This window comes from Carettochelys insculpta, chromosome 23 (genome assembly GCF_033958435.1).
Source record: "Carettochelys insculpta isolate YL-2023 chromosome 23, ASM3395843v1, whole genome shotgun sequence".
Taxonomy (NCBI): domain Eukaryota; kingdom Metazoa; phylum Chordata; order Testudines; family Carettochelyidae; genus Carettochelys; species Carettochelys insculpta.
This window is the reverse complement of record NC_134159.1, coordinates 3,819,874-3,886,441: the sequence shown is the minus strand read 5'-3', so window position 1 is coordinate 3,886,441 and position 66,568 is coordinate 3,819,874. Positions and strand designations below refer to the sequence as shown.

Here is a 66,568-nt window from a genome sequence, read left to right as displayed (position 1 = left end):
TTTCTGAGGAACTAGGCACAGGTCCTGTGAAAACAGAACTCAATTGGAATTGTGAATACTCAGCAACTCTTAAGAAACAAGCCATGTATTCAGGTATCCGTGTGGTGACTTAGGCACAGGAGTTTGAAATGTATGGCAAGAAAGCATTACCTAAGAGGTCACCCTCACCCAAGACAGAGAGATTTCACTCTGGAGAGCTGTCTAGCCATACCTGTATGTAACAGAGAGTAAGCCGTGCTAGTCTATACACTATCAAACCAAAAAGCAGTCAAGTAGCACTTTAAAGACTAGCAAAATAGTTTATTAGGTGAGCTTTCGTGGGACAGACCCACTTCTTCAGACCATAGCCAGACCAGAAGAGACTCAATATTTAAGACACAGAGAACCAAAAACAGTAAGCAAGGAGGACAAATCAGAAAAAGATAATCAAGGTGAGCAAATCAGAGAGTGGAGGGGTGGGGGGGAAGATCAAGAATTAGATTGAGCCAAGTGTAGCTGTAATTGTAGCTTGTGAAGGCTTGAGAGCTTGTCTCGTTCTCCAAGAGAAATTGGTCCCATAAAAGTATAGCCTCCCCCACCTCGTCTGGCTTAAACAAAGACTGTGAATGGCTGGCTAAATACAGAAGCAGCTTCCCCTCCCTTGGTGTTCACACCTCCAGATCAACTGCTGGTAGTAAAACTCACCCTTGCTGACTGAGCTAACCTTGTTATCTCCACCCTTGCTCTGGCTTATTTATACCTGGCCCTGCAGATTTCCAAGACCAGCATCTGATGAAGTGAGTCTGTGCTCACGAAAGCTCATGCTCAAAACTTTTCTGTTAGTCTATAAGGTGCCACAGGACCCTTCGTTGCCACCTTGTTTATGTAACTATAGTACACTCAGTACATCAGCATCTCTTCTTTGTTCCCATCAATGCCATAGGTATACAGTAGTTGGCAGAAGAAGTTCAGGGGCTCATCAAGAACAGAGTTTGTTCCATCAAATGTAATGTGTACAAAGCTAAGTTCTGTGATGCTTTCTTTCTGTCCACTAGATGGGGAGACACTCACATTGATGGGAAAGCAGCCTCGGGCTCTGATTTTGAAAGAACTAGTGGTGGACTGAATGAGATGTGTTTTATAAGATGGGACGGCTCCAGTGTGTTCGGTATTTAATGCTGCTGAGAATGACCCTGGAGGGAAGTGTAGGAGGGTGGTGGGGTTCTTCCAAAGGCTTTTGGCCGTTCTTATTACATCATAAGGTACCAGGCTACGGGTTTTGTTTCCAGTTTTTCTTCCATTGATTTTACAAAAGAAATTAATTAAAATTAAAATGTCTTTTTCTAAGTTGCAGCAGAGAGTGATAGTGTGAATTCATCTTTTATCCAGTGCACTGAACCTAAAATATTGTACAGGAGCTAAAACAATGTCTGTGCTACAGAGCCTATGCCAGCATAGGCCCCTAGCGTAAGAGCATAAGAACACATTCTTCCTGAACGGCTCCCTCTCTGTTACTATTCCTGAACAATGTTAGGGATGCCAATAGCAGCCATCTTTTCTTGGCCTAAGTGCATCTACCCTGGTTAGTTTTTTGGCATAGTCAGTGAGGGGTGAGGCATCTTCACTCTCCTGATGAACACAGATATGCCAGTGTAAGTTTTAAGTGTAGACCCTGCCTAGGAAATATTAGTAGCAAAGAACTGAACTTATTTCTCTACCTCCTTCTGATAGAAAATGGGTCTGGGAATAGATTTCTTGGGATCTGCATTTAGATCATATTCAATTCTCTGCTAATGAGGTTCTTACACTGCACCCATCACCATAGTATCTGAACTGCTGAGATACTCCAAGAAAGAATATAATTAGCTATTGTACTGCAACCCCCATCCCATCCCAACAACACCCATCCTTGAGCCAGCACCCCACATCTCTCCTCCTGCACACTAAAACTCCTGTACTTCAAGCCCCAGCCCTAACCCTCTCAGAACGAGCACCTCATTCCCCCCTGTACCTCCAAACCTCCCCGAAAGCCATCACCCCACTGCACACATCTTCTTGCACCCCTACCCCAGCCCTGGGCACCCAGCTCCCTCAAGCCTATTATCTTTATTAATGTGCATAAGTAGCTTCGGATATGATGTGACTCTGAAAATATTTAGGTCAAAGAAAAAGAGGGCTCTTCTTTTCATTGAAAGGTTGCAGATCCCCGCCATAGAAAATATTCACCTGCAAAGAATGTAATTGCCACTAAATCATCCTCATCAGGCACATCCACCTGCATTCTCAGAGAGTGAGTCCCACTGCTAAGGCTCCTGCTGTCTCTTCCATCATCTTCACCAAACCTGTTTGCACTGAAGGTTGCAATTGGGTTTGCAAGGATTCTTCCAGAATTACATCCACCATGTCCACCTCCCAGACAAATCATGAAATGCAGAAGAAACTGACCTAAATGAAACAGAAAATGGAGGGATAATTAACCACTGGAGTCAAGCAAGAGCTTTTACATCATTTGGAGCCTTCAAATTCAGAGTGGACATTATCAGTCTCAGTATAGAAATGAATAGATGAAAACTATAGCCTGTGTTAGGCAGGAGGTCAGATGAGATAAGCACAATGGGCCCTTCTGGCCTTAAACTCTGTACATCTAGATGTGTTTGTCAGGGCTCAGTCCAGTTCCTGGTGATGATGAATAGATGTCCAGACTACAAAGTCCAAAGCAAATAGCACAAACAGCCATGGCCACTGGTCATGCTTTGATCTGATTTGTGGGAGCCTGGTACTGCCACCAATGCAACATCTGTCTTCTACTTCACCCTGTTTCTGTCACCACTTCACTAGTACAGCTGGAAGAGGAGAAAGAGGAAGCTTACCAACAATGGAAAAGGAAAGAACACCTTAATCCTGTCTTATGCTACCAAATGCTTGGATAACTTTAGTATTATCAGTAGTGTCATAGCATCCACCCACATCAGTTACATGCCTTCTGTAGGGAGCAAATCTGCAAATCCTTGAGCAGTGCTGTGGTACAAGGCATTGCTTAAGTTCTTTTTTACTTCCCATGGTGGTTTGGTAACCATATGCTGTGCTTCAGGGAGCTAATCATTGTAAATTCCCCTTTGGTGATGGCCCAGGGACATCCAGGGTCTCAGTCCAGACATGTCTGGATCCCTGTGGCAGCAGGTGGCAGGTCCTGAGGTATAGAACCATCTGTCTCCCTCCACCAGAGATCTGCAGCTGTGGGAAGTGGCTTTAATGAGATTAATGTTGCACTTTAAAGAAAGCTCCAAATAATATATGGGGGTAGGGGGTAGGAAATGTACAGGGAAGGAGGAGTGCGAAGGAAAAGGAAGGAAAACGGAAAAGAAAGTAATTCCTATTGCAGTCTATACAGTGCTGAGTTTATTGATCTAAATGCCCATCAGAGTGCAGGAAGGGCTTGGCTTCTGTGGATGTAGCCCTGTGCTGTCAGCTGTCCACAATGGCTAGGAAAACTAGGGAAGACACTTTTTGTCTTCTGTAGACTGAGCTCATGGCATTCCCCATGGCACCTGACAACATTCTGTGCCATCCCTCCATCCCTCTCGATTTCATGGATTCCCTGTAACCCCATCTCTTGTTTCCTCCATGTCAGGAGTCCACTAATTCTCACCTTCTGTCCCACCCCAACTCCATGCCAGCATCCTCCATTCTGCCCAACGCCAGAGACTCTGTGTGCACCTCCTTTCTGGTCGTGACCTCCCCAGTGCTCCTTCTCTCCTTCCACATGATTCTTTCTGTCTGGGAGCGCAGTCATTTGGGGTATCAGTGTGCTTAAACTGTGCAGGGAGAATGGCAGGGATGTGTTGTGCTGAAGGGCATGTTCGTGGCTGCTATCAACAGTTCTCAGATTTGTAGGCAGTAAAAGTGGTTGGGGCTGTTAACCAGATAGAAGGGCCCTGTGTCTCTCCCATACCTAGGACGTTCCTGGAAATTTTGTAATAAATCAGAGGTAGGGTTAACAGATGGACAGACATGGCACTGAGCTCTGTTTGAGCTCTCACTGGACGACTAAGAGTTATGATCACAGCTCACAGAGAGTTGAGAATGACCACCCATACGCACCTGTTTTTCTTTCCGATTCTCAGGAGACCGGCACCAGTGTCCCTGGGTGAGCTCATTCTAGAGCCAGAAGGCAGAAAGGGCATGAGTGGACACTCACTGCACGTATCCCTGCCAGCTGGAAAGAGATCGTCATGAACAGAGCTACTCCCTCAGCTGGAAGACTGGTGGCTCATGCCAGCAACAGCCCTGCAGCTGAGATAAGGGCCCAAGCACTGCCACAAAACCAACTGCACAAATGGGGCCTTCCCTTGGATTTTCACTCAAATCAAGCATATTTTGTGACAGCACAAGGACCATCTTCCACTGCCCTTAAACCATGGGGAGCAGCCAGCCTGAGAGTTGCTGTATTCCATCCACTTGCTCTCCCTCTGGACTGGCCAACTCAGAAGCCTCTGTGGGGACACTACCATACCTTTAAGTCTTCACAAGTTGAATCTGATGAAGTGGGTCCTACCCACGAAAACTCATTACCTAATACATAAAATTCTTAGTCTTTAAGGTGTACAGAGTTGCTTGTTCCTTGTGAAGCCACAGACTAACATGATTGTGCTTCCGAGACTGTAAACTCCGAAACTGACAGTAAATACCTGGGGTTGGCAAAAACCTGTTAGTGTCTTCATTATCACTTGACTGGCTCTGGCACAGGTTCAATGTTCTGCTAATAGCTCTGTTAGGCCTTTTGACTTTTAAATTAAACTAGATTCTCTCCAGAGAAAGCAGAGCCACAAACAGGGACAGGAAGAGGCAGGAGGGTGGGCATTTAAGACCCAGCAGTGCCCCAAATTTTGGGTGCTGCATACATCTGCATACTTTGCATATGGGTAAGGATGGCCCTGTCTAGTGGCGTCTATATCAGGAAAAATAATCTACAGAGATCTCCATCCAATCCCACGGAGATGGAAACCCATGGATATAAAGCAGATATCCAGAGACTGGCAGGGCTCTAGTTATGAGCACTAGTGGAATAATAGTGTCTCCCAGGCCTCTTCTTCTGCATTATAAATGAAAGCTTGAATCCCAGTCAAAAGCAAACATCTGATTCTCAGCCCTGTTACTCAGCAGAGAGCAAATAAGCTTTTAATAAGACCCACATGCCTCAAAGGCAGAGGAACACAGGGAAAGGGGAAAGCAATCTTCTTAGCTTAAATCGGACCAATTCCTATCTGGTGGAAGCTCGTCACAGAGGGTGAACTTATGCCATGGAGGGATTTGGCCTCATGATTTTAAAAATGCCAGTTGCCATGGCCACTGGATGTGGTTGTTTATTTGACACCGTTTCTAGAATATCTGCTGCTGTCGGTAGGGAAGAAGGATTTTTAAGAGCATGTAGTGACTTTTTCTCAGTTTTGTTTTCTCAGGATCGGTTTGTTCCTTCCAAAAGCAGACATCAATGCCGCAGGCGTGTGGGGGTGCCAGTCCTAGGGAAGAGGAAAGGAAATAGTGCAGCTGTCTGCTTGCAAAACTCCTTCTGCTCCAATACACTCTGTGAGGTTCCTACTTATTAGGCCACAGAATCATTTTGGAGGTTCTCTATTTTCTGATAATTGGTTGCTAGGAACTGTTCTACAGAGAGTGTCATATAAAAAGAGATACTTTCAGGTCTACAATCTGTCCCACATACAACACACACAGAAATCTGGGTTCCGTTGTCAAACAAGTGCCTGAAGAGGACAGCCACATCCCACTTTTAGTCACTAAAATTGGCAATTAGAGGAGGTATTTATGCACTTGCTGGTAACTTACTGGTGATACAAGCTAAGTGGAACATAAGCATGTAGGCTTTGGCCATCTTGCTACAGCTCCCTGGACTGAAACGGAACATTACCTGTGGCCATATACCTATGTATATATATATGGCAGACATATAAAATGCACGTGCCCACAAAATGTGAGTTCACATTTGAAAGAGATACATGCAGAAAGACACAGATTCATACGCATCTGCTCACAAATAATCACACACAACCTCCTTGTAGCAACTAAATTATTGTCCTCACGCACTCCTGTACAACAAAGCAGGAAAATCTCTCATTTATAATCAGTGCTTGGTGCTCAGTCTAGCCAAATGGTCCTCCTGGTCCAGAACCTAGACCAGACCCAATAAAGGACAGGAACCAGAATCTCCATGGAGACCCCTAGCATTGTTGATACTGCTATTAGCTTTACAGGAAGGCACTCAAATATTATAGCAGTACACCGTCATATAAGCTCTGAGATAGGTCAATGGATAGGAGCCCAATCCCTCACCCAGTGCTGAACTGGTGTGGCCTACAGCTGTTACTGGAGATACAATGGCAGCAAAATGTTTTGGAGCTTCGCAAAAGATAAAGCACAGTAATCAGATTGCAGAAAACGCAAAGAAACTTTATTACAATTACCACATTATATGGGTGTGTGTGTACATGTGCACACGCAAGGACACACATCATTGGGCTTTGCATTGTGAACATACAAAGGATATGTGTGTAGTTGATCATCTTCGCCTGGGGTTAAAACACCCCTTGTTCTGCATTAGAATAAAGCTTCTCTCTGTCTGTGATGCTCTGCATCTTATCCCCAGAGTCAAATACACATGGGCCAAATCTGTCCTCAATGTAACACCACTGAAGCCAAAGCTAGGGGAAGACTTTGGCTACCTGGGTATTCTATAGATCATTCCTTTAAAACACAGCTTGACAACGACGGCCAAATTTGCCAAACTTGGGTGCCAAAATGCAGACAGTTCAACCCACCTTCAGCTGCCTAACGCAAGATGAGGGCTAATTGTTCACATGTTGTGCTTCCCCAAATCCCACCAAAGACAATATTTGCTCAGCACCTCTGAAAAACGGGATGCTTCCTTAGGTCCCTAAATGTGAGTTTAGACACATATCTTTAGCCAAGCAGATGGAATCTGATTAATTGAGCTCTGGAGCTCCCACAACCCCTTCTGGAAAGCTATGGGAAACCAGCACTTTTGAAAAATAAGGCCTTTGGCCCCCACAAGTACTGTACACCCCATGCCATCCTAACCCCAGTGTCAGACACATTCAGGCACCTGTCCTATGTGAGACGTATAAAACTGTACAAAGCACTGCAACAGAAGTGAACTCTAAGGGTATCTCTCTGTAAATAGATGGCTTTTTCTTTTAAATACAGTATATAAATTTTAGTGGAGATCAAGTAGTAAAAGTCACTCAGTCTGGAAAAGCATCTCCTTCCCTCTGCTGAGATGGAAGTATAAAACCCGCTCACCCCCCCATGTCTCTCTCTCTCTTTCTTGAATTCAATCAAGTGCAGAATACACCCAGGAGTTGCTCCCTGCCCATCCTGTGGCAGCTGCCCATTTGGGGAACCCCCACCCCCGAACCTGCAGGTACGTCTCAGTTTAGCAGGAGTCCGTCCTTGGCTCTAATACCAGTCATTTGAGTTAGTGCAGTCTTGTCTCTGAGCCTGTTGGCAGGTGTAGGGGAGATGTGGGTTAGATGGTGCAAATGTTGGCTGAGAAGAAGAGATGAAACTGACGCTTTGGATCTGGGGACCCAGATGGCTGTGGAGGAGTGTTCAATGCAGGCTGGGTACTGTCAGTCTGTGGATGTGCTTGCTCAGTCAGCAGGGAATAACTGTGGTTTGATTTGTCAACAGACCTGGCGCTCCTTGGGTGTCCAGGCGGCAGCCAAGTGGACACGGTCTTCTCTCAGGGCAGAGAACTGGACTCCATGACCTGTGCGGTCCCTGCCAGTTCTAGTGTTTGCTGACTCGATAGCTGGGGCATGTCACATAAGTGGGGTCCTGATCCCTGTTGCACCATCTGGAATTGTCCCGATCCCTGCCCCGTCGCACTGCCTGCAGTGGTCCCGGTCCCTGCCCCGTCGCACCGCCAGACCCAGTCCCAGGGCGCCCTCCGAGAAGGCTCCTGGCAGTCTCTAGCCGGGTGGCTTCAGGGCCTCTCCTGGGGGGGCTTCCAGGGCGGCCTCTCCGCCGGCGGGGGCAGCGGGCTGTGCAGGCTGCACCCCCTCATCTCCCGCGCCAGCGTCAGCACCTCGGCCCGCTCCCTGCGCCCGGGGCCCGCCACGAGGCGGCCGCCGGCGCCCAGGTTCTCCTCCCCCTCCTCCTCCTCCAGGATGGAGCTGAGTCGGCGGGCGCCGCGGCCGCGCTCGGCGGGCGGCCGGTAGGGGCAGGGCCCGTTGAGGCGTCTGCGCAGGGGCACCAGGGGCAGGAGGGCGTCGCCCAGGCGCTGGCGCTGCAGGCGGCGGGCGTCGTTCTGGCGCTGCAGGCGCTGGAACTGGCTGAGCGCGGCGCTGGCGGTCTGGTAGAGCAGCCGCGCCATGGCGCGCGCCTTCTCGGCGCGGGACACGAGCACGGCGTGGCAGCGCAGCACCACCGCCTTGTGCTTCACCTGGTGCCGGTAGACCCAGGCGAAGACGCGCGGGTGGCGCCCGTCGGCAGCGCAGTAGGTGATGCGGCGCAGCATGTAGGCGTGGCCGGCCGGCCGGCCGCGGCCCTTCTCGCAGGGCGCCAGGCGGATGCCGTGCGGGCCCAGCGTCAGCTTCATCTTGGCGCCGCCGGCCCCGGCCTCGCTCTTGGCCCAGATCTTGGCCACCGCGTCGTCCGTGCAGCCCTCGCCCTTGGCGTGCAGGGTGACGGCGTTGCCCAGGTACCAGGCCGTGTAGGTGGGGTCCTCCTTGTTCAGCTCCACCGTCTGCCGCCGGCTGCGGAACACGCTGCCCAGCCGCTCCAGCGGGCACTCGGGCAGCAGGTCCGGGCAGGAGCGCACGAAGCTGGAGAGCAGCGAGGTGTAGCTGAGCCCCGGGCCGAGGCTCTTGCCTTTGCCTTTGCGCTCCTCCTCCACCAGCACGAACTTGTTCCTGCGCCAGGGCAGCATCGCGGCTCTGCAAGGGGGCAAGCGGGTGCGGGGGGGAGTGAGGAGGGGTGAGGGGAGCGGGCCTCTCTGCAACCGCTGTTCTCCCTCCCGGGGCAGGGAGGGGGCTTTCCTCCGAGCTCCCCGGGAGCTGCCTGGAGCCCTGCCCTGCCCCCGGGTAATGCCCCGCTTCCTACGGGCGGAGAGGGGGGGTAGCGACACCGCCTGGAATGGCCCCGATCCCTGCCCCATAGCACCGCCTGGAATGGCCCCGATCCCTGCCCCATAGCACCGCCTTGAATGGCCCCGATCCCGGCCCCATAACACCGCCTGGAATGGCCCCGATCCCTGCCCCATAGCACCGCCTTGAATGGCCCCGATCCCTGCCCCATAGCACCACCTGGAATGGCCCCGATCCCTGCCCCATTGTACCGCCTGGAATGTATCTGGTTCCTATTGCACCGGCAGCAGGGGAGCCGATCCTTGCCCCACGATGATGTCTGGAATGGGCCCGATCTCTACCCCAAACACTGCCTGGAATACCTCCGATTCCTACTGCAGCGCCTGGCGATGCCCTGCTGCCTGCCGCATTGCACAGCCTGGAGTGGCTCTGGTCCCTATTGCACCGCTAGCAACGGGCCCAATCCGTGCCCCACTGCACATCCTGGAGTGGTCCCGATCCCTGCCCCATTCCACCGCCTGGAATGGCCCCGGTCCCTGTTGCGCCGCCTGGAAATGTCCCGATCCTCCTACCCCCTGCAGTTTGCTGGGGGTGCCCCCGGCCCGCCCCGCTGCAATTGGATGGAGATGCCCCTTTCTCGGCCCCCTTCCCCCCCGCTCTCCTGCAGCTCGGCGGGTGCCCTGTCCTGATGTCCCTACCCCACAGCAGCTGGGGGACGATGCTCCGATGCCGATCGCACTGCTCCGCCCGCAGGAGCAGAGGGACCCGGCTGCAGGTGCGGGGATCACCGGGCTCCGGCTGCCCGTCCCGCGGCGTCTCCCGCTGTGACAGCAATGAAGAGAGGATGCAGGGATTCATCCCCCGGCTGCGCTGCCGCTCCACCTCCCGGGGCTGCTACAGCAGTGGTCGCGCGCGCACGTGTGTGCGCGCGCAGCAGCCCAGGGCGGTCGCGCGCACTCACACTGTTCTCACAACCACAGCGCTCAGCTCACACGCACAGCTTACACCCCACAGAGGTCCGCCCTGCGCCCCCTGGCTCTCACACACACATATCTAGTGACCCCAAGCTTGTTCACGCACACATCATCCTATGGATATCTCTCTCTTACACACACACACACACACACACACACACACACACGAGTGTTTCAGAATCTCTCTCACACACAGCAGTTCACAGCTCTCACATACACCATGACTTGCTCTCTGTCTCACACACACACCTTGTCTCTCTCTCAGCAGAGCAGAGCTGTGCTTTCTCTCATGCCAGGGTGCACTCTCTCTCTCTCTCTCTCTCTCTCTCACACACACACACACACACAATGGCGCTCTCTCTCACACACAACAATTCACAGCTCTCACATACAGCATGACTCACTCTGTTTCACACACACCTTGTCTCTCTCTCTCTCAGACACAGCAGATCACAGCTTTCTCTCACACCATGGTGCTCTCTCTTGCTCACACACACACACCCACCCACACCCTCCATGGTGCTCTCTCACACACCCCATGGCTCAGCTCTCTCTTATACACAAAGCAGCTCACAGTTCAGACTCACGCACATATGCAATGTCCCAAAGTACTCTCTCTCTCTCAATCTCTCCCCCCCCCCACATATACACAGGCTCAGAGCTCACCCACAGGGAGACCCCACTTTTCTACCAGCTCTGGGCTATATCTGCAATGCCCACAACCCCCCTCTGCCTGCCAGTGATGTCCCCAACCAGACACCCGCTTGGCTCTCACCTTTACTTTGCTATGGCCATGGTCCCATGACTGAGTGAGGCTTGTCCCCTGCACTCACAGGTCCCAGCACTCATGAAAGTGAGGATGCCAAAAAGTTCACCATAGCAACCTTAGGTCAGGCCTGTAAGTACAAGAGAACCCACATTCTTCTGTCATGGGACGGGGGAGGGACACAGACGGGAACCAGTATTGTGATCCACTCAAAGCTAAAGAAACTAGAATGAGCCCAGGAGGGAAACAACTATTTACCCAGGCAAGTACACTCCAGGTCAGTGTGGTGGGACTCTCGGACCTGTTTGCCAAGATGGTGGAAGCAAATATGTCCTAGGTGCTTACAGACAGGCAATTAAATCCACATGTATGCAGGTAAATAGATGGCCCCATTTCCATAGGTGCTGAACACCTACAGACACCCATTGTTGGAAATTTTAGCCTGGATTATCTACCATCAATATATATTAATTTTTTGGTGTGGCTCCAAAGCACAAAGGTCATTGCCATCACTTACAGAGCCCTCTTCATGTTCAAGGCACTTGGTGAATACATAAGAAATCAAGTGGGTAGGTGAGTATCAGGAGCCCCTTTGCTGGCAGTATTAACATGAACTCCCAAGGAAGGGTAGGTAGGATGGAGGACGAATGTGTCTAGCTGCGTCTAGATGGCAGGTTTTGGTGTGGGTAACTGCAGTGCTTGGGGGCGGGGGTGGATTTCACACCCTGGAATGCCACAGCTACGCCAGCCTAAGCTGTAAGTGTAAACCAGGCGTCAGCAGCTAAGGGGCTGACATCTGTCTGAAGCTATGTGTACGCTGTGGGATAGACTCCCAGTCTACATAAATGTACTTGTGTTAACTTGGTAAAAGCGAGCATGAGTATAAATAACAATGGAGCCAAGCAGCAGAGGCAGCAACTACAATGGCATGGCTTAAACACATACTCACAGGGTTCAGGCAGGTTTCTGCTGCCTGTGTTACTGCAGCGACACTACACAAGCACATGAGCTGGGAATCATGACCCTAGCTCACAGTGCAGATGGATAACCTAAATGCCAGCCAGTAGCTCTCTAATTGGTTGGAAAGGGTCATGTGGCTCCAGTCCAGGCTCTGAATGCATCCAGGACCAGATCCAGATCCGGGACCAGAGAGAGCAACTGTACTTCAACTGTCCCCTGGCTTCCAGCAGGCATGTGATTGCAAGATTCCATACCCCTTCGCCCTCACGTGCACAGGGAATGCGACAGCACTGCTATCACAGCCACACACATCACACTTCTCAGGAACACTGAGTACTCGATTCTCATTTCTGCTAAGGTCCCTTTGAGCGCAGAAAGGCCTTACTGCAAATGACAATGAGGCCTCACCTGTTCTTGCAAGATTTTATAAAACCTGAATTATTTCTCGCGTGAACAACACCTGTAAGACAAGGAATATTTCCAAGGTGTCAAACAATATACATGGCCTGTACATTCAGCGGCCAACAGATTTCACAGTCACTCGTGGTATACAGATGATACATGCCCATGCAGCTATATAGTCATGTATGTACCTGCGTACAATCACCTCTCTACTCACCGACAGCCATACATATTTCATTCGAATAATGTTTGGAGGCTAGCAGAAACTCACGAAAAGAAAATTAGGATTGCGCCAGACCATGGCCGGAGCTGGGTCAAGTGAGGCATGGTCCAGTGATCTGAGCACAGACTGGGAGGTAGGAGCTCCTGGTTAATCTCTGATCCTTCTGAGGCTATGGCCGTCTGTCACTGTGTGTGCAGGCAGCAGTTAGTGTGGTGGGTTCCTGATCTCAGAACCTCAGTGAGGTGCTACTATAATATAAATCATTAGCCAATGTCTGCTCCAACTCTCCCTGGCGTAAACAAAAAGGCTCGCATTGACAACTGTAAGGTGGATTGGGGCTCTAACGGAGAGGTTGCATGAGAAATAGCTGGGCCTATCTCTGGGCCTCACCAGGACTAATGCTAGAAACAGACTTTCAGATTTCCATGGCAGCAGCTCTTCATTTGCTGATGCTTTCGGTTTTTAATCTGGTGCTGATCCTTGCTACTCTCGGAACTACCCTGGCCAAGGCCCCATAATGGTCCATCTCTGTGACACAGAGGAGGAGAGTGGATGCTATTAATTAAAAAAATAAGCTGTCTAGGCTCTGCCAAGTCACATACTAATGAAGTGAAGATTTAATATTCATTAGCTCTGCAGTGATGGGTCACCATGTAAATGACTCCTTGTGTTCAACATCACCACAGCTGAGCTCTAAAAACACCTCCATGTAATCGTGCTGTGTTAGGCACCATATGCATCTGTGGCACGAGACGTTGGGCTAGCAGGATGATGTTCAGGGGGTAAGGAGGGCCAGAAGTCTTGGCCTAGGAGACTCAGCTCTTTGAGCTTTCAGTCCTGCTGTAAAGCCTTTGGCATTCAATTACTTCTTTCTTAGCAATTGTTCCCTTTCCTCCTCTCTTTGCTGAGATGGGTCTCTCTGGAAGGAATGGACACAGGATAAAAATACGGTGCAAAAGAATGGAGCTGGGCCCAGGAGCCTGCATTACCTTCTGTAGGATTCAAACAATCTATTTCATTTTCTCTGAGGCACCTGTAGGTATTGGAAGGAGCCTGTTTTAGGGACAACATAGGCCTGGGTGAACCACCCAGATGCCTAGATACCAGAGTGAACAGATTCCCAGATCACTGTCATGAGCATGGGATGAATGGGAAAGAGAAACTTGGATAAATATATAAACAATCCCCCTCCCATTCAATCTTTACTTATTTTAGGACTAAACCACGTTTGATCTTCAAAACTGGAGAAACACACAGGTGAGAGAACGGCTCAATGAAGAAGAAAAGAGAACGCGTGGGGAGCGGAGAGGAGCAGAAGTGCAGCATCAGAGAAAGGAGCTGGGAATGCTGCATCCTCTACAGCTAAGGTGGACCATGTTTTCAACTGATTGCAGAATATGGACTGGGCCTGGGGCTGCATGTCCCAGAAGGCACCTCTGTGATGTTATCCTGTGGTATTGAGGACCTGGCTTAAAACATGAAGGATGAAAATCTTTACCCCTGTGCACAGGGTTAGCACAATGTAACTCCCATGTTCTTGGTGTTTAGGTTTTATGCTGACTGTCCCCACAGGATAGAAGCAGAAGTGGGTAGTTCGTAGGAATTAATAACCAAAGGAAACAAGCTCATCACCTAATAAATTATTTTGTTAGTCTTTAAAGTGCTACATGACTCCTAGTTTGTTTTGCTTATCTCTGTGTTAGTCTACAGCATTACTGCAGGTAACAGAGAGTCTCCAAAAGCAAAGTCATCTGAGTGGCTAGCCATGTTATCACCATGAAATTCTGAATGACTTTATGCAGCACAAGGACAACTCTGTGTCCTATAGAGCCATAGATTTACCTCACATGTTACTTTGCCTTTTCCTGAGCATCTCTATCCAAGGCTTTGAAAGCATCATACAGATATTAATTAATTAAGCTTCACAGCCTGGGAGAAAGTGTTATTATCGTCATTTCAATCATGGGGAAACAGAAAAGTTAGGGGACTTGCAAACAATCATGCAGAGGATCACTGCTGGGGGTGGGATTTGAACTCTGGAGTGCTTGGCTACCCATAAGACAGGTATTTAAACTGTTTATCACCACTTATATGGGCTAACACAGAGCTCAACCCTCTAGGCCACACTGCATCTAAAGAGAAAGCCCTTGGGCAAAGTGCACTAGAAGTTCAGCCGTGGGAGCTACTTTAAGCCAGACAGCAGAAGTCATCCATCCAGAATTTGGTTACAGCTGGTGCTGCTATCTGATCTTTGTCATTCCTGAGACATGAATCTGCACAGCAACTTTGAAATCCAGCTGTTCACAGTAAAAACCCAGACACACCTGCCAGGCTCCTCCCTGCTTGTAGCAGTAACTGCTGAGGGGACTGAGAAAGTGACCAACCAAAAGGCTCAGCAAGCATGACATCATTGCAATGTAATGCTCTTGGCATAGTGGTGAAACCAATCTGCAACACCTTCCTCAGGAGCACTTTTTCTGTTAACTTCATGGTCCCTTTGGCACCGTTCTGAGACCAGCTTGCCTGCCCTCTTGAAAAACTGCTTTCGTTGCATGTGTTTCCAGAGAGTGCTCCTTTAAAGGCAGCACAGCTAACCGTAGAATCATAGAGCTGGAAAGGACCTCAGGAAGCCATCTAGTCCAGCCCCCTGCTTCAAGTAGGATCGACCCCAAACCAGCTGCAGTCTTAAGAAAGCTTTCTGCTCTGCTTCTGCTGATCTTTCAGTTGGTAAATTCCTTGAACTCCTGTCAATACTGCTGAGCAGGGAGCACTTTCCCACAGAGCTTTTTGCAAATGGTGGGGAAGGGAGATCCTATTTTAGTAATGTGTAAATGATGGTCATTTATACTGGCAGGCTGGCAACTTGATGAGCACCGTGAGTGCCACCACCTGTAAAAGACAAGGCCTGTGCTCCCAAACCCAGGCAGAGGAACTCGTAGTATTGCATATTTTCAGATGAAAGTCCTTCAAAGCACTCTTCCCTATTTGAAATCCATTTTCCTGAGGCCTACAAAATCCAGAAAATTTGCATGAGACTATTGCAATGCAAATAAGGTACCAGCATGCAGCTTGCTTTCCGTTCCCCTTCCAACACAGACATATGTCCATATACATATGCACCATGCTTGTACATGCAAACACCCTATTTGCATGCAAATACGCCACATTCATACATGGCACTTTTGCATACACACACACACATACCCATATTCACTCAAACACACGGTTGTCACACTTCCTCTTGCCACCCGCATTACAGATAACAGCCAGACATGCACAGTCTCCTGGTTTCATTTCCAACAGCATATGCTATGACACCAGTGAGAACACAATGCAGCTTTATAATACTAGGCTAAAAGAGAAGCAACCAAAATGATAATGCAAGATGACTTTGTGCTTTATCCTAGCTGCAGTGTAAGGATGTCTCAAGGGACATTGCAATCTCTACCTTCTCAGGCCCAAGGTGTAGTGTGATTTATTGATGTGTTTGCTTTAGGAATAGGGTGGCATTATTCAACCTAGTGAAAATGCCTTGGTGGTTGAATGGGTGACTTCACCTTCTTTTTAACAGTCATGAACCTACCCACCAAAGTAGCCTTGTTCTAGTGCCTCAAAGCTGAGAAGTGAGACTGACTATACATTGCTATGAGACTAAACCATCTAGTTCTTCTGTCACAACTGAGCAAAATGGAAGAATTAAACAACTATAAATGGTGAAAAGTACCTTTCCAAAGATTGTAGAGATTCGATCAATCTATCTGTTTGTGTTTCTAATTATAGATAACATGATCATCTCCATGGTATCAGAACGCAAAACTCAACATTTCCATTCTCTGTGATATTTTTGGTGCCAGAGGTAAGGAGTCCTTATTTAATAATTGCTTGACTTTTAAATTGACAGGGTCTCTTTCTGCAGATTGAGAATCTCCCCAAAGCTGGTGTTTGATAGCTGATTTATTTATAGATCCTGTATTATTTAGGAAGTTTAGGGTTTTTTCCCCCTCCCTCTCTGGTTTCTGCTTTTCTCTCTTCTGTTTGCTGCTTTTGAGTTCCATCCCACAAGCTGCAGGACAGGACATTTTTTTTTTGTCCTTTGCATTTTGTTGTTTAACTTGATCATGGATTAATACCAACTGCCGATCAATCATGCCGACCCTGTGTGTTAGTCAAAGCTAGGAAGACTATCCAAGCTAGTGAGTCTGATGATATTTCTGTGGTTTGTCTGCCCATTATGTGGTAACTTTTCAATGCCCACATCCAATGAATTGCAGTATTTCAGGACATGTTCTACACTATGGTCAGCAACACTTCTGAGGCAGAATGCCAAAATTTGACATTTTGACCTTTATGTACAGCCTGGGTGCAGATGATACTTTTTGAAGGTCACTGATAGGCCTCCTTACAACAGCTTCATGAATAAAGTAATAAAGATGCAGAACTTTACCGTTTAGGTGGTGGTTGGTAACATTAGCTGGCCTTCTGTTAATCCACAGGCGGCCTGGCTTTGAGCCAGCTCCCGGCTGCATGGGGGAGCAGGGGCAGAGCTGAGCTCCCACCATGGGGGCCAATGAAAATCAGCTCACGTGCCACTTTTGGCACATGTGCCGGGGCTGCTGACCCCTGCTCTAGGCATCAGTGGTCAGAATCCTATCAATCTGGGGAGAAATGCGGGAGACAGGCAGCCCCTGCCATCTCTGTTTATTACAAACCACCACTTCGAGTGCCTCTGCCTTTGTCTGTGGATCAAAGAACTGGTTGTTGGCTCCCACCACAGCCTGTTCCCCTAATAGAGTTTAATATGTTGGCGTGCTGAACTGTTTGAGTGTGGGCCTGCTAAACCCAGGGCTGTGAGGTCAGCCCTGAAAGGGGCCATTTAAGGATCTAGGGCAAATAGATTTAAAAAAAAAAAAGGCAGGGGATGGTGCTTGGCTTGATGACCTCCTGAGGTCCCTTCCAGCTCTATGAGATGTGTGTGTTCCCATGTAGGGAGGGAATGGGGGAATTCCCTGAGCCCTAGCCTGGTGAAGGAGGATATTATAGAGGAACAGCAAGGGGAGCACTCAGAAATCCTGATGTGGGGGAAACTTGGAGATCCTGGATGTGGAAGAAAGGTGGGAAGGGTGGGCACATGGGAGGTCACGTGTGTGATGAGCTCAGCCTATGAAAGCTCTGAAGCGTGGCCAACCTTAATATGAGCCAGTGAAGGGAAAGGGCATAAACTCAGGACTGCGGCATTAACTTGTATTTCCCCCGAGGGCTGCCAGACAGGCACCTTCTATGAGGATGTTTGCTGGCAGGTTCTCTGGGGGTCTTCCCCATTGATATCTCCATGGGACAGTATGCTGTCTGGCTGCTATATGCAGACGGGCTGCTGGAGTCCCAGGTGACAGACTTCAGCAGGAGCCTGAGCTGTTGCTGGCTGTTCCCTTTTGTTAGGGAGTAAGGGGAAAATGTACAGTTTGCTGCATTCCTTACTCTGGCTGGGGACCACAGGGGGCAGATGAACCTTGGCCTTCCCCAGCTGGGGGACACGCATCCCTCCCACAGAAGCTGCAGCAGCCATGGAGAGGTGCTTCTCACCTGGCCCCAGGCTGCTGCAGTGAGATAGGGCTGAGGTAGTCCTCTCTTCCCGGGGTAGGCTGCACACTGAACCCTCTTCCCCACCCCTATCCCAGAGAAACAATTTTAATGAAGAAAAACAAAAAGGAATTGAGTTAAGGACCCAAGCGATGCTGGGTAAATCTTCTAGTTCTCTATGAGACATATAATGAACAGGGAGAGCACTTAGGTGCTCCTGTCAAGATCAAGCCTCCATTGTGTCTTCAAAACCATCTACTGAGAGACAGTGCTGTGAACAGGCAAAGGACAGGAAGGGAGCTGTGGTGGGGAATGCCATGCCCATAGTCAACCCAGGATTAGAACTAAAACCAGCCAGTGCCCTATTCACCAGATCCTGTGGCCACCTGTGAATGCATAGCTCTCAGATAGGCTGGGATTATTGTCCATAACTCCATTTCTGCCCTTTGAATCAGAAAAAGCTGATTTATCTCCTTAGAAAGCTAGACTGCAGTTGTCTACCTCTGTTTGTCCTGGAACAGGAACATCCTTATTCTAAACTCCACCTAGGAACTGAGCGAAACTGTCCTTCACACTGCGTGAGGCATTTTGTCAAAGGAGTCCCAGAGAAATTAAACTTGAAGTTTCTCCTGCCTCAGGAACCCAACCGGAGATGTATAAACGAAAGGATTGTTAGTCGGTTAGACAAGGATCTCACAATTTACATACGGATCAAATGTGTGTCTCTGCATGTGCAGTAAGAAACCCTCCACAGTAACACCTGCTTTCAGAGAGAGCCTCATTTAATTATGCGAGGGACCCAAGCTCCCAAGATGGATGGGGATGGAAGCTGAAGGCAGGCTGTGTTACTTGGATTACATTTCCTGATTCAAGTACTGTTCATGTGTTTTCACCCCAGCTCAGAAACTGTACATTTGTCTGCCTTATGAGTCAAACGTGCATATTCTATATATGTATAGAGGGTCTCTACTTCATATGTTATGTGTTGAAGGATGTGCAATGATAGGTCCCGGGTATAATCAAAAAATATATGGACTATGTCCACTATAATAGAGGAATTTGAAGGGATTATGTTTTCTCTACAAATGACGGTTGCACTCGAGAAGTGATGTGAATTGTTTAGCCCCAGCAGGACAAGGAATATTGACTATAAATGTTTGCTGAAGCATTACCAGATGACCCTTTAAAAACAAGGGGAAGGGGATTGCAATTACTAGTCTGGGTTGCTAGAGAAATACGATTCTTGAAATAAAACATAAGACATCTTTGATTAAAAAAAACACCTTTCCTCCTTTTCTGACACACCCACCCCACCAAAGTAGGCAAGAAATGGCAGGAACTGAAATCTGAGAGAGGATTGCCAAGTAATTGCCAATTGTCAATAGGGAGTTAGAGGGTGTTCCCCTGTAACCAACCCTGATGTGATATCACACTATGGGAGCTCAGAGACAGTCTGCTGAACCCACAAAACTAGGGTGACCACATTGCCATATGGCAAATATGGGACACTGGCCTTCAGGGAAGTGGGGGCTGATGTTCCATGTCAGGGATCCTTAGTGATGGGGACCCTCTTCCGGTGCTGATTACCAAGTTCTTTCAATGAGCAAAGCCAGCAATGGGGACTGCTGCCCCACAGTGAGGCACCAGGAATGGGGTCTCTGCAGACTCCTGATGAGGAGGAGTGGAGGATGGGGGCGCCACAGTCTTCCAGCAGGGGGGGCACCAGGGGATAAAAAGGCTGCCTTGTGGGAGAGCTCATCAGCAGTGGGGGATGCCTCCATGGGGTGCCAGGAAATGGGGCAACCACCCAGTGGAGGAGCCCCTGGCAGTGGAGGAACTCCCTGGCAGTGGAGGCTGCCACCTCAAGACACCAGGTGCCAGGGAACAGGAACCCCACAAAACATGGGACAATTAGTCCATTTTCTTAAAAAGGTCAGGATGCCTGTGAGGCAGCTTAAATAAGGGGCTGTCCTGGGAAAAATGGGATGGACAGTCACCCTACCCAAAAGAAGCTCCAGAATCCAGAAGAGCTGCCCTTCTTGAGATTTAATTTCTGAGATTGTGCTCCTCTTTGGAGTCTTAAATAGAACTAACCAAATGTTCCCTGATTGAATCTATGTTCTTTCTAATGAGACCCCAAAGGAGCCAGGATCTGGATTTTAACCAAGCAATCCTAAATGTGTGTTTCTGCTTTGCCAGCCTTTGAGATCTTCAAAGAATAACTGCAGGCATTTGCTTTGATGTCTCAGATGAATCATTTTCAAACCCAACACTAAGAATAGCAAGGACTGCATTCTGAAAAGCGCTTCAAAATAAGGCGCAGCCTCAGCCCTCAGAGAATTATTTAATTCTTGTCTACACTACTGGCTAAAATGGTGCTGCTGCAATCAATGCAATGGGGTCAATTTAGGTGGTCTGGTGAAGATGCACCACCTGAAGGTGGAGCTACACAACATGGGGGATGGAAGGGATTGATCTAAGTCATGCAACTTCAGCCAAGTGAATAGCGTAGTCAACGTACTTAGACCTACTTACCTTGGTATGTTCACTGTGGTGTGTTGACAGGGGATGCTTTCCCGTAAGCTCATCTTGTGCTTCTCGTTGAGCTGGGGTATTAGAATTGACAGTAGAGCACTTGGCAGTCCATTTATTGTGTTTGTACTAGACATGATAAATCAACCCCTGCTGGATTGATCGCTGCATCGTGGATGAGGCCCGTAGTGAAGTGACGCTGACTTCAGCTAAAATCCATGCCCCGGGTGATGTAGCTGAAGTAACCTAACTCTGGTGTAGTCAGAACTATGTCAGTGAGGAGCTTCTCTTGTCTACGTAGCTACAGCCTCTTGAGAAGCTGAATTAACCAGCTGATGGGAGAGCTTTCTGTCCTGGGCTTAGGGTGTCTCCATTCAAACACTACAGGCACACATACATCCATAATGCCACGTGTTGAGGTGGTTTTATTATGTTGATGGGAGTTAGCATTTCCCATGTCAATAAAAGGTTATGCTAATTAAATACTGGCATATCTAGTCTGGTTGATTTCAGCTGTCAAATTGAAAGGATGCGTCAGCAAATTCATAAAAGTGACTCTTCATCTCTGCCTGCGCTCCCATTGGAAAACATTTATTTTGGTTTACCGATGTTCTGCATAAGTTCAGGACTGCATTGCAGATTACAGAGGGAGCAGGAGGCAACCTCCACTGCCCCAGATCCCCAAGAAGACTTTAGGGACTCAAATCCCAGTTTTGTGCTGCACGCTGAAGATAAAACTGCTGACTCACCTGTGTCCTGAAGTGGGATTAAGGGGTTCCATGCCCAGAGATCACCTTCAACAATGAGCTCTTCCTCCTTCAGACTCCAGCAAGACCCGGAGCCATCAAATATCCCCATGTGGCAGAACCAGACCCAGGGCAGTGATGCATCACCTCAGTGGCTGCTTCACAAGCTGCAATCCTCTTTCAGAAGGAGGTGTCTTTGTTACTGAAAATGCATCCAATAATGAGCTACATCTGGAAATCTACAGTGCTTGCCAGTATCTGGGAGGTTGGAGGGGGTCCTGCTAGGAGGGACTGTCAGGTTAAGGGTCTCTTAGATTTCACAGCAAGGCACCCTGCCCCCTTTCCCTCCTTGTTCGCTCACCTGGGTCTGAAGGAGGAGAGAACAGCCAGGTTTTGGTGTGGAGGGATGAACAGATTTTTAGCGGGTGCCTTGTTAGTTTGACTGTATCCACATGGTTTTTAGGCATATGCTACCCCTGACTGAGAACACAGCTCAGGAAATGTGGAACAGACGGTGATAATCATAGAACATGTTGTGGGATGATAGTTAATTTTAATAACGAGAACAGGCTTGGTGGGGAGGGTTCAACCTTAACCTAGGATCATATCTCAGCCTTTCTAGGCTGCTGTCCTGTGTGTGTGTGGTGGTGGTGGTGGAGGGCTGGGAAGTGGGGAGAAGAGAAATTAAATCACGGGACGTTTGCAGAGAATGCACAGAACATTTTCTGAATGCACACCCGTCTGTGAGATCCTCTCTGCTCTGCTGCTCCTTTGCTGCAAATGAAACTCATTGTTAACGAGAGATGGAGAAAAAACAAGGCACAGGATGGAAATTGTAAAGCCAGTGATGCACAGATATTGAATTTGAAGCCTCTGGGGGAAGGAAGGGAAGCCAGTGGTGCTGGTAGGGTGGCAGCAAGGGTCAGTTCTCACAATCTTATCTTGCTCCTGTGAATGCCCTTGGGGGTTATGTATGAAAGTCTTAGAAGTCTTACCTTTCTTCACTAAGCCAATTGAAAAAAAATGTCATATGATTATGACTCTGTTAGATCACTCCAGAGATGGCTAGTAAGCATCTTTTGTTCTTTCTGTCTCAGGGCTTTATCCTGCCAACCGTCCCAATGGCAGATGCCTGACATCCATGTGAAATGAATAGCAGAGTCCCGTATGGACTTCAGGGAGTGTCTGGATCACCTTTTTAGGGTTAAAAACTCCCTTTGGGTTAACCAATAACAAGCAGTCCCATAGCACCTTGAAGACTAACAAATTTATTTGTTAGGTCATGAGCTTTTGTGGGTAAGACCCACTTCCTCAGCTTAACCCTTATTTTGTGTTAGAAATAGGTCAATTGATATTAATGGTAATGCTGCGCTATGATAGCATGCGAGAGGTTAATATGTTGTCCTCATCTGATTCTATGGTCATAGCTCAGAAGGCCAAGGCTTTTTTTTTTTTTTTTTTTTTTTTATGAATCAGCAGCCAGTCAACTGGCAGATCCTGTTCTTCTCAAATACCAGTTTCCACATCAGAGCCTGATCTGAATCTAAACTTTCCAACTGGGTTTTATCTGGGCCATGAGCTAAAGCAATAACCTAGGGATTTTTAAAGCTAAAGATGTAGGCAGATACCCTAAGGTGTTCTCAAAATGCCTGAGCTTCTTAGGCTTGGAAGGCCTCAAGCAAGGACAGAATTGTCTCCTATATAACTAGTGGAGAACATGAGCCAGAACCTCCCATGTGCTCATTTAGCTGTTTAGTTTGCTCTGTGCCTTCCTGTCCCTGTTCCTTCTCAGCCCAATCCTCTAAGGCACTGGTGAGCAACCTGCAGCTTGAGGACCACACAGGCCCATGGGGGTTCTTTGTGTGGCCCATGACACATTGTTTACTATTGCCCATCGCATGGTTGCCAGATCCATCTGGTTTCCCATCACATAGTTTTGTTTCCCTATTGGTGTTACTAAAGTGACGTGTGTAAAGTAATGGCACATGAAGTAATCGCAACATTGACTGGAAGAGCCATATACTCCCTCTGCAGCCAGTCAAAGCACTGCTCCAGTTCAATTGGCACACCTCACAAATCACAATCCCAAGGGACATACTTTGCAGGAATAAGCTATAACTGCTATTAGCATGTAAAGTCTTCAGGTATGTAGGGCTGGGGAATTTGATGTGCAGTCTTTCACCTTATCTCCCCGGGCCAAGTGCTCGCAGATTCTCATTGATTTCAACACATGGATCCTAGCCAGAGTTTTGATGGTGGGCATCAAATCTACTGAGTTCATACCCCTCAAATTCTAGGAACACAAGCACAGTTAGCACAACTACCCTCTCCGAGGAGACCATCTTCGTTACAACAAGCTTGTGGCCCACTGAAGTGAAAAAAGGCCACCCATGTAGCCCATTCACTAGCCTAGGTTGCCCGTTGCTGCTTTTGAGGTATGTCTGCAGCGCATTAGACTCCCATGGGTGACCCCTGCCAGCTGACTCCAGACTGCAGTGTTCAGGTGATGAGGTGGTTTAATTTCAGGGTAGACCTTCAGGCTCAAAACTCAAAAATCCTGCAAGGTGGTAGGGCTGTGTTGCCCTCTTCTGGTTCTGATTCACAGGTTCTTTCACCGAGCAAAGCCAGCTGCTTTCTGCTGCTCCTCCCTGATCAGATGGTCTCCGTGAGCCAGACTGGGCTGGCCCATCTTACAGCTTCTGTGGACTGAAGGTGCCTCGGAGAAGGCAGGGTGAGAAAATACACTACTTCCCACCACTGATATCGTTTGCTGGGCATTCCTCAAGACAAGCAGGGCTGATCCTGTGCCATCTCTCCAGCACTTCCCAGGCTATGCAAATGCTCTGCTCTCATTTGTTGCTCCTAAGCCCTGGGCTGCAGACTATGCTAGTGTCTGGTCTGGTGTTAGGATCGCTGCTGGCTGTTGCTGTCTAGTGACAAACCTGGGTCTGGGATCCACAGATCCATTGTCCATCTGCAGCTATAGCAAATATCATGGATATAGACACCCTTTCCAGCAGCTTGGTTAGCTTCCAGCCAGTTATCAGGAGAGACGGGCTATGGCTGTGGACTCAAATCCAAGAGCTCTTAATGTCAGAGGCAGGTTGGTTTATATGCAGTGGCCCAGTAGAAGGTGATCCCTCCAGTCAGGCCCATATGTAGGGGGGTGTGTGAAGGGTGGATATACCACCCCCACCCCCACAGAATGTCTGGTTTCTCTCCTTTCCTCCCTGCTGCGCTGTGCAGGGAGAGTCCGAAGGGCATCATGGGGAAATCCAAGGCACTCTGGGTTCTGTAGTTCCTTGGCCAGCTCCCTGCTTAGAAAGTTAGCCCTGGAGCAGGGAAGGGGACACGTTTCCCAGCATGCCCTTGGGTGGCATGGTGAGTGGAGAACATGGGTGCTACTAGCCTATATATAATCTTAACTGAAAAACTCTGGATATGAAGACTGGAATATTTTGGAATATTGTTTTTCACTTACAGTATTACAAGATCCTAGAACATAATTTCCATAAAATCTTTATTACTGTGTATATTTTTAATATGTTATAACAAAACCATTTTACCAATCACTGTTTCTACTCAAATTTTTCATTAATCTCTCTTATGTGTACTCATTGCACGACGTTTGTGAATTCCTTTATATTTTAAAAAATTTTGATCCAATTTCCAGAAAAATCACTCCCCCCTCCCAAAATTCCTGGATATGGGCCTGCCTGCCATCAAATGACCCGGGACCCTGGCAGCTTCTGATGGTTGTCCTGGTGAATTTTGTGTCCCTGTTTTAGATCCTGCTGTTGGAGAAAGGTGCTGAAACATAAGGGCTGTGGCTACAGTACCCCCTCCTTTCAGAAGGGGCATATAAATTACTGCTATTTGAAAATGCAAATGAAGCGCTGATATGAATATTCAGTGCCTCATTTGCATAATAGTGGCCACCCAGACTGTCGAAAGCGCTAATTTCAAAATAAAAATAGCTATGTAGTTGGGGTTCCTTCAAAAGGGTGCTCTGATTTCAAAAGCTCCCTTCTTCCCATTTTTTTGGTGAACTGCCTCATTTGCATTTTCAAACAGCCGTAATTTACATGCCCCTTCCAAAAGGGAGAGGTAGTGTAGCCACAGCCAAGGACAGCAGAAGCAAAGAAAGCCAGTGAGTTCCATTTTGGTGTGGTTCAGGCACCACATTCATTTTCTTGATAGTGGATTGCAGCAGCTCTCAGAGGAGGGTATTTCATATCTAAAGGTAAAGGCCAAGCAATTGCGTCTCCTCTTTTCTGAGTCCTCCCACCCTCACTCACGTGAACAGCCAGGAGGTCTGTGAAACCTGTGTTCCCTTGCCTCTGCACCTGGCATTTTATGTCTGTCATCTGTTATGTAAACATATGAGCAGAGCTGGAATTCAGTGGGGTGATCAGCACTTGACAACGTGCGTATGTGCGTCTAATAACAATAACTATGCAGCACTTCCACAACATTAATTAACTCTTCACAGCACGCTGTGGGCTGGGAACTTCGTTCCCATTATACATGGGAAACTGTAAGCGAGGTTAATTAATAATTTACTCAAATCCACAATGAATCAGTAGGAGACCTTGGATGTGAACTTGGGTATCCCAGCTCTGGGCAAAAGAACTGGAAACATTGCCTGTCAAGAGGCACATTGACCTCAGTAGAATCAATGCACGTCACCAAAAAGCCAGTTAAAATCTGTGTGTTGAAATCATTGAGAACCTGTGAGCCTTTGGGCCCCAGGCCCAGAGAGATAAGGTAGAAGACTGCCCAGCAAGTACCCCAGTCTACGTAACTGAAGGCTTTACATGTCAATAGCAGTTATGGCTAGTTCCTGCACAGTATGTTGCTTGGGATTGTGATTTCATTTCCTGCATATGGCACCTTTCAATTTCTGAGAGACTTGATTCCTTATTTCCAGTTGAACTAAAGGCCCATGGTACACTCAGAAGCAGTTGGAAGAAGCTTTCTGCAGGATGTGGTGGATCCTCCACTGCTTTACACTGAGAACCGTTGGTTTTCCTTAAAATGGTCCCTGGTTTCTGGGTTTGAGTCAGTAATCAAAGGCGGCCAGGGGTGTGTCCTCCAGCCTGTGTGATGCAGGAGGTCAGATTAGATGGCCATAATGGTCCTTTTGTGTCATCAGAGTTCTTCATGGCAAACGTAACAGACCCAATCTCCAGCATTAGGTTCTTAAATTCAATTAGTAGATTCTCTTCTTTCCTTATAATATAAACTTGCAACACTAACTATGCCCAGCTGGCCCTCTTGGGGCTCAGATCAGCAACCTAGCTGCAGTGGAGTCAGCAGTCCCATCTACAGAATCTTAGAGCCCCTGTGTGGTAACATGAGGTGGTACTGGCGGGGATCCAAGGTTTCACTGTGTCCAGAAGCCTTAATAAAGACACCTTTTCCAAGTCTCGTCCCTTCTCTGAAATGAGGGCCACTAACCCCAAGACACAGCTGTTTCAGTCCCTATCCCAGGAATGGGGCTTATGTTCCGGCTCCCACAATAGCATAAAACTGGAAGAAAGTATCACTGGAATGTTAATTATTCAAATCCGCTTTGCACAATGGAAGAAAATTCCCCAGCCTGGAGCCCTTCTCTGTGTTCAATGTGTCAGCTGAAACAGGCGCTCCTCTGCTCCTCTGCCCACCTCGTATAATTAATCAGAAAGTCCCTGGAGCAAGGCGTGCCAATGCTGTCCATGTCAGAGGGTTATTTATCACTCTTCCAGACAGAGCTGTGGCTAGCCTGCTTTGTTAGGGTTTTAGCTTATTGACCTCCTTTGTCTTCAGCTAGGAAAAGAAAGGGGCAGCAAAGAAATGCATTGTCTCTCACGCTAAGCTTCACAGCCCTGAGCTTCAGACAGAGCTGGAGAGCTGACAGCAGGGAGCAGGGGCTGAGTGCAAGTTTCCAGAGGAAACTAACCAGGCCCAAAAATATGGGGCAACGGAAGAGCAGGAAGTAGGCAACTGTGGCAGCTGCCCGCAAGCCAGGCCTTATAAATTGCCACTGGAGTCCCTGGCTGTCTCTAGTTCCACCCCTTCCTCCGGAAGGCCCCACCCCTTCCGGGAGTGCCAGACCCCTCCCCTTGCTCCAAGCCCGACATTTCTATTTGGCCCCCTTGAAATAAGCAAGACAAGGCAGCGTGGGCATCAGCACAGGGTAGCAACGCAAATATGTACCCAGGATTGTGGTGGGCTTGTGCAGCCCCTGCTGACGCACTGTCAGTACAGCTATACTGCTGCTTTTAGCCAGGCTAACTAGACTGAAGCCATCGCAGGGCCTGGGCTGTACTCACAGGTCCGATTGCCATGTGGCTGTATCCTGAGTAGTGGGGCCGACAGCTGTTATGGACCCCGTGGCAAGTGGGGAGGAGGGCCTGGCTCCATGCCTTGGAAGGGGCAAGGCCATGGCCAGAAGGGGCAGGACCTGGGACATTCAGCCTACAACTGTGTGGACTGTAGCACTGTCCCCTCACCGCTCCCCCCCAGCCGCGAGCAGCGGCATACCGGCACTGCTGCAGCCCTCCAGCAGGGCCCAGCGCTCCAGCCGCCAATGCTGCTAAACTTCCCCCTTTGCCCCCCCAGCCCATCAGCGGGTCTGACCCTGAGTGTATGCACCAGTGGAACAAGATGGAGTTCGAAGCTGATTTAGTTCACTCAGTGCAATTCCCATCTCTCCCCCAGTGTGGACATGCCTTGGATGGGTCCGCACGCAGATTTGTACCGGAAAAACATTTTTGCTAGGTGTGCTTTCCTTTTTTTCAGGAAAACACCATCATGCTACAGATACAACCTGTAGCGCAGACACAGCTAAGCCTCATGCTTATTCCCCTTCTCTCACAGGAGAGGCTAGACTAGTGTAAGCACATTTAGATTGGAAGAACAGTAGCCACACAAGGGGCCTTTGTACCTCATTAACTACATGTGGTGATAAAGGTTCAGTTAATGCAGTACAACTTTTGTGTAGACAAGCCCTTAACATGATTTATCTTAACTGACAACAAACCAACTTAACTTACATTGGTTGAAGATGCTGGTAAACTGATTCAATATCGTCCACACACACAATTGCACTGGTTTCACTAATCTGGTTTAAAAAACCTCACTTTTAATTAAACCAGTGTAACTTTGCATGTAAGCCTCAGTTTCTCCATCCATACAGTGGGGTGAATAAGCCTTAGCATCTTTCTCAGAGTTTGCTGAGGTGAAAGATACTGGCGAGAGTCCCCTGCTCACCTGGCCCTTCAGCCTGGGTCTCTCAGGTCCTCACACTCCCAGATAACCTTTTCCACCAGGCTTTGAAAACTTCTGACCTAGAGGCACTATTGGAAGACTATGGTGCTCCTAGAATTGGATGCCACATGGAAGCCAGAGAGAAGTGGTCAGCTGCGCTCTTCATTGAGCTGGTGGTATCAGTTCTGGCATAGAGCAGGTATCTGCACAGACAAATTAGCAGTGCCTAGATGGGGCAAAATACGCCTCTGGGCATGTCTGCAGAAACTGAAGAAAGGGCAGGGTGCCCCTAGAGAGATGCTGGGAGCTCCAGCAGTCAGCTCAAACAACTCCTATGGATGTCCTAGCCATGCCCAGGGACAGGACAGAACATAGAATCACAGAATACTAGAACTGGAAGGGACCTCAAGAGGTCATTAAGTCCAGTCTCCTGCTCTCATGGCAGGGTCAAGCATCAGCTAGACCATCCCTGTTAGATAGTGATCTAGCCTATTCTTAAATATCTCCAGTGACTGTGATTCTACAACCACCCCAGGCAAATTTTTCCTAACATCTAACCTAAACCTCCCTTGCTGCAATTTAAGCCCATTACCTCTTGTCCTATCATAACAGACTAAGGAGAATATTTTTCTCCCTCTTCCTGTGGCTGTGTTACAGCTGGAGATAGGACAGGTTTCCCCTGCAGGTGTACAGGTAGCAGCCAGCCAGGCTGTAGGGCAGGACACAAATATCTGCAGTTCTTTATCACCCAGCAAGGTAAGTATCAGGCAATCTGGAGAGCTGGTGCCAGGTAACAACCAGGGATTGTCTAGCAGAGATGCTGATCAAGATCATGGACATTATGTTCAAGTAGCTGTTGTGCTTGCAGACTTCGGAAAGAAGGTGGAAGTAGTCCCACCATCTGCCAGAGCGAGGGTGTGTGACTGCGATCACATCACATGCTGCTCTCTGCATGGCTGGCTGGCTCCAGCATGCCCAAGTTTCAGTGAAGATGGGAGGATTCCCCCATTCTGCGCATTTTCACAGATGCAGCTGGACCTCTCGTGCAAGGATCAATGTGCTTAATTTGTAGAGCAGGAGGGGATGCAGGTGCAAAGTCTTGGCAGTCACTCAATAACGAGCACGACATCTTCATGTCACCCTCCAGTGTGTGAGTCCATTGGTGGCTGATCAGCCCAGTTCTGGAGTTGGAGGTCTTGCGTCAAGAACAGAAGGGGCAGGTGTTGGTCACTGTTGGAGGGGTGCGAGGCAGTTTTTGCTGCTCTTTCTCCCGCTTCTCTCCTCTTCTGTGCTATGGTAGGAGCTCTCAAATTGTGCCACCCCTTCATGGATTACAGCTTTCCACCAGGGATGCTCCTGGGCAAGGTTATCTCAAGCGTCAGCCCCGATGCTGCACTTTTTCATGTGTGACTTCAGCACATCGCTATATTGCTTCCTCTGGCCCCCAGCACTCCTCTGTCCTTCCTTCAACTCCAAAAGCAGAATCTGTTTTGGGAGGTGCTGATCAGACCTCCAAACCACAGGACCAGTCCAACACAGTTGCTGAAGTCTGATAATGGCTTCAGTGCTGGTCATGTTCAACTCTTCCAGGACGCTAGTGTTTGTGCACTTGTCCTACCAAGAGATATGTAGGGTTCTTCTGAGGCCTTCAAATTATGCTCTTATGTTGTCCAGGTTTCACATACATCCAGTAGCGTTGGAACAACCACTACATGATATACAAGGAACTCTGTCTTGGCATAGATGTCCTGCTTCTCGAAGACCCTTTGTCTCAGGCGGGCGAAAGCAGAGCTTGCAGTGCTCAGGCAATGCTGGATTTCTGCGTCAATGTTGACTTTAGTGGAAAGATAACTTCCAAAGTATGGGAAATGCTCCACATTTTCCGACAGTGGCAATAGCTGCAGCTCCAGGCCCCTTTGAAATGCCAGGCTTAAGGGCTACTTCCCCTTTTGCCCTCTCTGTCAATGGGCCTGTGTAGAATAGACAAAATCCAGCATAGCTGTCTGACAGCTGCTTAGTTCAGCCCAAGCCCCCGTCCTGCTCTCCCATGTACACTGCCACAGCCTCCTCTTGGCAGAAACCCCTCCCTCAGGCCTTTTCTACTTTATGTTTAGCTGCTTCCATTCCACACTGCTGCTGATTTAGAGGCCCTGTTAGAATCCATGTGCTCGAGGTTCCTCTCCTGTGCTGAGGCAGTAGAAGGAGTCCCTGCTATTTCTCCTTCTCATTTAATCAATTTAATTAATTGTTAAGGTCCTGGAGAATGTCAGTGACTGTCTGGTGCTGTGTCTGGTGCAGACTGTTACACAGGGAGTTCCAGCAACTACCTCCACTGTGTGGCACCTGACTCCAGGATGACCACAATCTTTCCAGCATTGCCTGTGGCTCAGAGGTTTCAAAGGGGGGAGCATGGTGTTAGTTTGCATCCTAACAAAACAAAACAGCTGTCATGTAGCACTTTAAAGGCTAGCTAAATAATTTATTAGGTGATGAGCTTTCAAGTGGCAGACCCACTTCTTCAGATCTGGAGACAGCACACTACTGGAAATGGTGTTTTAATAGATTAAAACAACGATTCTTGCCCCTATTGGTGTGAAGGCTTTTGTCTGGTGGCTGTGATTTTGCACATCAGCATCAGCTGCATTTGTATGCAGAGCCAGTGGGGCAGCTAAGACAGGGGAATGAAAGGAGTAGAAACAATGCCTCAGTCCAAACAGACTCCAAACAACAAAGCTGGGCTGGCACTTGCCTTTTGCAGTAGTAAAAATTTGTTAAAATCGTTGGCTGTCAAACACAAGTCCAGAAGGTGAATCTGTTTTTCTCTTTCTATTTATTTACAAAGTTCTAACAGGTTTACAAAGCACTAGCGACAAGGATACACATCACAACAACAAGCTTGGGTTCAGAGACATTACAGTACTATTGTCATCAGATCTAAAGCACTAACTGCTTTGACAGCAGGAACAGGGAACAAAGGTTTGAAGTGCTGATTGTGTAGGACTCAGTAGAACTATCTTAGCAGATGGGCTGGCTGCTGCTTGGTAGAGCTCTAGCTTCTAGACTTCACGAAGGCCAGGTCTACACTATACACTTACATCAGGGATGTGAGCAATAGTTATACTGATTTAACCCCGGGTGAAGACAGTGCTTGTTTGATATAGGTTTGGCCTGGTATGCTGTGCATGCAAGTACAACCCACTGAGGTATCATAGACATAGACACCACCTGGGGATGTAGAGTCCTAATATTCAGAGGCCACAAAACAAAGTTTAGAAAACAAAAATCCCAGCCCCACCACTTCTTCCTGCCCTCCAGAAAAATAAAAACAAGTAATTTTCCCAAACTTAAGACTCATCTTGTATCAAAAACCTTGCCCCTAGCCTCTGAGGCTGGTTTTTACACACACACACACACACGTATTTTCCTAAGCTTCGCCTGCTTCCAAGCTCTACTTACCTCTCAAGTTGTACCTGCACTCCACGCCAAAATTAGCCTGCATGGATCTTTTCAGTAAGATTGTTCTTCTCCATCCTTTAATCGGCAGCCAAAACCATAAATGTTAATGGCTATATGGTTGTCATTTAGGAGTCGGGGTTAACATCCAATCTAGGTGAATTGAAGCACCCGTTTGAGCTGTTACTTCAGGTCTTCTGCAGATTCAGGCTGATAGCCCTATGTTAGCTGGCACCACAGGAGCTTCATATTATTATTTTTTTAAATGAAAGCTTTAAATTAGAGCCCAATGTGGCAGGCGACATGGGAAAGCCCTCACTCACCAAGGTATCAGATTTGGGCTCTGTGCATGAACCCAAGGCTCAGGAGGGCTACAGCTACACTGCAGCCCTGTTTTGAAATAAGATATTATTTTGATAATAAGATAATATCTTATTTTGAAATAACACAACCACGCACAAAATATATTTTGAAATAGTACCCAGCTATTTCGAAACGGCATTTCCAGACACATAGCACTATTTCAACATAGTGCCCATTGTATGCCATTATGGCTTATTTGGAAATAGAACTATTCCACATCTTTGATTGTATCTACGTTACAAGATAAATTCAATTTTTAATGAATTCTATTTTTAACCTCGTTCTTATGAATTCAAATTTAAGTGTCCACAAACCTTCTTGAAATTTGACCCACCTTTTTTCTGAGTCGAGTTTCACGTCCCCATTGCCCTAGGCAAGTTTGACAGTGTGAGCAGTGCATTGTGGGTACCTATTCCACAGTGTCTTAGTCCCGGTTGCTTGTGGGTGTTTCACGTTAGAATCCCAGAATGCAAAGAACTGTCCCAGAGTTCAGAGCACCCAGTACCAGAATTCAGACCTACCCCAAACTCACTCAGGTTCCCTATGCCACGCATCCTCTGTCGATGTAGGCGTAGTGCCAGGCAGTTGTGCTATCAGCTCTGTCCACCCCCACCCGGTTCCGTCAGCCACGCCTCTGGACCTTTATTTTAGCAGGTCTGGGCACTGCAGAATTCAAATTCTAATTCTAATTCAATCAAAAATTCGCAGGCTTCCTGTGACCTTCTTCCCGCGCACCCAGATGGAGAGCAGAGGAGAAGGAAGTGGCATACACAGACGGTCACTGCATAGATTTGTGGGATACATACGGGACACTTCTGGAGGCTAATAAATTTGAATTAAAGACATGATGCTTCCACACTAGCCTTTATTTGAAATTTTAAGTTTGAAATCGACTATACCCATCCAGTAATATCAACATTTTGTTATCGATACTAGGGCTCACTGATTTGAGTTAATGGTATTTACGGTGAAAGCAGTGATATTTTAAAATCGAGCTAACTACTTTAAATTTGATTTCATCTCATAGTGTAGACGCAGCCTTAGTAGCACCTATTTCAAAATAGCAATTTCAAAAACACACATTATTCCTTCTGCACAGAGGGTTACCAATTTTGAAATAATGCACCCTCTATTTTGATTTTCTTTCAAAATAGTGTGTGTGTAGTCTAGATGCTAGCAGAGTTATTTCAAAATAACAGCTGACGAAATGGGTCTTTCCCCATGAAAGCTTATGCTCCAATAAATCTGTTCGTCTATAAGGTGCCACAGGGCTTCTCATAGTTTTTGCGGACACAGACTAAGGCTGTGTCTATACGTGCCCCAAACTTCGAAATGGCCATGCAAATGGCCATTTCGAAGTTTACTAATGAAGCGCTGAAATGCATATTCAGCGCTTCATTAGCATGCGGGCGGCAGCCGCGCTTCGAAATTGATGCGCCTTGCCGCCGTGCGGGGCGTCCAGACGGGGCTCCTTTTCGAAAGGACGCCGCCTACTTCGAAGTCCCCTTATTCCAATGAGCTCATGGGAATAAGGGGACTTCGAAGTAGGCGGCATCCTTTCGAAAAGGAGCCCCGTCTGGACGCGCCGCACGGCAGCAAGGAGTGTCAATTTCGAAGCGCGGCTGCCGCCCGCATGCTAATGAAGCGCTGAATATGCATTTCAGCACTTCATTAGTAAACTTCGAAATGGCCATTTGCATGGCCATTTCGAAGTTTGGGGCACGTGTAGACATAGCCTAACACTACTACTTTTTGATAGCTGTTATTTTGAACTAACTCTGTTGTGTAGCTGTAGCCAAACTGACGCATTATTAATCATTTGTGTCTTAAGGTGCAATTTTGGGGCCTGATTCCTCTCATCTACCTATGTGTCAGTCAGGAATAAATCAACAGAGTTACATCAATTTAAATCTGCTGTAAACAGGAGGACAAAGGTGTTCCAATGCCTTAAGTTTCAGTGGGTTGAGCATTGGCCTGCTAAACCCAGGGTTGTGAGCTCAGTCCTTGAGGGGGCCTTTTAAGTGTCTGGGGCAAGTAGATTAAAAAAAAATCTGTCAGGGATGGTGCTTGGTCCTGCTGTGAGGAAAGGGGACTGTACTCGATGACCTCCTGAGGTCCCTTCCAGTTCTATGTGATGTATACCCCAGTAATCTCATTTGCAGACACATTGCCTGGGTCTTCTAAACTAGAAGGGGCTGGCTGGAAAGTCCCATTTGGGAATGGCAGGAATACCTCATAGAACACTAGAACTGGAAGGAACCTTGAGAGGTCAAATCCAGTCCCCTGCATTCCTGGCATGATGAAGCACCATCTAGATCAGGGGTGGACAATAATTTTTACAGGGGGCCATGCCAAGATTTTGGTAAGTGATCAGGGATTGCACTTTTCTGTGGAGAGGATGTGGCATTTGGGATGGAGGTTGGGTGGCATCTGGAAGCTATCTCAGGCCTCTCAGCTACCCAGTCCTCTCTGCCTCATTTTCCTTCTCTTGGCTGCCTTGCTCCCAAAAGAACCTGTTTCCAGGCTGATGACACAGTCCCGTTGCTCCTCAGGAAAGCAGCTCTGTCACTTCAGTCTGGCTAATGTGCATCCCTCTTTAGGTTGATTAGAGCTGTCAGAGCTTAAGTCATGAAAGGCACAGAATGTACTGTACAAGGACTTTCAAACCAGCTGTAAAGAAAAAACAAACCCAGTTTAACCATTGAGAGTCTAGGTTGTAAATCTCAACTCTCCTGTGCTCAAATATTTGGCACTGCCTTTTAAACTGCATGCAGGGAATCGTGTCCACCACGTGACTGAGGCAGAAGGAGCTGCTCAGTGAAGTAATTATCAGGCAAACTGAGCCCTTACAAAGGTTCAGATGGGTTTGGCCACCATAAGTATCTGCAGATTATTTGGAAGGGCTATTTTGAGCCTCTGGGGTCCCCAGGAGCTATTGACTTTATCCATTTTTCAGGGTATGTGATCAGTCCTCTATAGCACATGGTATTGTTTCTGTTCCCTGATGGGGTGAGCTAAATGCGATAAACTGAAGAAGAGGGAATGACAAGAAGGTGATTAATAGACAGTAAATTATTATTATGTGTGCACAGTATGGTAGGACCCAAGGGCTCCCACCACCAGGGTAGGGGCCCCAATGCACTAGGTGCTTTTTAGACACATGGGAAGACAGAGAGGGAGAGATTTGTGCAATGAGAAGCCATAACTCCCTAACGTTCATGTCAATGGGCACCTGTCCAGGACAACCTTCCCATCCAGCCGACAGAGTGCACTTACGCTGGAAACTGAGTCCCAGAGACAGGCCCTTCCTTCCAGGCATAGTGGGGTAGGGGCGAAACTAAGGAGTTCAGAGCACAGCTGCTCCTCCCCTGCTCAAAGCAGAGGGGAGATATCTCTGTCCCATCTCCTGGGCTTTAACCAGAACTGGGGGATGGGGGAAGGGTGGGCTGGGTGATGTACAACATTTCCTCTACTCTTTTGCATCCATGTATAGATTTCTTCCATCCATATGCAGAATAAATTTTTACCTGCACTGAGGCACTGTGAACATGCAGCACAACAGAAACACAAATCTTTGCTGTGGGTACTCTGCTAATCAGCTGGGCAGCATTTAAATCTCTCCTGAGCAACCGCACAAGCGCACAGCTTCCAGGAAGAAGCTCTCTGTGATGGATCCCCCAGCACAGAAAGCAAGCAAGGAGGGCAGCCTGCAGTGTCTTGAGGGCTGGGTGCTGGAGCTGTTCTTTTAAGACCCAGATCTTCCCTTTTCTGTTCGGAGATCAGCAGCGGGATAACAACAGCAGTCAGTGGGATGAGAGAAACATGGGTCTTGAATGATGTAGGGCAAAAGGAGTTGTCATCAAAGCAGATGTCTAAAAATAGTCCCCCCCCATGCACCTCTTGCTTCATATGATGCAGCATCAATGGCATAAATGATTAGTGAGCAATGAGGGCTCCTGGGGCATTGCCTGGCCCCAGAACAGCTGGGTGAGTGACAGTCAGGGCAGCAGAGGATGCTGTGAGTGGGGGCTGGGGAAGAGGCCAGGCTGAAGGTCCATTGAAGCAGTAGGGATCAGCGAAGAAAGTTAGCAGCAAGAGAAGGTCCTGATGCAGAAAGGAACTAGGAATGGCCCATCCAGATTTAACAGACATCCCAAGGAGTCTGCACAGAGGCAGGCAAAGGAGTTTATGTGAAAGCTGGAGCCATGTGCCCAATGCCAATTGCACGGCAAAGTGCTTGCAGGGAACTGGGGAGGGAAGTGCAAGGTCTGTACTGGTGCACTGCACCTCTGCATGCAGGGAAACCTTCCAGCCTGCTGCCTCAGGGGCAGCTAGGAGGCAGCTGCCACCGTTTGTCTCTCTTCTGCTTCAGAATGTTAGCGACAGCGTCCGTCACGCCGCGAGCCTGCAATGTGGGATCTGCTCAAGTGGTGGCTGTGGATTTGCAATCCCACTCGTAGGGTCTGATCTCATAGTTACAGTTTGCTTTTGATTTCACACCAAGGAAAACAATAATCAGCACCACTTTACTGCCAGTTCGCCTGGGCCAAGGTGTTTGCCTGACTCCAGAGTGCTCTGCTGTTTTTCCCTTTATGTTATCCCAGTGATAACCCAGCTATGAGGACTTAAGTGCTGCCTTGAAGAAAAAGGCCCTGTCCTCACCTCACCTATTTCTTCCGGCTCAGTGCCCACAGCAAAACACTGCTCCTCGCTCATCCCGCAGCCCCTCGCTGAGTAAATGTCAGAGCAGGAGGCTGATGTTGGCGGAGTGGAATTGCCTAGGGCACCTGGCACTGCAGGCTGGAGAGTGGCAGTGATGGCATTTCTATTCCAGGACATGTTGCTGTACTTGAGCTACATAGGGAGCCAGGGCTGTAACCTCTGGGAGGAAGAAATGCAGCCATGCAGAGAAATGATCATTCGAAAAGACGTAGACACAGTGAGATGCTACATGGGACTTCTAATTTTCTTCCTCGCCGGAGAAAGATTGTCAAAGAGTTTCAGTCCACCCTGCAACCTAGTTTATGCAGTTGTTACCAGCTGGCTGGGACTGTTCTCTCGCTTGTCTGACACCCACCTTTCTGTACTCTGTCCCAGAGGAGTGAGCCCCCAAAACGTTCTCTGCAAGGCCCTGTAATGGGTTGCTCTAGTGGTGCAGACCCAGCAATTCAGCCAGCCAATGGATCACAATATAGGCCTCTTCTTCTCAGGGAAGTGTTTTCAATATAAGCTAAGCTGTGAGTTTCTACTGGATATAGGTAGACAGTATAATCCATTCATATTACAGCGTGCGGTAAGCATTATAAAAGTGCTTCGAACACTGGACTGGGATTCAGGAGACCTGCATTCTGTTCCTGACTCTGCTACTGGGCAAGTCACGTCCCTGCTCAGTGCCTCAGTTTCTCCATCTGTAAAATGGAGATAAAAGGTACTGATCTCCTTTACAGGGCATTTTCAATCTACTGATGGCACATGCTATGTAAGTGTTACTGTTACTACTATTCTTTGCTATGTTCCTCAGGAAGGATGCTAAGCCACACAGACAAACAAAAATTCTGCTCTAATACTGGAGTAAAAGTATCCACACAGGGCATATACCAATCAAAATATTTTACTTTGATGGCTGAAACTTTTCCATGTAGACAAGCCCTGAATCACAAAATGTGGATGAAAACTGCAGATGAGGATGCAGCGAGATTTTAGAAACATTAATAAATGAAATTCTGTCGTGCATGACTCCAAATAACAGTGTTGTAAGATCCACTGTCTTTCCATCTCATTCTGTTAAATTATGTGTTCACCTAGCAGATGGCTATTAATTTCCTGGGAGGAATAGGAGATACAGCAACTGCCAGGGTTTCTGATGTTATTTGTCAGCCCTTTTTAATGAAAGAGCTGTGAGATTCCCTGGTGGACTTGCACCTGTTCTAGTGAGGAAAGTCTGAGTCTTAATTTCAAATATTTATCTCCCTATTCTGCAATCTGGGACCCAGAACGCTTGTTTCAGTCCCCCAAGTCAGTGCCCAGATGCACAGCTGGCTGCCCTAATTTATACACCCTACGTGAAGGGAGCCCTGCAGTTGGTGATGGGCTGGAATGATTTGTACAAGCTGGGGTGCTGAAAGCCACTGAACCAAACTGTAATCCCTGTATGTGATGGAAACTCTTCAAGCCAAGGGATGTCGCAGCCCCCCGCTCCCCCGAGCACCTCTAATTCCAGTACCTGTGATGGGAAACAGCATAGATATCCTGTATGCAGCAGGGAGCGATGGATCACTCAATGGCTGTGCAGATTTCAGATTGCTAGTGGCATCCCAGTTCCCAGGGCGATGGTGACATCAACACAAAATAGGGGGTGATGCTGTTGTGTGGTTACAGTTGGAGCTGAAGTCAGGATTGGTGCAGAATGTTTGCAAAGTTCTCGCAGCTGGTAAAGCAGTAAGTGGTGTGATGGGTCTGGGCTCTGACCCTGTTAGGTGGTTCAAGTGGCTGCGTGCACATTGGGGTATACTCCATTGGAAGTAGGGGGTGGGCACGGGGATATGGCATTTGCCAACTGGAAAAGCAGGCATGGGAGGAGCAAATATGATTTCCCAACCTCTCCAAAGGTTTTACAGCAAATGGTGAGTTCACGCTGACAGCACCAAGCAGGCTTGTGCGTGTGGTGTTTCCCAAGCCAAGTGGGAGTTGCTCCAACCTGGATTTATTTCTCCACAGTCCTAGCTGGCAGGACTTGTGGGAGCCATGGCAGCAGTAGATAGTAGAGGCATGGGGGTGCATGGGTAACCCTGCTCAGCTGCCCCTTTCTTCACTCAGAAGCTGCGTCTACACGTGCACGCTACTTCGAAGTAGCGGCAGTAACTTCGAAATAGCGCCCGTCACGTCTACACGTGTTGGGCGCTATTTCGAAGTTGAAATCGACGTTAGGCGGCGAGACGTCGAAGTCGCTAACCCCATGAGGGGATGGGAATAGTGCCCTACTTCGACGTTCAACATCGAAGTAGGGACGTGTAGACGATCCGCGTCCCGCAACATCGAAATAGCGGGGTCCTCCATGGCGGCCATCAGCTGGGGGGTTGAGAGATACTCTCTCTCCAGCCCTTGCGGGGCTCTGTGGTCACCGTGGGCAGCAGCCCTTAGCCCAGGGCTTCTGGCTGCTGCTGCTGCAGCTGGGGGTCCGTGCTGCATATACAGGGTCTGCAACTAGTTGTTGGCTCTGTGTATCTTGCACTGTTTAATGAAAGTGTGTCTGGGAGGGGCCCTTTAAGGGAGCGACTTGCTGTTGAGTCCGCCCCGTGACCCTGTCTGCAGCTGTGCCTGGCTCCCTTATTTCGATGTGTGCTACTTTGGCGTGTAGACGTTCCCTCGCTGTGCCTATTTCGATGTTGGGCTGAGCAACGTCGAAGTTGAACATCGACGTTGCCAGCCCTGGAGGACGTGTAGACGTTATTCGTCGAAATAGACTATTTCGATGTCGCAACATCGAAATAAGCTATTTCGAAGTTGGGTGCACGTGTAGACGTAGCCAGAGTCTCAAGGTGTCATTCCCAACATGGGCCACTACAGCTGTGGTCAGTCTGGCATCCTAAACCAGAAGTGTAGCCATGATGTTACAAGCAGTGGGACATGTCAGCTGCTCAGGGTGTGATCCCACCTGAGATCCTAGGTATGCACTTGGGGTGACTAGCCCCTCCCACTGCTCATGTTGCCATGGTCTCTATTTTTAGCATTCTGTCCCACTCAGAGCTGGCATGGGTAGGTCTCCTCCAGTTGGAAATCCACCTCCCGCTCAAAGCATAGACGTGTTCTAAGGGGGTTTGCAGAGAGTCAGTCCTAGCACCCGACTGAGCTGCCAGTAAATAACATGGGTCCTGGGTGGGAGGCAGTCAGGGTGCTCCTCAGCACTCCATAGGGGATGGAGAACACACCTGAGATAGATGTACCCCAATAGTGCCCCTGTAAAAGACCCACTTGGAGATACAGGCTGGAGTCATTCCTGGGCAGAGAGGGAGTGTGACCAGAACAAGGACGGGGAAAAGATTGAAGGCTGCTTTGTGCTGGGAGACAGCCCATCCCCTCTCCAGCCTTGTCGCCCACGCACTGGCTGATTCTCCCACAATGCAGTGAGCTCCTGATGGAAAGTGAAGAGCCAAATCAACCTGCCTGTTTGCCAGCCTAGCCCTACATGGTTCTGGGAGAGGGGCTGTGGCAGTGACGGGGTTTCAAGCTACTTCACAAGTAGTTAAGAGTGGGCCTGAGGCTGTGACGCTTGAGGGGCAGCTGTGTGTAACCCAGCAGGCCTGGCTGTGTTGGAGCATTGTCAATGCCTTGCTGTCCCCAAGGGCAATAAGTATCAGAGAGGTGGCCATGTTAGTCTGTATCTTCGAGAACAACAAGAAGTCCTGTGGCACCTTATAGACTAACAGATATTTTGGAGCATAGGCTTTCGTGGGCAAAGACCCGCTTAGTGACTCTCACGCAAGCACATCCTCGACAGCGCTTGGATTAAAACAGGGTGAAGGGGACCCACCCCCACCCCTTCCCAGATCCCAGACCACAGTTGTTTATGTTGTGGGCATGGAAGAGGCATGCCCCACTTTGGTGGCTCGCAGCAGAAGGCCTCAGATGCCACCACCAGTCATTCCATAGGAGCCTGAGTTCCCTCTTCAGGCCATTCTCCCTTCTCCCCTGCAGTGGTTGGCACAGAAGCTGCAAATTTGGAAGCCAGAGAGAGGTCCCTCCAGGGCAGGCGTCTGCCCTGGAAACAGAGAGTCCTGGGAATGCCAGATGGAGGAAGTGCCATCGGGGAGGAGATCTCTGTTGCCATCTGTTGGTGAGCAAAGGGAAACAACCGAGTGGGCCAGGCCACCTTTGAAGTTTTGGTAACAAAATTTATTCTGCACATGGATTGAAAAAATTAGAGGGACCCTTGCCAGACAGCCCTGTTTTTCTGTGGGTTGTCCCTGTTGGTAGTGAAACAAAGCTGGACACGCCATTTTGCAGAGTGTGCCCCTGCTCCTGCTGGCATGATTTCACATCCACTGTGGGGGTCACGCGGTGGGCTGGGAGTGTTCACAAAGTACTGAAAACAGCTACTCTGGGGATGCATCAGTGGCCACCCAAGTCCTCACTGCAATGCGGACAGGTCCCAGCCCTCTTGCAATGGAGCCCAGGTTCTAACTGTGACGTTGCACCCTCCTTATGGAAATATGTCTTTTGAATATGACATAACTCAAATATGCTTCATACAACACATTTAGTGGGACAGCTCATTGGAAAGTTTGTAATTCTGGATTGTATACGTTCTCTTTGTATGCAGTTACCATTGCTGTTTCTGAAATTAGGAATGCTGACTGGAGGTTTATCATCAACATGTTCATGTTGGGGAAAGCCTATTTCCAGCTTATCGGGAACAACAATGAAGAAGCTAGACACAAAGCTAATAGCCCTTTAGCAAGAGACATCTGAGGGAGGGAGAGCTGTCCTCCTGCAGAGGTGCTACCAAGACAAGCGTCCATGTCACCTGAGGATGGAATCCATCTTGACGTTTGTATTTTTCCACAGAAGTGGCAGGGAATTGAACAATGGCTTCCTGCCCTAGGGAAATTCTATAGAAGGCAAAGGAAGGAAGCAACGATGGTCTTCAGCTGGCTTCGCTGACTCCCTCCCCACCTCAAGAGGATACTTGAAAACTGCCAGAAACAAAAGGACTGAAAGGATCATTATGGAAGAGAACTGCTGGACCCAGGTCAGAAAGGACATCTCTGGCCTGAGCAGGGCTTTACCTGCAATAAGAACTAGGTGAGAAATTACGATTTGTAACCAGTTCCCTGGATGTATTAGGCTTAGCTGGCGTGTTTTGTTTTATTTTGCTTAGCAACTTACTTGAGTGGTCTGTTAATACTTGCAACCATTCAACTCTTACTTTTTATGCTTAATGTAATCACTTTTGTTTATTAATAAACCCAGTGTAAATAACTGTTTCCTGAGAGGGAGAACAAGTGAGAATCAATGTCATCGATAAAAAGGGGAGAACAAATTATGAGCTTGCTTTGGATAAACTTTATATGGCGTAATACAGATTGTCTGGGGTTCTGGCCCCATTGAGGCTGTGCCCTTGGGTGCTGTGTTAAGACCCTTTGACTGAGCCTTCCCAAATGGTTAAGATGCAAGCTGTGGAAGTATAACATTGTATAAGTATAACGTTGTATAAGGGGACATGCTGGATACATTGTATATGAGAGGGCATGCCAAAACGTGTTACAAAGTATCTGAGGGAGCACACGAAGGGACAGTTAAGCTTTTGAATGGAGAAGCAATTAAGATGGAGCCAGCGCGTCTAAGAAGCAGGCATCAGCATGGAAGGTGTGAAGGGCAATTAGTTAAGTTAACTGGAAGCTGTTAAAGGAGATTAAGGGTGGCAGGTAATTGAAGATACATGACTGGTCTCAGGGATCTCGAAGGGTGGTGACTAAACTCTTTTTCTTCTTTTGTCTGTAACTTGTCTGTAACTTGTTCTCCAAAAAACTGTATAAATTAAGAGACACAAGCCCCACTCGGGGGGCTCACTTCTAAATGTATTAGCAGAGCGGCTTTGCTAATAAAACAGAGTGGTCTGATAAATTGTGAGTCTGAGTCTAACTTTGACAAAGCTAAACCTCCCCTTCGACTGAGCTTCTCTTGATGTCTGTGTTGCTTTGCTGTGGGCTGTGACCCTAACTCTGTGCTATTGCTGGGGGAGACCAGAGGTTTGGGCTCAGCAGGACAGGGTGGTGAGACACTCCAGAGAGCAGGTGTGCTCAGTGGTATTTTCAGCACATCAAGTGACAGTCTCAAGATACTAAATCAGTATCACTAACCCTGCCCCCTCAGCTGGGTCAGCTAGCTAGTCTGGGTTGAAAGAACTTCTAACCCCAAACAAAAGGATCTTCTGTGAGGACAATAGAAGAATTTGGGCCAAAACCCAGGTAAGAACCTCGTAAGAACCTGGGTTACTTGTGCAATGTTGATACACCCTAAGTCTGCATTTGTCTATTGTGTTCTTCCCATTTCCACCTTCCCAGGCCTCACTGACTTGTGGTGACACATCAGGGAGCGGGGGTTAGGTGGCACAGTCTGGCCCAGTGTGGGGGATGCACTGCGGAGTCATGTCCTGGGTGAAAAACTTTAATTGGATGAATCTGCTGAGGTATATTCAGCCATCTAGAGTCCTCCTGGGGCAACAGGGAAAGAGCTTTGATCCTGGTGAATTGGCCCAATTGACTCCATTGGGGAATAAATATCAAGGACAGCTGGTGCATGTTTGGTGATAGATCTTTCTGAGCTGGAGTCGCCAAGGGCCTGATCAAAAGACTGCCACTGATTTCTGTGGGCTTTGGATCAAGCTTCGTGTGATGTTCTGACACAAAGGTTCAAGGGTAAAAACCCTCCCTGCAGCAACTATAGTCCTTCAGTACCTAAGGCAGGTCTTCATAATGCCATCTGACAGGAAAGCGGACGCAACAGTGGTAATGAATTGTGGCCAAGTTCTGGACAGAGCCAGCTGATGGGGACAGCAAATCACTCAGCTAATATTGAAAAGGGAAGTGACTTTGAGCTTGTTTTGATACCAGGAACATTTTGTGCTCAGAGATGTGTCCTTCCCCCACATCTTGATCTGCTGAGTGGTTTTTATTGCACATTGATTTCCATCTCTCTGGTGGCTTTTAATGAAGTTAAAATTCATTCTATTAATCCTTTGCCTGAGATTTCTTCTGGGTTTTTGAAGTAACTTTCAGCCCCCACGTATTTTCACAATGATCGGGCTTAGCTATTGCCTAAACCTGTGGGGTTATTCTATTTCCATCAAAGGCAGAAATCTGTGTACCTGCCAGAATTTTGAGAGGCATATATACTCCTTGCACAAGAGAGCTTTTTAAATGACAACCTGAGGGTGATTTTAAGAAGGTCCCAGGAGAGCTACATTTGAAGGAGCTTCTGTTTCTTTTTCATCACAAGTTTATTTGCTCAAAGTCGGGAATGGGCCATGTAAGAAGCACACTGAGAGGAGCCAGAGCTGCTGCTATTCACGCCTAAAGATGGTTTTGTAAATCCACTTCTGAAAGTTGGCTACTGCCGTGTAAACACCTGGGTACCTGGGGCTAGCGCAGCTGTTCCCCCAGGAGACTATCCCGAACACTCGGCCCTCACACACCAGGGGCCCACCAGAATCCCCCTAGGAAAGAAGCAGACACAATAAATGGTATTGAAGTGACGCTTCCATTGTAATCAAAAACACCTTTCTTGTCTAGGGCCGAGAGGACTGAGGAAGCTCTGGGGCAGATTCTGCATTGCCTCACACCCTAGGTAGGTACGTCCTCAGTGCAAAGGAGGTGTAAAATGCTACTCAGTCATAAAGGGGAGAGGTGCAGGGCAATGAAGATTCAGGCTCCTAGGTTACATTCCATACTGTCTGTACCTGAGTCCCAGAAGGCATCCTGGAGGGAACTCAGAGAAAAGCAACACAAATTAATAGAGACATGCAGGGTGACTTGTAAGATCAGTGCAATGCCATTGATGTCAACAGAATTTTGCCTATTTAAACCAGCAAAGAATTTGGCCCATGAATGTAAATTAACACATTTCCCACCCATTCCTGACAGTCACATTCAGTGGAATTTACATCCGCCCCTTTTGCAGGTCACCCTTCCTGTTCAACCAATGGGACAGTTTTCTGACAGACTGCTATAGAGACTCATCAAAACTGGAACCATGCTGCCCCCTGAGAGACAATGCTGTAACCTCAGAGAGATTTAATCCGGCCCATGGGGACAGTCTGCACCACTGTCCCTTCCTATGTGTTCTGCTGCATCATCATGACATCATGCCACAGTGGTGACACAATCACTAGGTCCTGCCAGGAAAATGAAGATTGTAAAAAGAGGCAACAGCTGTAATGAATGTTGGAAGGCATGGCTTCAGTCCTATTGTCCTGCCTTGCTATTGTCTTACCAGGAAAAGAAAAAAGCTAGATCATTTCTAGCTTGTCATTTTGTTCTTCTTGCTATAAAAATAGATCTGCATTCTCCACCCACCCTCTGTGCTTTAATTCCAGGCATGAGTCATTGTCAGTTGTGTGTGTGTGGGGTGGGGGTGTGATCAAGACTTTAACTCCATGGGCATTTGAGAAGAAGGCAGAGCTGAGGACAGTTGCCTGCTATCTCTATGGTCAGGCTTTTTCTCCAGGTCCCCTCCCAAGATGCTGCAGTAATGGTGGTCAAGATTTTCAAAAGGGACCAGCCATTTTGAGTGCCCAATGTGGTTTGCTGAGAAAAGTCTATTTTTTTCCCAGAGACCTCAGGAAAGTGGCTCTTTTTACGGGGTGCCAGATACCCAAAATGTGAGTCCCCCAAAGTTACTTGTCACTGTTGATAGTCTTGATGTGGGTCTCCCAAGCCTGTCTCTAGGAGTACTACTTGCGTGTCAGATGTGGAGGATGGGGGAGGCACTTTGTATGGGTGTGTGGCACTACACCCCATATTCTTCATGGAGATATGCTTCCAAAATGAATAATAAATATGTATTTTATGCAAGATGGGTCATGTGAGGTATCATTGGAAAGGTTATGATTTAGTGAATGCGATCGTTCTGTTAGAAGACATGCATAATTTCTGCATCTGAAGTTAGAAGTACTGACTATGTATCACTTCCAAAATGTTTGCAGACAGGGAACACCTACCAAATAAAATGCAGTCAGTCTGGCTGGTTAATCAATGAATCATTAGGCAAGAACCATAGACAATAACTTCCCCTCTAGCCAGGGATACTCAGCCCCTGGCTCCACCATCATTCAACCCCTTCCACCAAGCCCCCAACCTCATCTTTTCCCATCCCTGCTCTGCCCCACCTTTATACGACCCCTCCCCCAATCACTCGCCTCCATCCTGCCTCCTCTGCCTCAAGCACACCCCATCCCCAGTCTGTCCTCCCTTCAGTGTGTCCCAAATACTACAAAACAGATATTTGTGGTGGACAGGAGGTGTTGGTGGGTGAAGGAGGGCAAAGGGCTGAGCTTTGCTGCCAGTAGGTGCTAAGCATCCATTTATTTCCTGCTCCTCCTTCCCACACCTCCCCATGGCTGCTCCAGCCCCAGAGCACCAATGGAGTTGGCACCTATGGGAACAACAATAGGTCTTTGAAGATGTCTCCCACTTTCCCAAAAAATTTCTTGGGATGCTGCTAACAACCTTGATTCAGGATGGCTTTGATGCTGCAGTATCATGAGGTACTGGAATCCATCTTGGACTGCTAGTGTTCTTCCACTAGTAGGGAGTGGGGATCAAACTGGGAAACAAAGGATTCCTGCCATAGGTAAATCCTATTTAAGGTTGGGGGTTAGATAATCAGAGTTGTTTATTTTCTCTGTGGAATCCTCACCCAAGATGACAGGTGTAAAAACCTAGAACTGAACTGGGGAAAAAAGGAATGTAACCAGGCTGGAAAAGGAGTCTGGCCTGTAAAAGAATTGCTTAAAATAACCTTTAGGGTGAAAAAGTATTATTTGCAGCTAGTGTCTTTAGTGTATTAAGTGTGGTTTGTGTGTTTGTGCTATTTGCTGAGGGATCTGCTTTGATTTGTTGGGTATCTCTTAAATCAACTGAAAATCAATCTTTTGTAGTTAATGAACTTGTTTTGTTTTCTCAAAAACACAGTTTGTGGGCATTGTAGTGTGGGTGGGGAGAAAGCTTAGCATATCTTCTTCCATGTTTGGGGAGGAGGTGCATTTCAATAAACTTACGCTGAGCAGTTTTCTGGGCCGTGCAGAACACTACAATTTTGGGTTTGTAGCCCTGAAGAAGTTTGTACTTCAGTGCTGGGCAATTCCCACACTGGGTCTTCTTTCCCATGCAGACCTGATTTCAGAGTGTGTGTCTTTCTGCATCTGAGTATGTCCCTACTAGTACATGTGTGAGAGGAAGCTAGACGGCCTGGCTCAAAAAAACAGAATGGGGGCATACAGGATGGGCTCAGTGGAACCCCAGTACACCGTATGGCACCCCCAGAGTGAGGGTAATCCATCAAAGTATGGGTGGATTCTTTTTAAAGGGACCCAGACAATCTAAAGACCTGTCTGCCACAGAGTGCCTAACAATTCAAGATGGTCCTCTACAGACGAGAGGTTAGAATTTGTACCTTCCTTTGAAGAAGTAAGCAGGGCAGCTGTACCTGGCAGGCATCTTTGCCTCCTGTGTTGAACCCAGCACAGATCATGTTCTTGGTGATATATCCCGCATAGGAAGCTGTGCTGTTACACTTCCCAGCGGAGATGATTGGAAGGTGCACACTGCGGAGGGTGTCCGAAGTCCTCCCGCCCATGGGAGTGGTGTAACCCCAGCCAGAGACTTGGCAGAACCTGCCCTCCTTCACCATGGCTCCTTGCTGGGGAAGTGGCACAATGGAAACAAAAGCATTATGCACCAGCGGCCTGTTCAGCTGTTCGGAGACACCAAGGGGAGATTCATTACTGACTGAAGAAACAGAGGCAGGAACAGGTGATTGCAGGCATAGGACTATGTGTGCAGTGGCAGGTGAGCTGCGTGCAACTCAGAGCTTGGGTTCCATTTATATTTGGATGCTTCTCTGAACTCACAGGATCTCACTAGCTACAAAATTCAGTTCAGATCCAAGGTTTTGGTTCGGCCCATCATAGTAACGGGCCTGACTGCAAAACTTGGATCTGGATTCAATTTCCTATCTTTTCCTCAAAGCTATGGGCTGTCTGGATCCATGACTTTGGTCTAAGACCTCACCCTTATGGAAAGTCCAATAGAATGTAAAAGGAATAACCACTTTTCTATAGCATCTAGAAGAGAATGATGTCCTGATTATAAAATTCCACAGGATGGGTCAAAATACTTATAGAAAGGATCCCATTCTCTACTAAATTCTCTCAGGCTAATGACAAATTTCTATGGGATTCTATTTATTAGATTTCTACAGAATCCTCTTGGTTTCATCTTTAGTAAATTTTACAGTTCCCCATAAAAGTGCTGTGCAGCAGATGTAAAAATTGTGTTCTTCCCTCCTTGATTTTACGGTAGGCTTTGTTGGCTGGTTCACGCCCTTTTTCACAGGGAAGCATAGTGAAGAAAACATTTCAGACTCTCAGGCTGTGGCCACACTATTCCTCCCTTTCAGAAGGGGCATGTTAATGAGGCAGTTCGGAATATGCTAATGAGGCACTGACGTGAATATGCAGCACCTCATTAGCATAATGGCATCTGTGTGCGATTCAAAGTGTCTCTTTTGGAACACACGTTGCCCGTGTAGATGGGGTCCTTTTGAAAGGACCCCCTGACTTTGAAAGTCCTTTCTTCATATTTGGTTTTAGGAAGGATGGGCTTTTGAAGTCAGGGGGTCCTTTCAAAAGGCCCCCAGCCACAGAGGTGGCGTGCGTTCCGAAAGTGACGTTTTCGAATCACGCATGGCTGCCGTTATGCTAACAAGGCACTGCATATTCTTGTCAGTGCCTCATTAGCATCTTCCAAAGTGCCTCCTTAACATGCTCCTTCTGAAGGTGGGAGTAGTGTGGCCACAGCCTCAGAGAGTTTCAGTTTTAGCTTGGTTTGAACTCCGGAGGAAGCAGGAAATCATAGCTTCATAGAGTTTACAGCAATAAGGAACTGTAGATCATCTATTATGATCTCTTGTATATCATAGCCCATTAGATTCTCCCAGTAACCCCTGCATTGAGCCCAGTGATCTGAGTATGGCTAAAGCATCTTGCAGAAAGGCAGCTAGCTGTGATCTGAAGACTTCAGAAAATAGATGGAAAATCCATTACTTCTCCTGGCAGTTTGCACCAATAATTAATTATCTCCAATGTTAAGAATGTGGCCCTCAGTTCTAATTTGAATATCTGGCTTCAGCCTCTGGCTGTTGGTTCTTTTTATGGCTTTGTCTGCTGGATTCAAGATAATTTTAATACTGGTTATTTTCTCCCCAGGAAGGTAGTCAGATACTGTACTCAAGCCACCTCTTGATTTCATATGCACTAAATCGACTGATCCCTTTAAGTCTTCCACTGTAAGGCATCTTTTTTTTTCAGCTCTAAAATCAGAATTGTAGGTCTTTCTCTGCATCCATTCCAATTTTTCAATCTCCTTTTTAAAATGTTGACACCGGAACTGAAGGACATATTCCATTACTAGTGTCACTAATGTTACATACAAATGAAAATTCGCCTCCCTACTCCTGCTCAGGGCTCCCAGGGTCACACATCCAAGGAAAATGTTGGTCCTTTTTGCCACAGCATCACACCATGAGCTCATGTTGTGTTGCTTGTGCACTATGGCTGTGACTACACTACAGAGTTATTTTGAGATAACAGCAGTTCATAGAATCATAGAATCCCAGGGCTGGAAGGGACCTCAGGAAGTCATTGAGTCCAGCCCCCTGCCCAAAGCAGGATCAACCCCAACTAAATTATCCCAGCCAGGACTTTGTCAAGCCGGGACTTAAAAACCTCTAGGGATGGAGAGTCCACCACCTCTCTCGATAACTCATTCCAACCTCCTGGTGAAATAGTTTTCTCTAATATCCAACCTACACCTCTCCCGCTGTAACTTCAGACCATTGCTTCTTGAACTGCCATCTGTCATCACTGAGAACAGTCTCTCTCCACCCTCTTTAGAGCCCCTTTTCAGGAAGTTGAAGGCTGCTATCAAAACACCCCTCATCCTTCTCTTATGCAAACTAAATAACCCCACATCTCTCAGCCTCTCCTCACAGGCCATATGCTCCAGCCCCCTGATCACTTTCATTGCCCTCTGCTGAACCCACTCCAATGGATCCACATCCTTTCTATACTGTGTGGCCCAGAACTGGATGCAATGCTCCCAATGTGGCCTCACCAGTGCTGAATAGAGGGGAATAATTACTTCTCTAGATCTGCAGGAAATGCTTCTCCTAATGCACCCCAATATGCCGTTAGCCTTCTTGGCTACAAGGGCACATTGTTGACTCATATCCAGCCTCTCATCCACTGTAATCCCCAGGGTCTTTTCTGCTGCACTGCTACTTAGCCAGTCAGTCCCCAGCCTGTAACACTGCTTGGGATTCTTCCATCCCAAGTGCAGGACTCTGCTCTTCTTGTTGAATCGCATCAGATTTCTTTTGGCCCAGTCCTCCAATTTGTCTAGGTCACTCTGGACCCTATCCCTACCCTCCAGTGTATCTACCTGTCCTTAGTGTCATCTGCAAATTTGCTGAGGGTGCAATCCAGTCCTTCATCTAGGTCATTAATAAAGATGTTGAACAATGCCGGCCCTAGAACCAATCCTTGAAGCTGTTGGGCCCGGCTGTCTAACCAGCTTTGTATCCATCTTCCAGTCCATGTACCAATCCATACTTCCTTAACTTATGGGCGAGAATGTTGTGGGAGTCTGTATCAGAAGCTTTGCTAAATTCAAGGTATAGCCCATCCATTGACTTCCCCATATACACAGAGCCTGTTGCCCCATCATAGAAGCTAATCAGATTGATCATGCATGACTTGCCCTTGGGGCATACATGTTTGCTACTTTTGATCACTTTCTCCTCTTCCAAGTGCTTCAGAATGGATTCCTTGAGGATCCCCTTGAAGTGGCTGTTTTTTCAAAATAACTTTGCTATCGTCTACACTTTGCATACGCTATTTAAAAATAAATTCAAAATAGTGGGTGCTGCATTATTTCGAAATCGGTAACCCTCATTTCAGGAGGAATAATCCTTATTTCAAAATAGACATTTTGAAATAGGTGTTATTAAGACACCGAATAGATCTATTTTGAAATAAGCCATAATGGTGCCCAATGTCACTATTTCGAAATAGCGCTATGTGTCCAAAACTTTTATTTCTAAGTGGCTGGGTGCTATTTCAAAACACATTTGGGCTGCATCTACACTAGCAAGTTCTTTCTGAAAATCAGGCCCTTTTTCAGAAGAAAATGCGGAGCATTCACATGCAAAATGTGCTCTTTAGATCTGAAATGAAAATAACACAGCTCTTCTTCTGGAAGCCACCTTCTGCTCCCGGATCAGGAAGAGCACCTCCTTTCAAAAGGTTCTTTAAAAAAAAAGCATTTGTAGATGTTCCCTGTAGCCTTTTTGCAGAACAGCAGTCCTCATGGAGCCAGATTTTTCAATCCCTGGCCCGTTCTTTTGAAAGAATGGGGGACTGTGTGGACGCTCTCTATCAAAAGAGCAGATTGATCTTTCGATCCCCTCTTTTGTCTGTAGATGCGATCTTTTGAAATAAGTGCTTTTGGAAGAGATCTTCCAGAAAAAACTTCTTTGAAAAGATCACTGTAGTGCTGATGCGGCCTTTGTGTGTGGTTGTGTTATTTCAAAATAAGATATCTCAAAATAGCCATTTTGAAATATTTTATTTTGAAATAGGGCTGCAGTGTAGTCATAGCCCATCAGCCCAGAGCGAAAAGTGGCAATTCATTAATGTAGCCATAGCCTCTGAGCCCTAAAGCTTTTTCAAAGTCAATTCTTCTAAGTCCTCCACCCCTGTGTTGTCTGTTGAGCACTGCAGGAACAGACAAGAGCATCCTTTGCTGTTCTTTTGTGACCGCCCTATGGTTTCTAGTGCTTTGAGTTTGATTTACTAATGTGTCTGTGAGTGTACACATGCTCTGCCCACAGCAGGTCCATGCGGGGCAGAAGCAAAGGGCTATGTTCATTTGCACACACTCCCTGTTGCTCACAGCTGGAGTCTGCAATCTGGATTTTCAGTCTCTCTGAACAGTTTGCATCAGTGCTTTGGAAATATTTCATTTTAGAGAAGTAAGAACCTGGCTACCAGGGGCTCTTAGGAGAGGATCCTGTTGAAGCATCGTGTCCCAGCAGCCGCTGGGCTGCTGCTATTTGAAGAGCAAGTCCCTGCAGCTCTGCATGGTATACTCCTGGAGCCTTAATGATTATTTAAATTTGAATCCTTTCTTATTAATACACAGTGCACTTTGCCAGCCTATTGGAATGTATGTGGAAATGATACTGGCTTAGCCTGTGACATGAATCCCTTAAATACAATCTACCCTGGGAATTCCGTTTAGCATCTTTCCTTGCCTGACTTGGATTATTCAGTTTCCTTTTGAAGCTGCTGGATTAGAAAAGGACAGGCAATCTTAACGAGTCCCTGTTATATTAGGTAATAGACTCCTCAACTTTACAGAATATTTTGAACAGCAAATGCGCTTTCAGCAAGGGGTTGCTGCATGGGATAAGACTTCCAGAGAAACCATTCTGGTCTGGGGGCACCGAGCATTTGCTTAGAAGTCCAGATTTTGAGAATTTGCAGCCAGTGCTCCTTGTGGGGGGTTTGTAGGATTTCTTTCCATGGCTGGGCTTGGATTCCTGCATGTCTTTGATCTCTTTTTGCCCTTCACCCTGCAGACTGGCTTACGTTTGACAGCTCTCAGTTTTTATAATACAATATCTGCTGCAGCGTATTCAGTCATTATGTCCCCACCTTTAAATGATTCATTAACACTGATCCAACTCCCTCCTCTGAGCAAACGCTTCACCTCTTTGCTAAGCGAGCTTATCAAAATCTGGTCACAAAAACAAGCCAGAAGTGAAAAGCACATCCAGGAAGTGCCTCGTATCTATGCAATAGTGACGCGTGCCCATTCACCCACTCCCATGAGTGCTGCTGCACGGGCAGCCATTGTGTAGGTGTGCAGAACTGGAAGTGGAATGATTGTATTCTGCTCCAATGGGTAAAGTGGTGCAGCATCTGCAGTGACATATGGAGAGTGCATTAACATGCATTGCCATTTAAGCCTGCAGCACAAGGAGAAAGACTTTGGGGCTAAACTGGCCCTCACCCATGAGGCTACTCTGCAGAAACCTTTATATCTATCTGTATGTATGTATGCATGTATTTTGGGGTAGGGATAGAAGGGCAGGTTGTCCCTGTTACTGTGTACAAGCCACTCCAGGCTCTTTGAGGATGCTTTACCACTCAGCCTGCTCAATCTTTTTCCAAGAGTGGTAGGGAACTGACAATGACAGAGATCCTGGAAGTCTATCTCCAGCCTAGGTATTAACCAGGGCCTACGAACCGCAGCAGTTCAGACTCTTCACTAAGGGTATGTCTACACAGCAAAGTTGTTTTGAAATAGCAGCCGCTGGTTTGAAATAACTATGCACACACCTACCCAAGGCAGTCCCTACTTCGAAACAGCGGTTGCCTTATTTTGAAATGGGTAAACCTCATTCCGGCTGTGGCCACACTACCCCTCCCTTTTGGAAGGGGCATGTCAATGAGACGGCTTGGCAGATGCTAATGAGGCACCGACATGAATATGCAGGGACTCATTAGCATAGCAGCAGCCATGCGTGATTCGAAACTGCTGCTTTCGGAACGCCCGCCGCCAGTGTAGAAGGAGACCTTTTGAAAGGACCCCCAGACTTTGAAAGCCCCTTCGTCCTATGTGGCCACAGCCTCCATGAGGAACAGGGCCTATTCTGAAGGAGGTATTTCGAAATAGGGGGTGTGTAGACATAGAGCCTATTTCTACGCAAGCCAGAGTGCGTCCGATGGCTCTGTTTCTAAAGAGGCTCTATGGTGTGTAAATGTTCTATCTCAAACAACTGAGCGCTCTTTTGAAGTGCATTTTGTGTGTCACTGTGCTGTTGCACAAGTTCTTCAGGAACACCGCTTCCGGAATAGCTTATTCAGGAATAACGCTGCTGTGTAGACACAGCCCAAGGTAACTAGGCCCGAAAGAGTGAAAGAGACCACACAACAGAGATCCCTGTGAGCTGCGTGCTTGGGCAGCCGTCCAGGAGAGATTCAGACGCTGCCCAGCTGATTAGCAGAAAACCCACAGCCACCCGCAGGGGGCAGTGTGCGTTTCTACCGGTGGCGCACATCCACACATGCCTTGGTGCACATAACTGCATTTTTCTGCCCAGGGATGGAAAAAATGAGAGGGCACATTGCCCCAGGGGGGTCTGAAATGCACCACGATCAGAAACTAATCATTAGTTTCTAGCACTTTTGTAGGAGTATCACTGTACAGAGGGCAAATTGAGGCACAGAGCAGGGTGTGACTTGCCCAAGGACACACAGCAGATCCGAAAGCCAGTTCTCCTGAGTCCCAGCCCTGTGCACTTTCCCCTAGGGCATATTGGCTTCCTGCGTAAAAAACACATCGGAAAGAAACAGTCACAGACAAGACTTCACACCTTTGCTGGGACAAAATGCCCCCTCTCCAGCTGGCTTGCAGGTAGATGGCGCTAGAGCCCCACAGGTGGGGAAGGTGGGAAGAGTCATCAGTGTGCTGATTACTGGTTACAAGCCCTATCTATCATGCATTGCATTTCTTTTAGATCTTGGGTCTCCTCCCTCACAGGGAGTTGTAGCCCTAATTGTGCCAAGGAGAAGTAAGGCAATATTCGTGATACATAGAGGCACTACAGGGCTCTAGGATAGTTCCATGGGGTAGGATGACATCTGCAGAAGTAACAGAGCTCAGAAGGCCATTCCATTCCAACCCCATTTCTGGTTGCTACAGATTGAACCTCTCTTGTCCAGCACCCTTGGGACCTGACCGGTGCTGCATGCGACAATTTGCTGGATCACGGGAGGTCAATATTGTTTAGCACATCACCGACATTGCCACTTCTTACTGGGCTCTGAGAAGATGTTTAGGGGTAAATTGCAGCTAAACAACAGCACAGGACACTGAGAACCAGACTGGTGGCTGGAAACAAACTTTATGGGATCACAGGAAACTTGGCCTCACCATGGTAGGTGATCATCCGGCTAACTAAAATCAGGCTGGATTATGGATGCTGCAGGACCAGAGAGTTCCGGATTAGAGAGGCTCAACCTGTAATAACTTTGTCACCAATGCTCTTCTGGAGAAGGGATTGGCAGGGACTGGTTAGTTTGCTTGATTTTTTTTTTGCCCTGGGTTTGAGAGAATGAAGATGAAGGTGCTCAGCACTCACACAACTGAACCCAGCGTTTATATCAGAAGCAGTGTGGATGGGGTGAAAGGACTTGCATTCTGATGTGGGTTTTCTTCCTGACTCTGTGAACTGCTGAGTGACTTTGGGTGAGTCATGTGCAGTGTGCCTCAGTTTCCCCATCTGTAAAAAGGGGGCAGTGATACCTGTCTCCCTGTGTAAAGTGCTTTGCGACCTATAGCTTCAGAGCACATAGGAGAGCTAGGTATTTGTTATTATTAGGGCTATTGGTGGTTTGTTCCTCTTCTCCTTGACCTGCACATTTCCACCAGCTGTGCTTCATGTCTCCGTGCTCATTGGAGCACATGTACTCTGCTGTGAACAGCCAAAACAATTTCTCTCTCCAAGAACCCTCCTCTCTTTTGTGGCCTGGAGAAAGCTTGTTACCTTAATCAGCATGATGTCTGCATTTTTGGAAGTGGAGCTGTAGTCTGGATGAACCACCATCCGAGAGGGCCGGAAAATCTGCTCTGTGCCTTCAAAGGTGGAGAGAGAATATTCCCCAGCTACAATCATCATCTGGTTAATTCTGTTGGGAGACAGCAGAGAACATGGTCACTGGTGCTTCACAGTGGGGGAAATACCCTGCCCGGTCACTCAAAGGGCTCAAAACGTTTCAAAAGGCTTTTAGCACTCCCAGCACTTCCCACATGAGATCTTAGGCCCTTTGTTTTAACTCCCTTGGAATCAGCACTGAAGTGATGCAGGTACATGTGGAGGAGATGCTACATGCTTGCTTAGATCTGGGTGTACCACTGCTTGGAGGTACATGTGAGTGTGTGGGTGGGTGGCACGGTAGGGAGGTGGGTAAAAAATTTGTGTCATTTCCATTTTGCAGATGAGTAACCCAAGAAGTGAAGTGAGAGATGTAATGATGATGATTCAGTCGGGGGGGAGCTGGGAATCCAGGCCTGTGCTCGGAGAACGCTCCTTCCCGGTATCTGTGTTAGAAATAGAATTCCGTGGGCCAATGTCTGTTTCTCCACCGAGAGGAAATTGCATCAGTGTTACGAAATGTTGGCCAATTGGCTGGGCTGAAACAAAAATTGTACCCCAAATCTGGGCCGTGACATTAATGGCGTTGAAAAATTCCTGGTGAACTGACTTTTACTGATGTTGTTCACATGCTTTTGCTGCTGTGATAGCCCCCCAAGGAGAAATGCCATCCCCCCAGCCCAAAGAAGGCTGTTCTTTCTCCACTTATTTCCTCTTAAACGGAGTCAGGAAACCCTGGCAATTTTAGGGCTCCAGTTCAGCCTTCCATATCTATTTAGCAAAGCACTTTCAATACATGCTTAATTTCAAGTATGCAATTAAGTTTGAATTAATTGGGCTCTGAGAGGCAAAGTAGATAATAACTTGCTCAAGGTCAAAGAAGACGTCTGGAGCTGAGCTGGGAATTGATATGGCTATATCTACACTACAGCGATCTTTCAAAAGAAGATTTTCCAGAAGAGATCTTCCAAAAAAACCCCTTCTTTGGAAAGAGCGCATCCACACACAAAAAAGCAGATTGAAAGGTCGATCCACTCTTTTGATACAGAGTGTCCACGCAGCCCCCTCTCTTTTGAAAGAACAGGCCGGGATCGAAAAATCTGGCACAATGAGGAATGCTTTTTCAGAAAAAGGGCCCCTGGGGCACTTACATGTGTTTTTTTCCCAACAGAATCTTTTGGGAAAAGGTGCTTTTCCTGGCCCGGGAATGGAAGATGGCTTCCGGAAGAAGATCCACATTCTTTCAATTTTGGATCGAAAGAGCATGTTTTGTGTGTAGATGCTCTGCATGTTCTTCTGAAAAAGGACCTGCTTTTCTGAAGGAACTTGCTAGTGTAGACCCAGCCTATAAGTGTAACTGCCCTCAGGCAGCCTCAGACTTGGGGCCTCTGAAACTCAGTATAGGAATCTCTGCAGCTTGAGCTAGAAGTCCATAAGCCTGCAGCTGAAGAGGTGACTTAGTCTAGCTCTGTGTAAGTACTTGAGGTGCCACTCCATTGGCTAGTTAACCACACCTTTCTGAAGGTGAGACAGTCTGGAAAAGTTTCTGGCCGTAGTTGGCCAGACCCAAGAGCAACGTTCACTCTAATCTTTTCCATCCATGCGCAGAATAATTTTATGTGCACCAAGACCTGTGCAAATGTGTACCACCTAGAGACACATCAAGCTTGGCTGGGGCATCCTGTTAATCAGTGGGGCGGCATTTGAATCTCCCCTGAGTGGCTGCACAAGAGCCCAGCTCACAGGGAACCCTGCGCAAGAGGCTTGAAAAGTCATCTCTCATTGCAGGTCCCCAGTGTGTGGATGTAGGAAGGGGAGGCGCGTGCAGCTGTGGGGCCTGTGTATGGATATGTGCCAGATCAAGGATCCAGCTTTCCATCTGAACACTTAAATGGAGGCACCAGATTCCTTATATAGGCACCGAAATGGGAACGGGGGAGCCCAGAGTTGAAAACTGAGCTGAGAGCATGTGTGTAACTGTGCATAGGATTCCCTGGAGCTGTGACTGAGGTGAGCCCAGCACCCTGCGCGCTAAGGCCAGGTGGCTGCCCTCGCCTGCGAGGGGAGGCTGATCTGCCTGATTCCCAGGCGGCTGGCGGCACACTCAGAATGCCGCTGTGAAGTGGCCCCCGATTCCCCTGGCATTCCTTACTCTGTTTTGCAGTGAGCCGCCGTCAGGACCCAGCTTCGGCTGACCAGTGACCCGCCACAGAAATGAGAGCCTGTCCTCCTCTTGAGCGACACCAGGTACTTGGAGGAATGCGGTGCCACTATGTTCCCCCCAATGATGCGCGGAAGGTTGTTCTGGCCATCTGCAGGGCAAAGGCAAAAGCGTCAGGAGGAGACAACCAGCGAACCCAGCTGCCGTGTCACACGTGGTCGGTGGTGCCCTCTCACCCCAGAGCACGCTGCATCTCCCTAGGGGCCAGTATCCCTGCCTGCAGCTGGGCAAATCAGTGTCATTGTGTAGGACTAGGAGCTCGTAAACCAAACCACCTTCCAGGAACTTGGCGTTTCAGCAATGGGACCATGAGTTGCTGTGACAGTGCAGGCCCTGCTAGGGCCACCCAGGGACTGTCCAACAAGTCACCTGCCAAAGAGGCACTTTGAATCACCTACTCCCGCCCCATAGGCTCCTGGTGCGGCTGTTAGATTGAGGAGGTGTTAGACGTCAGCGTCAAGGGGCTGGATCGATCCCTCAGGAGAGACTCTCGCCCATTTGCCACTCTCTTATCGTCCTCTCACCGACATTAGCAAGGGGAGAGTCCATTGATTGTCCACACAGCGACAGGCCTTGATGTCTCCAGAGGTGACAGAACGGTGACAAATGTACAACCTCACTGTATTTAATGGGATTTCTAACCAGTCTGAAGCCAGTGTGATGCCCACCAGCGTGAGACAGCAATCACACTCGCCTGGTGGAGGCAGGCCCTGGGCATGTATTCAGGGCTGTGGAGAGGAGGGGTGAGGCCTGGGTCAACCCCTCTCCCCTGCCCTTGCACCAGGCGTGGGCCCAAGTGAGGTGACCATCTGTCCCGTTTTTGGCAGGACAACCCTGTATTTTGGGTGCCAGAAACGGGTCCCCACTTGTTTTACCGAAGGGGCTAATTGCCCCGTGTTCAGCCCCCAGCTGCTGGCTGGAGAACAGGTGGAGAGCAAGGACTCATGTGCTCGCCGGCCCCGCCAGAGGGAGCCAGCAGGGAGCCATGCAGAGGGAGAGGTATGCTGAGGTGTGCAGGGTTGGCTGTCTCCTCCTTCCTGATTCCCTGAGGTGCAGAGAAGCCAGGAGTTCAGCCCTGTGGCCCTGGCAGGGGAGGCAGAGGGTTCTGGGCACAGTACAGCACCGGGCCATGGGGACAGGGTGCCCCAGCCACTTTCTGCGGCTCTGCGCCACCCGGCAGCCCTGTGAACTGCTCAGGGCTTGAGGAGACCAGCGTCCAGCCCGACATGGAGCGAGGGCCACGTGCTGCCCAGGGGTCCCCAGGGCAGATGGGCTCAGGGCTCCCAGGGCCCTGCACATGCTCCCTGCCGGAGCCAGGGCAGGACGGGACCGTTGTAGTGGGGGCAGCTGCAGGGTGTGACCTGCCCAGCCTGCTCCACGTGTGGGCAGCCCCTGGGCCTGCCCTGGGAGCAGCACCCACCGAGCTGCCAGGCTCCCAGGGGCCAGCAGGGGTTGCCCAGATGCCAAAGCCCCTGGGCTGCGCGGTGGGTGGTGCAGGCAGATGTGGCAGAGCTCTGGACTAGGCCGATGGGGCTGGGGAAGAGCCTGGGGCCTGTGGGTGCCCTGTGCCTGGGCGCTGCACTTAGTGGCATCCAGGCTCTGGTGGGTCTGCAAAGGTACCAGAATCCCCACCCACCCCTTCCCCCGCCACGAGACCGCTCCTCTCATGCAGAGCGGTGCTGCCGTGAGCCTGGATGGGATGGAGCCTGCCTCAAGCCCCCCCACACCTCCAGGTCCGGCACCTTATTGAGCTGGGGGGTGCTCAGCCACTCACACCTTCACCTGACCCAGGAGGCCGTAATTCCTGGGCCAGTCCCTGGCTCCTCACCCTGGTGTTTGCTGGTCGGCTGGTCAGGTCCAGCCTGTGTCCCAAGCCTGGGTTCCCAGGCCCCAGCGCCAGCCTGGGGAGCTGGGGTCCTCACTGCAATGTCCTGCAGCCGGGGCAGAACATGGGCACCACTGCCACTTCCTTCCCGGGTCCCCGAGCCATGGGGCAGATGGGGAGGCCCTCTGGGGCTGCAGCCCTTGGCCCAAGGCAACCTCCCCAGTGCCGCAGGCCTCCCCCGCCCTGCTCCCCTTACCTCTCCCCCCAGCTAGGGGCCTGGGGATTACTCGGGGATCAGGGCCAGGCATGGCAGAGGCAGCAGAGGTCTCTCCCTCCCCCCTCTCCTCCCCATGACGTGGCAAGGTGCAGCAGGGCAGAGTGGGCTGCTTCTCCGGCTGCCTGCGTGGTGAGCGGCGAGGAGAGAGGAGGTGACCCTCGGCCTCAGGTAACCCCCGATTCCTCCCAGCCACAGGACTGTGGGGACGCTGCCGTGGGACACCCCTCCCCCCCCACACCAAAGCACAGGGCCTGGGGCAGCCACCCCAGTTCATCCGTGGGTGGGATATCTCTGCTTCTATCCCACCTCGGCTCCCCAGCCTCAATCTGACCTGCTCTCCCAGTCCCAGGCTCTCGTGCAGCGCTACCGATGCACACCCGTCACGGCCTTGCACTGCTCCTGCTCTTCCAGCCTTGGGCCTTGCTCTCAGCCAGGGGCTGCTAACTGGTTGTGTTATGTGAGCAAATGGGCTCTGGCCTGGGTCCCTCAGGCTCAGATCTGCGCTCCAGCGAACAGATGGATGGGTGCCCAAAGGAGAAGGCCAGAGCGGTAATCTAGTCACCGTCGAGACAGATGACTTGTTTGCATCTTGTTAGATGCTGAACCTTATGGCACAGGGTCAGATTTCTTGTAACAAGCCTGCTCTGTGCCTCTAATTTGCAGCTGCTTTGCTGTTGTCTTTCAGAACGGGCGACGGCAGGAGAGCTGAATGTGCAGACAGAGCGGCTGTAAACTCTGCTGGCTTTCTACATCCATAAACAGGCTGCTGGGTAGTGAAAGTTACCAGCACATTAGCTTCACTGGGTCAGCAAGTGTCCGGTGACCCCCATGCCCAGCTAGAACATCGGTGACCTACAGACGAATCTAAGTCATAGAATCATAGAAGAGTAGGACTGGAAGGGAGCTCGAGAGGCCATCGAGTCCAGCCCCCTCCCCCCACGGCAGGACCAAGCACTTTCTGGACCATCCCTGAAAGCCATCTATCTAACCTCTTCTTAAATATCTCCAGTGATGGAGATTCTACCACCTCCCTTGGCAATTCGAGACACTCACAAGGCCATGGGCTTGGTTGCACCATTGCAGCTGTGAATCAGGGTCACTTTGCTGGGCTCAGCGCCATCCCAACAGACACATGGGACCTGGGGCAATAGGGCCCACCTTCTCCCCTCCCCACCCAAAGCCCCGCCTCTGCTCCACTTGCACCAATAACCCAGTTACAGGGGGCTGGTGCAGCAGCAGCAGCAGGATTCACCTCCCCCACTCACCACACAGGGCACCCTGGGCCCTGCGCCAGGCCTCTGCGCAAGGCCCCTGTAATCCCCCAGTCCCTCCTGTCCATAGGAAGGTTGGGGTGGCCACTGTGGGGCCCTCAAGAACCTGGGGCCTGGGGCGGCTGCTCCAATTCCTCCTGTGGACAGGACCGCTCTGGTTGGGCAAGTGTGGATTCTGGGTCCTGGTGCCTGGGCACAAGCTGAAGAGATTCACAGAATCACAGAATCATAGGGCTGGAAGGGACCTCAGGAGGTCATCTAGTCCAGCCCCTGCTTCAAGATTGTTGAAGCTCTGGTGTGAGCAGGAACACTGGGACACACTGACCTAGAAGGTGGTGTCAAGAATCTGCTGTTCAGTGAGTAACTTACTCCTCTGACAATTCGGGACCCCTGGGATGCCAATTGGAGTGTTGAGATACCACTGAGTCAGCCCTCGCTACCATCCTGCTCCCTCTCTTCTGCTGAGCCAGGCACTAAAGCCCCCTCCAGCAAAACACAGAAAGCCCCTCCCCCACCTGATACAGCAGATATAGACACCGAGATCAGGTCTGGCAAGCCTCAGCTCCAGGGACTTATCACAGCACGCAGATATTCCCTCCTCTCCTTCTTCCACTCCTGGGATACAAACCCAGAGTTATATGAAATTTGCCTCCTTCCTCAATGCAAAGGAAAGTCTGCGCAGCTTTTTGCCCTGCCCCCAGTTAGAATTTACATACACTGGCTTATATTCTAAACCAGAAATAAGTTTATTAGCTATGAAAACATGTATTTTAAGTGGTCAAAGAGGTAGCAAACAACAAAGAAAATTACTAAGAAAATAATACAAAGCATGGAACCTAAGATAGCGTCACTGAAAAACTGACAAGTATCAGAGGGGTGGCCGAGTTAGTCTGTATCTCAAAAACAATAAGAAGTCCTGTGGCACCTTGTAGACTAACAGATATTTTGGAGCATAAGCTTTCGAGGGCAAAGGCCCACTTTGTCAGATGCATGCGGGTCTTTGCCCGTGAAGGCTTATGCTCCAAAATATGTGTTAGTTTATAAGGTGCCACAAGACTTCTTGTTGTTACTAAAAAATTGATTACAAACCATAATTTTTCACCCTAGTTATTGTTTCAGGTAGAGACCTTCATAGGTCAGGTAACTCAGCCGGGGTCTGGTGGTTCCTCCTCCCCACCAAGTTGTAATTCTTTTGTTTCCAGGTGTTTTCAAGTGTCTCTTTGGACTGGGGAGGCAGAGGTGGAGCAAGAAAAAGACCACGATTGTTTTACATCCCCACCTCATACAGAATTTCCATAAGGGAGGATCCTTCATTGGACTCCCCAGTCCCCTCAAAAATAGGTCAACAAACCAAAGTGCAGGTGAGTATGGGGTGCCATCAAATCCTGTCTGACTTTTTCATTGTAGTCCCTGAAGTGTCAGCAGTAGGTGAGAAACAAAGCAGCAAATCTATCTATCTATCTATCTATTTTAGAATGTATCTGTCTGTGGTGCTACGTGTGTTCAAGAACTCCTCTTAAACTATAAGAGCTGCAACCACCACATTTGATACACAGCTTCCTCTTACCCTAACTTAAGCCAAGGTCAGGGTTTGGTTGTGCCTGGGAAGTGGGAAGTGCCTGAAATCCCAGGATTTCCCAGAGCATGGAAAGGGAGGTGACAGAAGGAGGAGGGAGGCGAAAGGGACGGGGACAGACAGAGAGCTTGTGATACTGAGAGTGGCCGCTGGTGGCAGCTGCAGCACCAAGAGAGAGGCCCACAGGGCTGGGGTGCTGCCATCCTGCCTACCACAAAGGCCAGGTAAGTAGCCCCCCTGCCCCAAACCTAGAGGCTGCCCCCCCCGTGGAATGCCTGCAGACCACAGGGGGACTTCTGGAGTGGGGCAGCCCCCAGACAGCCAGTGGACCATGGCAGTTGGAGGGGCGCTGTCCCCCAGATACTGCCCCCCTAGACAGCCTTCAGGAGACAGGGAGACTGGGGCAGCCCCCAGAAGCTCCCCCAACTTCAAAAGCCTACAGGCTATGCGTGGGGTGGGGGCTGCAGGAAGGAGGGTCAGCTCCCAGAGCCTGGTCACCCCTGGCAGCACGATGCCATAGGGGGCACTGGAGATGGGGGGCAGTAACTCCCCACCAAAGAGGGTGCCGGATGGAGGGGCTGCTGGGACAGCTGAAGGCCAGCATCAGCCCACAGAGACTGTCGTGCTGCTCAGATCAGTGCAGGGCTTGGAGGGAGGCGTGGGAGAAGGAGGCCTGGGTCAGCCCACAGAGCACTGCCCTGCCCCCAACAGGCTGCAGAATGGGGCAGCCACTACCCCAAGAAAAGACCCTCCTGGAGAAGTTGCAGGCCTGGGGGGGGCAGCAGCAGGGTGGGGGCTGCCTCCAGAGTTCTACCCCCACCATAGGCTGCAGGTTGGCGGGGAGGAAGCTGGAGGCTGGAGCCAGCCTGCAGAGCTCCAGCCCCCACCTGACAAGCAGGCAGCCCCAGATCCTTCCTCCCAGGAGGAATCGCTGGATGGGGTGCACTGCCCAGGCCCCCTGGGAACAGCTGCCACCACAGCAGCATCACCCTCACTGCCATGGGTGGCCCAATAACCCCCAGCCCCCTGTCCTGAGACCCCTGCCCTAACTTCTGCACCTTCCACCTGCCTTGATTTCTGTACCTCCACCTCCTGCCTTGAGGCCCCACCAGCCCTCTGCCCTAAGCCACCCACCCCGAACCCTCACTTCAGCCTTCATTTTTCTCCCTTTTTGAAAAATACCATCACTTGAAAAAAGCACACACGGTTTTCATTTATTCTCAAACGATTACTGCAGTTAAAGAGCCGAGCAACGCTGGCTCCATCTGCTAGCATGGAATATAGATACGCAGGTCAATATTCCCAACTTCCGATACCAAAACAATACCTGCATATGAATGGGATAATTGTATTCTGTAAATCATATCTTCCCAATAATACCTCATGTTAGTAATTTTGCATAAAACATCTCACGGTTAGGTCATATTTATATTCTAAGCTAATTTTCATAAAGCCCATGAAATGCAACATCTCATATCCAGCTTTCCGAAGAGGTAACAACCTCCCACGTCACTTTGACTTGGCCCATTGCCAAAGCTTGGCTACATACCAATTCTATAATAATATAATATAATATAATAAAAAATCTTATATATATGGTGGAAGAGCCCAGGCAAATATGCAGTTAGGGACCGGGGAGAACCCGTTGCTTCATGTGCTCCAGGGCAAGATTCTGAGGTGTCTGTTTGGTTTACCCTTGGGGCTCCTTGTTGAAAGTGCTGAATGCCCACAACTACTAATAAAGTCAATAGGAGCTGAAGGCTGTCAGAAGGCATTAGCTTATGCTAAGATCAGGCTTTTATTCCTCGTGCTGGAGACTTCCTATTGAAGTCCATAGGAATTTGTCCTGGATAAAGGCTCAGGCAAAACCTCAGGTTTTGGCCTCTGATTCAGTTTCCTAACACCCCAAAATTCCTCCCAAGAATCCTCTAAGCTGTGACAACCATTGTGTTTCTCCCCATGGTGCAGTCCATTTCCAGGACATCTGATACAAGTGGACATGCTTCCATAGTGCTACTGACAGGGAACGTTGAAGTGTGTTTGTTTTGTGCAAATACTCCTCCATTGGTTCTTCCTGATGGTCTCCCTGTAGGTGGCTGCTTTGTCTAGAACAATTTTGTTTAATTATGGTAAAATTTAGGAAGCAAACTTTCCTTGCTAATAGTTTTACTAAACAGATAGTGAATGATAAGCACTTTAGGTAGATTTCCTCCTTTCTAGTTTATACAGCTCCTTTCAGAGACTCTCCAAACAAATTACAAAAATCAATTAAGCCGCACAGTGCCCTTAAGATATTAGCGCTTTTACACAGGGGTTGGCTGAGCCGCAAAGTATACTACGTAAGGACAAATGGCAATCCCACAGCAGAGCTAGGAATACAACTTAGGACCTCGGGCATCTGGTGCGCTGCTTTAACTACTAGATTTCATTCTCCTCTCACTATCTGCAAATGATCCCTGCTGGAATCTCATAGTCCAGTGTCTGTTGCTTTGGAGACATAATGAATTTGCCGAGATGCAAATATTATGGAATGCTGACAGTGGGCCAGTTCCATCAGAAATGTTGGTCTTCTGAAAATGCCCTAGAACTAGTTGACCCCTTGGTGTATCTGTATAGATAGACAGATGATAACAGGCACAAGGAAATTTCCAGGTTTCCTTTCTGATGATTTAAACAAATAACATTTTTAGTTCTGTTAAAAAAATTATGAAGGATTTGAATGTGAATCAGCTAAAAATGATACTTAGCCTGAAAACACGGGACATCTTACAGTGTGGGAGAAAACCAGGATGCATTTCTGGTTATGAAGAGAGTAAATTGTAAAAGGGAGTCAGAACAGACATCTCTGTGTTACAGATGCACATTTAGCAACCAAAAGACTTATGAGGATTCCCAGACACAAAAGGCCATTTGATGCCAGATATATATGAAATACTCACCAGTCAAAGAAAATAACTGCAGGAGCAGCAGAAGGTTCAGAGTCAGATAATTCATCTCAGAGTCAATGTAAGGTTTTATAAGCACCTGCCAATGGTAGCTCCAGCTCTTAGCTGCCGAAGGGAGAGAGAGAGAGAGACCCAGGGAAACTTCACTTCATACCTAGATATCCTGCTTCTTCTTTCAGTTGCCATGACAACCCGAATCCCAACGAGAACAATTAATTATTCATGGGGGCACTTTAGGACAGTGGTGTGTGATTGACTAGAGTTCACCTTGTGTTCTCATCTTCCTCCCCTCGGCATCCAGCTGAAAGGGCCATGGGCTTTGCCAGTCACAAATGCTGAATGCAGCTTCTTGGGTTTCCTGGCAGTGAATGACACGGATTACAACAAGCCACCCCTTGGCAGACAGAGCGAGGCGTTTCCTGATGGGTCTCCATCTCCTGCTCCCCTTCATGTGCCACTGCAAATTAAAACAGAGAACTCCGCTGCTCTGAACTGTTGAAGCTGGACCAATAGCAACCAAGAAGGCAGGTGGAGAAGCTGCTCATCTGTGCTGGGCAAAACACTTTTGACACAGCCTGAAACAGGGACAATCGTACCTGGTTTGGG

At 48.5% G+C, this 66,568-nt stretch overlaps 2 protein-coding genes across 2 annotated transcripts; both read right to left on the bottom strand.

Moving 5' to 3' along the window:
* Window positions 1–6,457: 6,457 nt before the first annotated feature.
* On the bottom strand, window positions 6,458–9,862 carry FAM43B (family with sequence similarity 43 member B). The gene is made up of 2 exons (XM_074975760.1): window positions 9,800–9,862; window positions 6,458–8,951 (listed from the first exon to the last, which is right to left on the bottom strand). The coding sequence occupies exon 2, from the start codon at window positions 8,942–8,944 to the stop codon at window positions 8,000–8,002; it is 945 nt and encodes a 314-aa protein (XP_074831861.1). The 5' UTR covers window positions 8,945–8,951; window positions 9,800–9,862; the 3' UTR covers window positions 6,458–7,999.
* A 34,547-nt stretch (window positions 9,863–44,409) lies between these two features.
* On the bottom strand, window positions 44,410–66,011 carry LOC142000976 (trypsin-3-like). Its single transcript, XM_074975735.1, has 5 exons — window positions 65,957–66,011; window positions 58,000–58,159; window positions 55,740–55,881; window positions 47,553–47,819; window positions 44,410–44,562 (listed from the first exon to the last, which is right to left on the bottom strand). The coding sequence occupies exons 1-5, from the start codon at window positions 66,009–66,011 to the stop codon at window positions 44,410–44,412; spliced, it is 777 nt and encodes a 258-aa protein (XP_074831836.1).
* Window positions 66,012–66,568: the final 557 nt, after the last annotated feature.

Excerpts from the sequence above, each read along its gene's own strand:
- FAM43B (XM_074975760.1), bottom strand. The coding sequence starts at position 8,944 with ATGCTGCCCTGGCGCAGGAACAAGTTCGTGCTGGTGGAGGAGGAGCGC.
- LOC142000976 (XM_074975735.1), bottom strand. The coding sequence starts at position 66,011 with ATGAATTATCTGACTCTGAACCTTCTGCTGCTCCTGCAGTTATTTTCT. Across the intron at positions 47,820-55,739 it reads CAGACATCATGCTGATTAAG|CTGAACAGGCCGCTGGTGCA; the intron begins GTAACAAGCTTT and ends GTCTCCGAACAG. Across the intron at positions 44,563-47,552 it reads GAGGCAAAGATGCCTGCCAG|GGGGATTCTGGTGGGCCCCT; the intron begins GTACAGCTGCCC and ends CTTCTTTCCTAG.